General features: G+C 42.2%; 1 protein-coding gene across 1 annotated transcript; it reads right to left on the bottom strand.

Moving 5' to 3' along the window:
• Positions 1-12,921: 12,921 nt before the first annotated feature.
• LOC308679213 (collagen alpha-1(XXVI) chain-like) lies at positions 12,922-53,423 on the bottom strand (the record flags this gene model as incomplete). Its single annotated transcript, XM_081346804.1, has 11 exons — positions 12,922-13,079; positions 13,827-13,911; positions 16,372-16,416; positions 19,233-19,277; positions 22,777-22,839; positions 24,179-24,240; positions 30,217-30,309; positions 38,500-38,652; positions 41,230-41,319; positions 48,326-48,479; positions 53,362-53,423. Coding segments are annotated over 11 exons (1,010 nt in total), but the record flags the coding sequence as incomplete, so codon positions are not given.
• Positions 53,424-72,089: the final 18,666 nt, after the last annotated feature.

Below are 72,089 nucleotides of genomic sequence, written 5' to 3'. Positions count from 1 at the left end.
GTCTTACCATACAGTGTAACCTGCAATGCCTCCTTCACAGTGTTGGGGATGATGCCATCAAGGGCTGGGATCTGATCAGCTTCCTCTGGCTACTTTAAGAGTCCTGCAGACACACTTTCTCCTCTCTGATAATTGAGTATTGCCTTCTGTGGCCATTTTGGCTTGGCTGCTAAACACACCTGGCTGATTCTAGTATTGCTTTACAAAACCTTAATAAGACCACACTTGGGATACTTCATGTAGTTCTGGTCACAATATAAAAAAGATATTGAGACTCTGGAAAAAGTGCAAAGAAAAGCAACAAAAATGACTAGGGGGCTTGAGGCTAAAACATACAAAGAACAGTTAGAGCAGACATGTCAAACTTACGATGTCACATGACATCATGTGATGTATCAAGACTGTTTTGCCATTGCCAGCAATGGGGTGGGTGTGGTTTCTGTGTGATGCCTCTGGCTGGCAGGCCGGCAGTTTGACACCCCTGAGTTAGAGGAATTGGGTATGTCTAGTCTATTGAAAATAAGGACTAAGGGAGACATGATAGCAGTGTTACAATATTTGAGGGGCTCCTACAAAGACGAGGGGGTCAAGGGGTCAACCTATTTTCCAAAACACCAAAAGGCAAGACAAGAAACAATGGATGGAAACTAATCAAGGCCAAAAGCAGCCTACAACTAAGGAGAAATTTCCTAATGGTGAAAGCAATGAACCAATGGAACAACTTGCCTTCTGAAGTTGTGGGTGCTCCATCACTGGAGGCTTCCAAAAGAGACTGGACAACCATTTATCTAATACAGAGCCTCCTACTTGAGCAGGGGGTTGGACTAAAAGACCATCAAGGTCCCTTCCAACTTTATTGTTCTAAGATTTCTATCTGCAAAGGAATGTTCCTGCTTAGTGCCTGACTGGAGCTCTCTGACACACACACACACACACACACACACACACACACACACACACACAAACACACACACTCCAGGTGTTATGTGTTTATAAACACATGTATACCCCTTATCTGAAAGAACAATAGATCTGTTTATAAGAGAGGGGGAGGGGAGAGAATGGGGGAGAGGGATAGAGAGAGAGAGCGTGGGGGTGGTGATGATGGTGCATATGCATGTTTCTTGCTCATTTTGCAATTCTACCCCCTTGGGGTGTCTTTCTGTTACTGAAACTGGGCCTTTTACTTGAACCGTTTTCACGGTCTTTGAATGCTGTTTGAGATTGCTTAATTGGGGTGTCTGTGTAACGGTTGCTGGCTGCCCAGATATGCAGTCTCCCGGACGATCATTGGTTGGCTCTGGGGTGTGAATAGGTTTCTTTAAACCTATTGGCCACCGCCTAGTGGCCAACCATATAAGTAGCTGCGTAGAAGCCTCTGTTCTCAGTTCTGTTCCTGTTTCTGCAATGAAGCAATGTTCCTGTTTGAACCCTCTCATCTCACCTCCTGCTTCCAAAGAACCCACTATACAACAGAAACCATCCTTTCTGAAATTCAAAGGGGCTCACACTTTGAAGTGTTTATTTGGATCCCAGGCCTGGGCAGCAGAAATTGGAGCGGGGATAAAGTTTCTTCTTTGCCTGATGCAAACAGGCTCACAAACAAAGAGCATGGTTTGTACAGATACTGTGCTGTTCCAAAATAATGCAGTTCTGGAGTAACCATTCCAGAAAAGCTATTTTAGTATTATTTTTGGAATAGTGTTCTCCCAAGCACCAGAAGGTAAGATAAGAAACAATGGATTCAAAAGTTGTGGGGGCTCCATGACCAGAGGATTTTAAGGGACTAGACTTCCTGCTTGAGCAGGGGGTTGGACTAGAAGACCTCCAAGGTACCTTCCAACTCTTGTTATTCTTTTATTCTGTTATTCAAGATAATGATAAAGCCATATCCAGCTGATAGTGGGGCTTCTTTTGACTATACACACTTGTGAAAAAGAAAACATATTCTGACACATGGCTATTCTGGTCATCTATCAAAATTCGTCTACTCTCCAGCCTCAGCCCATGTTAAGAGAATGATGGTGGATGTTTAACTTTTTGGCTCGTGACATTTGGTAGAACAGCAAACTAAGTTTATGTAACCCACCAATCAATTTCTTTATTTTGTCCTGTATTAAACCCAATAAGAACAGCCTTATGCTCTTCTCAAGGCAAAATCCATACCTACAGTGAGGGCATTGCCAAGTACGCCAGCATACGTTTCTACCTCCTCAAAGTCTGTATGAAAGCACTTCAATATTGTTTTTTGAAGAACCTCTTGGGAGTAGCCTCTGCATTGGTTCCCAGTCACAACTCTGAAAATTCCATCAACTGCTTCTATATTACATTTCGGACAGTGGCAATAAATGGAAAAGAGAAACATTTGCAATGCAGCACAAGGCAGATAGGCAAGTAGCTATTTCCTTGCTTGACAGATTTTTCTTTTACACCCAATCACTATTTCCTGTCATGACCATACGGTAGGCTCAAACATATGAAAACCAGTAAGGAAGAAAAGTCTTGGTGATAATGGTGGGGATAAAATAATCTTGAATAAGACTTAAGTACTTGCCTTCTGTCTGCCATGTTTCTGCAAATTACCATCTAGGAACTTGCAACATGCATCTTTTATGTATCCATAATCTCATTTTGCAATGTATCTTTTATGTATCCATAATTTCATTTTGCAATCAAAAAGCAACAAAATGGCACAAATGATTTCACTTTATAACATACAAGAAGATTGCTGATTATCAGAAACTACAGATGTACAAATTGTACGTCTTAAAGAACTGTCTGAAATCAAATTATAAAACCTAAATAATTTCTAGCTGTTTAACCTCTTTTGTTAAATTAACAGAGGAATAAATGATTCAACAAAAGTCTTTAGATTATGTTTTCCAAAACTTCAAGATAAGGGCCCTTGTGAGAAAGTGAAAGAAATGTAATTTTTAATAGCTTTCAAAATATTAAACAAGATTCAGTAAAGAGAATACAGGAACAGTACCTTGAAACAGCCTTCAGCTACATTTATAAAGATTATTTTCTTTCTCATTTTCCATGATAAAATACCTTAAACAAAGTAACATTTTTAAAAAAATCAAGTATGCTTTAATTTTCATCCTTGTTAATTAAAAGAGGCCCTTCAATTGCTCAGAGACAAACTGATAACAAGCTATAGGTTGATAAACACATTTTTAAATCAAATAAACTGAATTTAGTTGTGTTGCAAGAATTTCAGTTTTGGTAAGTGAACTAAAGCTTGTCTTCTATACAATTAACAAACTATTCGTATGACTGCAACAGTTTATGTAAATTCTAATTATGTTCTGGAAAACCTTAAAACCATCTCAGCAGTCCCGCCTAGCAGAAATAGAGACAAAACTTTACATATTGCAATTTCCGGATGGGTGTGATGTTAATCATTTGTAACAAAAAAAAGCCAAAATGTCTACTAGCAATTTAGTAAATCTATTATATAATCTTTTGTTTATCACAGTCTGATCACATCTAAGCAGACTGAGATATACCAAAATGTATGTGATAATAAATTTATTAATATTTAAGATGCCATCAGACACGTCATTTTTTTCCTTATATGCTAGAAATGCCACACTATTCTTGTCTCCCCCACTGACATGTCATAATAAACTAAAATCCAGTTGGTGAGCCATCCTTCACATTGGAGCTAGAAAAGACTTTGCCTATGGAATTTCATTCATTTGTTCAGTTATGAAGGTTGTAGGAGCATAACCAGATTATCCAGTATACAGTATCAACAACAGGTCCAAATGAACATTAGTAAAAAGTGAAATAAGGAGGAACCTAAAAATCATCTTATAGGTAATAAATTAGCCACAGAAGAACCACAGATGGTCAACGCTGGCAAAATGAAAAGGCTATTGGTTTTATAGACCTTAATTTTGGATTATAACATTGTGATCATTAACCACAGCTTACTTCTATTAATTGTCTCCCCTCCTTTGCAATACAAACTTGGGTTGTTTTCTATAGTGTATAGTCCATTCATGCAAGGCAATGATAGGGCCAACAAGCATATTCAGCACTCTTCATGTGAATGTTCTAGACTGCAGCACTGGCTCCATGGCAGACAAGTTACATCAGTGATGTTACAGACATCTCTACAATGTTGGTGTCTTTAGCACACGAGACTTCTTGGGATTGGAATTTTATTGTAATCACCTGAGATGGACCCCAAAACAAGAACAGAAACAGCAAGTATGTAAAATGTGAAGAATATTTTTAAAAGATCATGGAAAGTTCAAGGAAGGTATTCCAATTGGCCATGGCTCCATCCTCCTGACCTGCAGGACTTCCCAACAGGAATAAACGGGGTAAGTCTCTTCAAGCCTTCACTGTTGGACCTACCAAAGAAAAGAAATCCATTAACATTTTCTTTAGCTTTTGGACCTCCCATTGTTGCTGCCATAGGAGGAAACAATTCAATTTCATGTCTTTACTTTCTTGTCATTCCATATTTAATTTTTTAACTCTATTTTTTATTTATTTTATTTATTTAGTTGCATTTGTATACCGCCCTTTCCCTGAGGACTCAGGGCGGTTTACAGGGAATTAAAAAAAAATCCAACATACAAAAGTTAAAACCATATTAAAAAATATTAAATTGACCCTGTACACGATTAAAACCCCAATTAAAAATTCTCCTCAGCCTGGGCCCGAGAGCTCAAAGAGCCAGGTCTTCAGGCCCCGGCGGAATGATCGGAGGTCGGGGGCAGTTCTCAGCTCCACCGGCAGCTGGTTCCAGAGGGCAGGCGCTCCCACTGAGAAGGCCCTATCCCTGGGTGTCACCCGCCGGCAATCTCTCACCGGCGGAACCCTGAGCAGACCCTCCCTGTGGGAGCGCACTGGGCGAAGGGCGTTTGAAGCCGGCAGCAGGTGTTCCCTCAGATACCCCGGACCCAGGCCATGTAGGGCTTTATAGGTAATAACCAGCACCTTGAATTTCACCCGGAGGGCAACCGGAAGCCAATGCAGCTCGCGGAGTAGAGGTGTTACATGGGAGTATCGGGAAACCCCCATTACAACTCGCGCGGCCGCATTCTGCACCAGTTGAAGCCTCCGAGTGGTCTTCAAGGGCAGCCCCATGTAGAGAGCGTTACAGTAGTCCAAACGGGAGGTCACAAGCGCATGAGTGACTGTGCGTAGGGCGTCTCGGTCCAGATAGGGACGCAACTGGCGCACCAGGCGAACCTGTGCAAAAGCCCCCCTGGTCACGGCTCCTATGTGATCTTCAAAATTGAGCCGTGAATCCAGGAGGACGCCCAAGTTGCGAGCCCTATCAACGGGGGGTAACACCTCACCCCCCATCATTAGAGGTGGAATAACTTGGTTAACCCGAGACGCCGATATGCACAGCCACTCAGTCTTGGCGGGATTGAGACGAAGCCTGTTTCTCCCCATCCAGACCTGAACCGCCTCCAGGCACCGGGACATCACGGAGAGGGCATCACTGGGTTGGTTCGGGGTGGAGAGAAAAAGTTGGGTATCATCAGCGTACTGGTGATACCCCACCCCAAAACCACGAATGATCTCGCCCAGCAGCTTCATATAGATGTTGAACAGGAGAGGCGAGAGAACCGACCCCTGAGGGACTCCACAAATGAGAGGCCTCGGGGCGGATCTCTGCCCTCCTGTCAACACCGACTGCGAGCGGCCCTGGAGGTAGGAGGAGAACCACCGTAACACGGTGCCTCCCACTCCCAACCCCCTGAGACGCCGCAGCAGGATACCATGGTCGATGGTATCGAAAGCCGCTGAGAGATCTAATAGGACCAGGACAGAGGAGCAACCCCTGTCCCTAGCCCTCCAGAGATCATTCACCAGCGCGACCAATGCCGTCTCCGTGCTGTGTCCGGGCCTGAAGCCCGATTGGTACGGGTCCAGATAATCAGTTTCCTCCAGGAACAGAGGGAGCTGATGCGCCACCACACTCTCAACAACCTTCGCCAAAAAGCGAAGGTTGGAGACTGGACGATAGTTGTTTAAAACAGCCGGGTCCAAAGCAGGCTTCTTGAGGAGGGGTCTCACCACCGCCTCCTTCAAGGCGGCAGGGAAGACACCCTCCTTCAAAGAAGCAGTTATTACTGCATGGAACCAGCCTCGTGTTCCCTCCCGAGCCGCATAAGCTAGCCAGGAGGGGCACGGATCCAACAAACAGGTGGTGGAGCTCAGTCTCCCCATGATCCTGTCCACATCATCAGGGGAAACAGGGTCGAACTCAGTCCAGATAACATGCTCAAGACCGCCTGATTCCTCCACATCAGACTCTGCCCAGTCAGAGTCCAAGCCGGTCCGGATCCGAGCGATTTTGTCCGTCAGATGATGACTGAACTCCTCGGCTCGTCCCTGCAAGGGATCCTCCCTCACCTCCTGGTTAAGGAGGGAGCGAGTCACCCTAAACAGGGCGGCCGGGCGATTATCTGCGGACGCGACAAGGGCGGCAAAGTAGTTAGACTTCGCCGTCCTTATCGCCGCAAGATAAGACCTTATAAAGGTTCTTAACTGCAATCGGTCGGATTCGGATCGGCTGGATCTCCAACCGCTCTCTAGACCTCGTCTCCGACGCTTCATCTCCCGGAGCTCCACCGAGAACCATGGAGCCCAACGGGATCTGCGCCGAGTCAGAGGTCGCATGGGTACAACACAGTCGAGTGCCCTGGTGGCAGCCGTTTCCCAGGCCTCCACCAGAGCCTCGACTGGGCTGTGGGTAAGGGTGATAGGTATCGGCCCAAGCGCCCTCTGGAACCGGTCCGGGTCCATTAGGCGCCTGGGGCGGAACCACCTGGTCGGTTCCGCCGCCCAGCGGCGGGGGATGGCATGACGGAAAACCAGCCTCAGGAGGTAATGATCTGACCATGACAGAGGGGTGATAGACGGAGAACCCCCTCCCAGATCATCCAACCACTGTCCAGACAGGAACACCAGGTCGAGAGTATGATCCCCCTCGTGAGTAGGGCCCTCAATAACCTGGGTCAGGCCCATGGCTGTCATGGAAGCCATGAACTCCCGAGCTAACTCCGACGACCCCCCCAGTGATGGCAGGTTGAAGTCACCCAGGACTATAAGCCTGGGGAACTCCACCGCCAACCCTGAGAGGGTGTCGAGCAGCTCAGGCAGGGCTGTTGCCACACAGCTGGGCGCCAGGTATGTGAGCAACAAGCCCAACTGAACCCGAGGACCACATCTCAAGAGGAGGGATTCACTCCCGGCCATCTGGACAATGGTGGCCTCCCGGGGACACAAAGTCTCCCGAATAACCACTGCCACCCCACCACCCCTGCCCTGAGCCCGTGGCTGGTGCAGCACCCGGAAACCTGGCGGGCATAACTCGGTGAGAGGCACCCCTCCCTCCGAACCCAACCAAGTTTCCGTGATGCACGCCAGATCCGCACATTCCTCCTCGATCAGATCACGGATGAGGGGAGCTTTGTTAACTACGGATCTAGCGTTAAAATAGACCAACCTGAGCTCAGGGGCCTGATCACCCTCATCCCCGGGTAGGAGGGTGCTAACCGGAGGGTCGGAGCGCGCCACCGCTCGGAGATAGCGGGGGCGCGATCCCAGATGTTGATATGGCCCTCCGCGCAAACACCTGCTGCCATTCCCTATCGCCGTGGGGATTTGAAGCCCCACCCCCACATTCCCAGAACCAGCAGCCACCTCCCCCGACCCCGTCCCGTCAGGACCTCTAACAGGACCAGACTGAGTGCCGGTTAAAGATTCCCTCCCTCCCCCCCCCTCCCTCCCCCTCCCTAACCTCTTAAAATAACCGGCTAAAAATTTTATCAGGGGCCTCTTAGCATGTCTTGACTCGAGGCCCCTATCTAAGCCCATTTTAACTTAATGTAAACCCAACCAGTAGCACCCATTGTTCTTTAGGCAATCTGTCACACAGAAGCCAAAGACAGTCCTTGACTTAAAAAAAAGATCTACACCCCTGCTTTACAGATTTTTAAAAAAGCAAAAACAAAACCACTATGCAGAAATCTACCCCAAAATCTACTCCAGAATTCTGGAAACGTTTGGATGCTGAAGGGACTTCAATTTCAATTAACAAATTGTTGAACAAATGCCAGCTGGAATTTCTATTATAAATAGATTCCCTGAGGCTCATAGTGGTGCCAGCCTTGTCTCATTGTCTCAGAAATTGTGCTTCATGAATATATAGCAGCAACATCTGTTGGGTATGGAGGTGTGTCAAAATCAGCAAGATGGCAGATGAAATACCATATGCAAACCCCTCCCTTAAGGATGGGGCTTGAATCATGATATTCAATCTTGTTGATTTTTAAATCACTGCTACAGACAAAGCTGACATGTAGGATTATTCCAGACGGACCACAAAATGGCAGAGGATAGTTAAATGCTTCTGGATACTTCAGAAGTTGTGGGTGCTCTATCACTGGAAGTTTTTAAGAAGAGATTGGACAGCCATTTGTCTGAAATGGTATAGTCTTTTGCTTGACCAGGGGGTTGGACTAGAAGACCTCCATGGTTCCTTCCAACTCTGTTATTCTGTTCAGTTCTGTACTACTCAGCTGTTTGAGCTTTGCTGTACGATAGCTTTTCCTAACCTAGTGTGTCCTAGCTGGCTGGAACTACAATTCCCACAACCATTATTCTTAGCTGGGGAGCATACTGGGACGTACTAGGCTGGGAAAGGCTTCTGTGTGTGATGCACAAAAGGGGGGAAATAGTGGTTTTTTCCTCATTCACTTTTAATATTAAACAGTGAGGCATATTAATTCATGCTTGAATTATTTTGTCTTCCTTTTCCCTCTTCTAGTGTTTCTCCTTCAATCTAGGTCATCTTATTTTTTTCATTTGAAACACCAAATACAAGAACTGCTTTGATTTCATTACTGTGTAGGATGCTCTGGAAATTATCAAGCTGAGGAATGAGCCATGTATTGTTTTGTTGTTGTTGTTAGCTGCGAAGTCGTGTCCGACCCATCGCGACCCTATGGACAACATTCCTCCAGGCCTTCCTGTCCTCTACCATCTTCTGGAGTCCATTTAAGCTCACGCCTACTGCTTCAGTGACTCCATCCAGCCACCTCATTCTCTGTCGTCCCCTTCTTCTCTTGCCCTCGATCTTTCCCAGCATTAGGCTCTTCTCCAGTGAGTCCTTCCTTCTCATTAGGTGGCCAAAGTATTTGAGTTTTAGCTTCAGGATCTGGCCTTCTAAAGAGCAGTCAGGATTGATCTCCTCTAGGACTGACCGGTTTGATCGCCTTGCGGTCCAAGGGACTCGCAGGAGTCTTCTCCAGCACCACAGTTCAAAGGCCTCAATTCTTTGGCGCTCAGCCTTTCTTATGGTCCAACTTTCACTGCCATACGTTGCAACTGGGAAGACCATAGCCTTGACTATACGCACTTTTGTTGACAGGGTGATGTCTCTGCTTTTTAGTGTGCTGTCTAGATTTGCCATGGCTTTCCTCCCCAGGAGCAAGCGTCTTTTAATTTCTTGGCTACAGTCCCCATCTGCAGTGATCTTGGAGCCCAGGAAAATAAAATCTGTCACTACCTCCATTTCTTCCCCATCTATTTGCCAGGAATTGAGAGGGCCAGATGCCATGATCTTGGTTTTCTTAATGTTAAGTTTCAACCCAAGTTTTGCACTCTCCTTCTTCACCTGCAACAAGAGGCTCTTTAGTTCTTCTTCACTTTCTGCCATTAGAGTGGTATCATCTGCGTATCTTAGGTTGTTGATATTTCTTCCGGCAATCTTAATTCCAACTTTTGATTCATCTAGCCCTGCCTTTCTCATGATGTGCTCTGCATATAAGTTAAATAGGCAGGGTGACAGTATACAGCCTTGCCGGACTCCTTTCCCAATTTTGAACCAATCAGTGGTTCCGTGTCCAGTTCTCACTGTTGCTTCTTGACCCGCATATAGGTTTCTCAAGAGACAAATAAGATGGTCTGGTACTCCCATCTCTTTAAGAACTTGCCACAGTTTGTTATGATCCACACAATCAAAGGCTTTAGCATAGTCAATGAAGCAGAAGTAGATGTTTTTCTGGAACTCCCTAGCTTTCTCCATGATCCAGCGTATGTTGGCAATTTGATCTCTAGTTCCTCTGCCTCTTCGAAATCCTGCCTGCACTTCTGGTAGTTCTCGATCCACATACTGCTGAAGTCTAGCTTGTAGGATTTTAAGCATGACTTTACTAGCATGAGAAATGAGTGCAATGGTGCGATAGTTTGAACATTCTTTGGCACTGCCTTTCTTTGGAATTGGAATGTAAACTGATCTTTTCCAATCCTGTGGCCATTGTTGAGTTTTCCAAATTTGCTGGCAAATTGAGTGTAGCACTTTTACTGCATTGTCTTTTAAGATTTTGAATAGCTCAGCTGGAATACTGTCACTTCCACTAGCTTTGTTGTTGCTCAGCTTTTCTAAAGCCCACTTCACTTCACATTCTAGGATGTCTGGCTCGAGGTCAGTGACCACCTCATTGTGATTATCAGGGACGTTAAGCTCATTCTTGTATAGTTCTTCTGTGTAATTTTGCCACCTCTTCTTAATCTCTTCTGCCTCTGTTAGGTCCCTGCCATTTTGGTCCTTTATCATGCCCATTTTTGCATTAAACGTTCCCTTCATTTCTCCAATTTTCTTGAAAAGATCTCTGGTCCTCCCTATTCTATTATTTTCTTCTATTTCTTTGCACTGTTCATTTAAGAAGGCATTCTTATCTCTTCTAGCTATTCTCTGGAATTCTGCATTCAATTGGGTGTATCTTTCTTTTTCTCCCTTGCCTTTCGCTTCCCTCCTTTCCTCAGCTATTTGCAAAGCTTCCTCAGACAGCCATTTTGCTTTCTTGCATTTCTTTTTCTTTGGGATGGTTTTGGTTGCTACCTGTTGTACAATGTCGCGAACCTCTGTCCATAGTTCTTCAGGCACTCTGTCTATCAGATCTAATTCCTTAAATCTATTTGTCACCTCTACTGTATATTCAACAGGGATATGATTTAATTCATACCTGAGTGGCCTAGTGCTTTTCCCTACTTTCTTCAGTTTAAGCCTAAATTTTGCAAGGAGAAGCTCATGGTCTGAGCCACAGTCAGCTCCTGGTCTTGTTTTTACTGACTGTATAGAGCTTCTCCATCTTTGGCTGCAGAGCATATAGTCAATCTGATTTCTGTGTTGACCATCTGGTGATGTCCATGTGTAGAGCCGTCTCTTGGGTTGTTGGAAAAGAGTGTTTGCTATGACCATTGTATTCTCTTGACAGAATTCTATCAGCCTGTGCCCTGCTTCATTTTGCACTCCAAGGCCAAACTTGCCTGTTATTCCAGTTATCTTTTGGCTTCCTACTTTAGCATTCCAATCCCCCATGATGATAAGAACATCATTTTTTGGTGTTAGTTCTATAAGGTGCTGTAGTGCTTCATAGAACTGGTCAATTTCATCCTCTTCAGCACTGGTGGTTGGGGCATAGACCTGGACTACTGTGATATTGAATGGTTTGCCTTGGATTCGAACTGAGATCATTCTGTCATTTTGAGGATTGTATCCCAGTATTGCTTTTCCTACTCTTTTATTGACTATGAAGGCTACTCCATTTCTTCTGAAGGATTCTTGCCCACAGTAGTATACCTGATGGTCATCTGAATTAAATTCACCCATTCCTGTCCATTTTAGTTCGCTGATACCTAAGATGTCAATGTTCAGTCTTGTCATCTCTTGTTTGACCACGTCCAGTTTTCCTTGATTTATGGATCTTACATTCCAGGTTCCTATGGAGAAAAAATCTTTACAGCATCGGACTTTCCTTTCACCACCAGACATATCCACAGCTGAGCGTCCTTTCGGCTTTGGCCCAGTCGCTTCATTCTTTCTGGCGCTACTAGTACTAGCCCTCTGCTCTTCCCCAGTAGCATATTGGACGCCTTCTGACCTGAGGGGCTCATCTTCCAGCGTCATATCGTTTTGCCTTTTGGTACTGTCCATAGGGTTTTCATGGCAAAGATACTGGAGTGGTTTGCCATTTCCTTCTCCAGTGGATCACGTTTTGTCAGAACTCTCTGCTATGACCTGTCCGTCTTGGGTGGCCCTGCACGGCATAGCTCATAGCTTCATTGAATTACGCAAGCCCCTTCGCCACGACAAGGCAGTAATCCATGAAGGGGATGTATTGTTTAGATATATAATAAATAAAAGTACCACCTTCCCACTGAGGGTTAATCTAGTTTACAGATTAAACAAATTGAATTTCACAATGAAATCCATTCTCCAAGCAAGTTTTTCTCTTGTGCTAACACACAGAGTAAAAAATGGACATTGTAGGGAAAAAGGCATGCAGCAAAAATCCCAAAGAGGTTTTTTCATGAGGCCACTGGAGTTTCTTGTTTTATCTTTGAAGACGTTTCGTTTCTCATCCAAGAAGCTTCTTCAGCTCTGTCAGGATGGTGGGGAATGAAACGATTTATATTCCTTGCAGACTGAAATCCTTTCATTTCCCACCACCAGTAGAGTTGAAGAAGCTTCTTGGATGAGAAGTGAAATGTCTTCAAAGAAAAAAAAAAGTCCAATTGCCTCATGAAAAAGCATATTTGAGATAACTATGACCTGAATCTCCAAAAACAAAAACAAAATCACAACTTCACACAACCTTATGCTTTTTGGTAAATTTTGTTAGTTAGAAAAGGTGTCGCCAAATTCCTTCTGATATTTTTTTGCCAGTAGAAAGTGAGTGAATTAGAACTTTCTCAAATTCCCAACAAATAATTATTACCCTTTGAAAAACACTGTTCACAGCCAAGGTGGTACCAAAGCGATTGCTGAGTAGGATGACCAGTAAGAGAGAGGATCTTTTGGCAACACGTCTGCACATATTTGCACTGCCTTGCACAACTGAAAGGGAGAGGACCATAAGGGACCTTACTAAAGTGTTATTGTCTCCGGTCACTTTTCGCCCTGGGTTTGCTGTCATCCAGAAGTGAAGAAAGGATCTGGTTCGAATGGTGTCGCTTGTTTTTGGGGTTTGCTCGGAGCGGGGCGCCCAGGATCACATCTTGTCCTGAGCCTGGTTCAACGGAAGACAAAGAATCTGAAAACAAAGGAAACCGGGACGGGTGTGTTGTTTAAAAGACAGGGAGGGGGCAGCGGGAAATGCCCTGGCCACGGAAGACCCTCATCTCCCTGGAAAGAGGGATGTCTGAAAGCTTTGGCTGCCTGAGAGGCAGACAAATCAATGGCAGTAAATTATAAATACTGTAATCAACTGCTATCAAAACTAATCATGAACTGGTTTCGTGTAGCAGTCAAAGTGTTGCACTAGAAACTGGGGGCCTCTTGAGTTCTAGCCAGTGATTTTGGGTCAGACATTCTCTCCCAACCCGCCTTGCCCCACTGGGATGTCATTTGTTGTGGGGAAAATAGGCAGAAGAGAACCCTAAAATGTCATAAATGGATAGTGTTCTGGACATGTGGCTGCTCTTACTGTATTGCCACACTTAGCCAAACTGTAAGGGGCCCACTTTTGCCCTTCCAAAAATGAGACAACATCACCCAAAACATGGCATGGTTTTGCTTAAAATTTCAATATCCAAGTTACAAATGTAGAAATCCATTTTAAAATTTAGACAAAAATGCCGCACATCATCTCATAAAAAGAGAAAAGCGGGTTGCTGAGCTGCATGCCTGTATGATCAAATGTCCAGGGGTTGCAGTTCTGAACAGACAATAATAAATTCTCCCTTCTGAGGGTCTTTAAACTGGACCTGTAGTGAACATTGCCCCTCTAAGATAAGGCAAACAGGTCCCTTCAAGTAAAACCAGGTTTGCCGGCACTCACCATGAATCCCTATCATATGTTCTAAAATTAGCACTCTCTCTGCTAAAATCTTCAAGGCCTCCCGCAGTTGTTGGACCCCTTCACCCTACAGAGGAGAGAAAAGGTAAGGGAGAGAAATTTGTGCATGGTGTTAAACTTATATTTCCTCTTTTCCTTTTCTTAAAACAAATTGTAAGTATTTCAGTAACTCATTTAACCTCTTAAGGGCTGGCTGCATTGTTTCAAAATGGTTGATACAGGTAGTCCTCGACCTATGACTGTAATGGAGCCTGCCCATTATAGTCACATGTTGTAATGATCATAAAACAGGGTCAATCAGGTGACCGACCCGATTTTATGACCTTCTTCTGCAGCAGTCACTAAGTGTACTCTGTGTTCATCAAGCAAGCCAATGGTTTGCTATGGGTGTGATTTTGCCAAAGCCTGGAAGCTAGTGCTAGTTTTTGGTAAAACTATCGTAAAATGCGGTCATGTGACCAAGGGATGTTGCAAACGACTCTAAATACAACCGTATTGCTGAGCACCTGAAATTTGGTCATGTGACTGCAGAAGAGGCCCAACCATCAGAACTTTGGAGTCCCATTTTTTGGATCAGTCATACCTTTGAATGGTAAGTGATAAGACATAAGGTGACAACTACCTGTTTTTAATTTACAACAGTAGTCTCCAACCTTTCTGGCTTTGTGGACAGGCAGAGCGAGGGGAGAGGGGATGATTCAATGTGAGTGACGGGCGAACCTGTGTGCACGCATTCTCACCTGCTGTTCATGCAAGTGGAGCCCGCACGCACGCACACACTTGCCTGCCACTTCCCTGCCCAGTTCCGAACAGGCCATGGGCTGATAGTGAGCTGCACGCTGGGGGTTGGGGACCTCTGGTTTACAATATGGGTGGATTCACCAGTACCCACACATTTGCGTGCATACACACAGAGATACACAGCATTTGAAAAAACAGCATAATGATCTTGATATGCTATCTTTCTATTACAAGGAGCATTTTGCCATTCTTGGGGCTTTCTCTCAGCTTTTACCACAGGTTGATTAGAAGCTTTAAATTTCACAGAACTCTCTGGAACATCCATTAATGGCTTGGTGGAGCCTTGGTGGAGCAGTGGGCTAATGCCTCCTTAAGTAACACCAGCTGCCTGCAATTATTGCAGGTTCGCATCCCACCAGGCTCAAGGTTGACTCAGCCTTCCATCCTTCCGAGGTAGGTAAAATGAGGACCCAGATTGTTGGGAGCAATAAGCTGACTTTGTAATAATGCCGCTTGGGGGGGGGGCAAAAGCCCTAATAAGCAGGCATATACATAGAATGAAGGCTATTGCTAAGCACATTTGATTTGTGCTTAGATTGTAAGCCGCCCTGAGTCTTCGGAGAAGGGCGGGATATAAATGGGATTAAAATAAAAATAAAAAAAATAAAAAATGGTTGAAATGCAGGTCTGGAGAAATCTAAACGATAGACAACCAAACAGAGTTGCTGCTTGTTTGTGGCTAGGCAAGGATAGAAAAAGGCTTACTTTGATAGGCTGTTCCTACCCATCAAGGAACTGGATTCACCTTTGATGGTCAGAACTTCAGGTTAATATTCCAATCCTATTTCTCACTTGATATTTACATTTAATAACATTTGGCATTTCATCTCATCTTGTTAGGATCTGAGCAACTGGGAGCAAATAGGATTTAGAGCCTGACACACAATGACTGGAAGCTCCGATAACAACATGGAGATATCATACAATGGCATTTCACATTTAAGGACCAGACCCTGATCTCATATAGTGGTGTTTGAAGATTTTTCTTGTACTCCACACCTTCTAAACTCCTGCAAATTTCCATTCTGTTTGACCAGCTTTTGAAACTTTACCTGAATTAAGGCACAGAAGATCAACTGGAGGATCAAAATTGAATTGCAACTAATATGCAGAAGGCACCTATTCTCTTTCCCTCCCCCATCTCCTATGTCCAGTTATTTCTTCCACAGAGACAGGAACCTCTGAATTAGTGTCTGGAGGTGACTTGAAAACAGATGCAAGCAACCAAGCCAAAACCTAATTCAGAGAAAATGGTGTACACTGAGTTATCACTTGCTCAGATTTATATTTAGTTCTGCCCTTCCCCGAATGACCAACTATACAATCAGGGAATTGACTGAATCTGAATTAACTGGGAAGCTTTGAGTTTGTAATGATTGCGAAGGAGAGTTTTTAGGAAGTGAATCTGCTACATCAAATGCTATCAAGTCTCAGGTGGTCTCTCTTTTTGTCACCTTGTTTACCCCAAGTGGTGGTCAGTTTTAGTTTGTTACAAAAAGCATGTATTGCTTTACCACTTGTCAAGGAAAGCCCTCCAGGACACAAAATATTAAAGAATCTCTCCTACTTTCCGAGAAGTTTGGCTAAAAATGCTGGCCCTTTTATGAACTCCAAGAATAGGCTTCTGAACCCGAGATGGCCTTTTGAATTCAGTGCTAGATAAATTTACATAGCAGCACAAGGAGAGATGGTTGACACGATTCAGAAAAGCTGGTTGCATCCTTACATCAGCACCTCGGTCTCCTTCTTCACCTTTCTTACCAGGTTCACCCTAAAAAAAACCAGAAAGAAATTGATATCAAACTGACAACGGTGTCTTTCCAGTAGTAAAGAGGGATAGAACCAAAGGAATGCTATGATTCAAGCTCTTAAGTCTCCTTCTACATTCCCCAATGTTGTCTCCTCCTGAAGTGCTGGACTTCGACTCTCAATTCTCATCAGCTGTTCCTCCAACATTGGCTGGAGAAAGCTACTCTGTCTTCTCCAAGAAAACCCTTAACTAGCTTAGTTAATGCTATTGGTTGTTGAATAAGATAGGGGTTACAAACTTAATGGGTAGATTCATGAAACCAAGCAAACCATAATGAGGCTTGCCAATAATATTTAGGAGCCAGCAGTGGTTGTGGTCATCTGCTTCAGCAATGGTACACCTGTGCCTATTGAAACAGCACTCCAGGGGCAAGTGTGGGATCTGAATTCCATTAACAATATGCATCAGCTTTGATCTCTTCCTGAAATACACTATCCATTAATGGCGTACTTTAAAATTATCTCCTGGCCCACCCAAGAAGGAGCTCTTCACAAACAAAAACATTGGATTAGAAACAGAGGGCAGGCTTGAGTAACAGGATGTTCCAGAAGAAACTTGGCTCTGATGACTGTCCTTGGAAAAAACTCTGAATGCAAAGGACAGAAAAAGATTTTACCCATGACAGAAGAAAAAGACAGAAAGATAATATACTGGGAGAGGTTATACAAAAAAATGGAAGAATCCATTTTTACATAGTTTTTCTATGTTGTTTCTCTAATCTAACGTCTTCTGGATCTACTTAAGCTAGAAATCCCAAAATTCCAGCCACTAATAAGTCTGAGTAAAGTAATGGGAGGAAACATAGGTATGAATAGAATTCTTTTTTTTCATTTTCGTGCCATCAAATTAGCATTGATTACAAGTAGTCCTCTACTTATGACTGGTTTAGCAACTGTCTGAAGTTACAACAGACCCCCCTCAAAAGATACTTATGACCCAGTTTCAAAGTTTCAGTAGCGGTGGCATAAGTCCGGAGAGGAGCTGGACAAAGGAACAGATCTGGCCAACTGTCAAGTTCATGGCAGTCAGGAAAATCATGCCCATGAATGGGCAGGGCTAGAGGCTGTGAGGGGTTGCTGATTGGTGAGAGTGACCCATTTCCTCCCTCCCCCTACCCATCCCAGGAGAAGAAGGCAATATAAGAGGCCCAGCCAGTGTAGCAATATTGGATATTGTGATAGAACCATAATTGGAAAGCAACAGAGAGAGCTGAGAACAAATCATACAGGAAACCGAGATGAAGATTGACGTGGACTCATTTGGAATGAAGAAGTCAGCAGTAAAGGAAAAGGAGGAGACAGAGGGGACAGAGTGTAAGAAAAGTAGATAAGAGACGTTGCAAACAAAATAATATGAGTGGAAGAATAGAGAGGTGACATAAAGAAAACCAGAGGATTACAGAATGAAACCTAGTGCTGCGAGAAACAATGTGGGGCAATGAAGACTATCAGGTGATCCAGAAAGTGAATGATGGACAATAGGGAACCCCAACAAGTGGTCAGTGGGTGGTGAGAGAGTGATGGGGATCTAAATCAGTGCTCCAGGGAGGAGGCCATTTTGGAGGCCAAGACTAGAGCATTGGCCTGAAGCTGCAACCAGTCATTGAATACAAGCCACAGAGTCTAAATAGGAGACCTTGGGCGATTGCTATTGGTCCTTTAAGAGGGTCTTGATAATGACGATGATGGGGATGAGACTGAACGGAGCCACAGAGGAAGGAGTGCTAAACAATCTGTGCGTAATCAATTAACATCAAAAAGATGCTGGCCTAAATGGGATAGGAAAGAGGTTAGACTACCTAACCTGGGAGAACCTAAGGGGTGGCTAGGACTCCTGGTGCCCCAGTTAGTATGGGCAGTGGGGGAATAAAGTCACAGGAAATTTTTAAAAATGGGTGGAATGAGAGTGAAGAGATGAGTTGGTGGGAGCAGAAGTGGATTGATACCAAGGGAATGGCAGAGTGGCTAGGTCAGATACTCATTAGAGTGATAGAGAGTGGGAATGGAAAAATGTGTGAATGGAATAGGAATGAATGTGAGCTGGAGGTGTGGCTTTTGGGACTCCTGCACCTGGGAGGGGAAACAAGGAAGAGCTAAGAGGAGGCAGTATGAAGGGTGAATGTTAGAAGAGGTAATGGGTTGGAGATAAGAGCTGGGCTGACTATTAGAGAAGAGTAATAGGCAGTTTGATACTCATCTCTCTTCTAGCTCAGCATCCTCACCCTAGTGCCTAAGTGACCATATTGGGGGTTTCCCCAGCATCAAGATGTTGCCAGTTCTATGTAGAATAATAATTTGTATGTTTATGACTTGTCATCTGTTACCAAGACTTGGCTGGAGAGAGATGTGTCAGGACTCACCTCAAGTTTATGAAGTGGGATAGCAAAGAGTGCCTGGGACAATTTGGTTGTGACCAAAGGTCATGCTATGGAGGTGGCTAACCTGTTTCTGATAGTGTGACAAATGAAAGATCCTGCTTATGTTCTTATGTTCTCCTTGCTGTGTGGCCCAGTTCCTATTTGATCCCCTGGAGCTTATTGCAGGGGTCTCCAAACTTGGCAACTTTAAGACTCGTGGACTTCAACTCCCAGAATTCCCCAGCCAGCATTCTAGAAATTGACATCCAGAAGTCTTAAAATTGCTAAGTTTGGAGACTCCTGGCTTATTGGAAGACTGGTTATGGTGTCTCAGCTGGGGGTGCTGTGGAAGCTCAACCTTTATTCCTTGGGTGAAATTAACCCACAAACATACATGGACACACATAAATAAATCACTTACAGGAAAACCCTTAATGCCTCTTTCACCAGTCTGCCCCGCTGGCCCCTGTCAGAAGTAAAATCAATTAATGGGAAAGTCCAGCTGCTAGGTTAGTAGCTAAAGCAATTCCATGTTTGTCTGTTTATATGAGAAGGGGATAGATCAGAGGGATAGATGAGCATCAGAATGTAGAATCAAAAATCTTTTGACCAACATTAAATAAAACTGAGTAAATGTAGTGTTTTGATACAATGAGATACCTTTTAGAAAAAGAAATAACTAAGGCTTTGGGAACAAAACCTGAGATCCTTTTGCTTATTTGTATTATTGTTCTTACTATTTTTTTAATAGTACCATACTAATGAGTTACCAACCTCAAGGTGGTTTTCAATAAAAACTTCAAACAGTAAACATTAAAATCCAACAAAAATTAAACGTCTGCTCAAAACATGTGTTTATAAGGCTTTTTAAAATGCCAGCAAAGTTGATTTCAAGTTCTGAAGAGGCAATGCAGTTCCAACACTAAGGGAACTATAGACAATTCCTGGTGACCCTTGGAAAAATATTATTTTTATTAGATTTTTATCTCAGCATATTAACATAGTTTTATATAAAATTCAAGATGGCAGACATAACATTATTGCCTTCTATTTTCCCCATAAAAACCCTGTGAAGTAGATTGGGCTGAGAGACAGTGACTGGCCCAAAATCACCCAGCTTGCTTTCATGGTTAAAGGAGAACTAGAACTCATGCTCTCCTGGTTTCCAATCCAGCACCTTAACCACTAAAATTGGTGTAGAAGAATGTATAATAATTGGTTCTTGGGCCTAATGTACATTGGTCTTAACGTACATTGTATTTTGTTCTGAAATGTATGGGGTTCAATACATTCCAGTGGCATTGGCTGTTTCCCCACATTGACCAATGGAAGAAAAACAGAATTTCTTCTGTTCAGAATCTTCTTTTGAGCATCCACCTGGTTGCCTTTAACAAGATCTTATGGATGTCTATGAAGATCCTCAGCCATCCAGGTCATCGTTGTCCCAAAGATGCTTTTTCAGAAAATGAACAGATTTCCAGAAAACATTGTAGACTACAGGAACAGGGCAGAAAACATCCTGCATTCAGAAGGCTCCACACCCATTTGCACTACTCAGGTGACCCTGAGGACACAGAAAACCTCCAAATAGCCCCAACGACTCTCTAAAACAGACATGTCAAACTTGGGACGTCACGTGATGATGCGCAACTTATCGGGACGGTTTTGCCATTGTCGGCAATGGGGTGGGCACGGCTTCCACATGACACATCCGGCCCGTGGGCCAGCAGTTTGACACCCCTGCTCTAAAAGAAGGCAAATGACCAGCTGTCTGCAAGGAATATAAATCCTTCCATTTCCCACCATCTGGTCAGAGCTGAAGAAGCTTCTTGGGTGAGAAGCGAAATGTCTTCAAAGAAAAACAAGAAAGTCCAGTTGCCTCCTGAAAAAGCACCTTCAGGACAAGAGTTTATGGAAGTTCTGAAGCTACTCCCTTTTGGGTCAATCAGCAGAGATCTACCGAACTGCAGTATAGAACAGTGAAAGAGAAAGAGAGAATAGTTTAAGGGCCCACCTGCTTTGAAGAACAGCTTTTTCCCATATGAATTTGCCTGAAGTGCATTTTTTCATCTACGACCCTTCTCTTGATATCATAATAATCTCAGGTATACCAAACTATATCTGTCATTAAATATATTGTAGGACCAAATAATATCTGACAGTAAATATGCCACTGTGTTGTGTAAGTCTGTGCTATAATCCAGACTCAAAGAGATGATTTGGTATGCCTGAAGGTAATTGCCTCATACCAGTTGGTAAGTCCTTATAGAACTGTACTCTTTTCTGGGCTTTTGCTGCACCAGTGAAGATGTGTTTGATTTAATATGGTGCCAACAAGTACAGTGTGGACAGTTTATGCCTGATCACCTCCTCCCCTCTGAATCTGGATTGATGCTTTGCCTCAGTATTTAATAATCTTTTAAAGATTTCATTTTAGCTGTTGAATACAGATAGTCCTTGACTTACAATCGATTGCTTAGTAACCATTCAAAGTTCTGACAGACAGACATGGGGGAGGGGCTTACAACCTGGTTGCAAAGTTTCAACGGTCAATCCCCACACAGTAACATGACCACACTTTGGGCGCTTGGCAACCAGGTTACATTTACTGCTATTTGCAGCATCCCATGTTCACGTAACCACATTTTATGATGGTTTGACCAAAAACTAGCACTTACTTTCAGTTTTCAGCAAAACCAGCTCACAGCAAGCCATGAGTTTGCCCTGTTGGTGCAGTGGTTAAAGTGCAACATTGCAGGCAACTCTGTCCACAGCCTGGAGTTTGATCCTAACGGGGCTCAAGGTTGACTCAGCCTTCCATCCTTCCGAGGTCAGTAAAATGAGGACCCAGATTGTTGGGGGGGAATATGCGAATAATGCTTTTTACATTGTAAACCGCTCAGAGAGTGCTGTAAAGTGCTATGGAGTGGTATATAAGCCTAAAATTCTATTGCTACTGCTATGGGTTCACTTAACAACCATTGCAAAAAAGATTGTAAAATCACATGGCTGACCCAATTTATGCCTGTCATGTCTTATGGTGGTGATGGGAAGGCTCCATTATGGTTGTAACTTGAGGACTACCTGCAGGCAGGGGTATCAGAGCTCCTTATGTCATGAATGATAGTTTCCCCATGCACTACAGATTTTATTTTATTTATTTTTATTTTAATCCCATTTATATCCCGCCCTTCTCCGAAGACTCAGGGCGGCTTACAATTTAAGCACAAACCAATGTGCTTAGCAATAATAATAACGATGAGAATGAGCTGAGACGTTGACATTGTATAGTTACCAAAGAGCAAGCAATACACCACCTTGTGATGTATGCCAGCACTATGTGGAGTTAGTCAGTCCAATATCACAATTGCATCATGTAACATGAAGGTTGCTACAGGAAACATCTTTGATGCCAGCAAGACTTCCTCCTCACTAATTAAAAAAAATGGAAAGCTGCCTCTTTGTAAGATCAACAATAGCCTCCAATTTAATCCTTATTTCTATAAATGTTTCTGGGCTTCATGTGAGCCCCACGTGAATTTTTAGGAAATGGAAACAAAGAAGAATTACAGTCTTGTGATTCATTCAGGAGCAAATCTAGCTGCGCAGATCTTTTAACAGGTCAATTGGGATAGTATAGAGCATTTAGAACAAGGGGCAGAACAACGTTTCTCAACTTTAGCAACTTTCAGATGTGTGGCCTTCAACTCCCAGAATTCCTCAGCCAGCCATCTTAAAGTTGTCAACTGAGAAACTCTGGTGTAGATGAAAGAATTCTTAAGTGAGCAAGCAAGCCAAACAGCCATTATGGGAGCATACCAAAAACATGCTTCCAAAATTCAAACTGTGTCCATTGACTCAAACATTGCCCCAAAGTTCATAGTGCATATTTTTAATGTATAAAAGGGATTTGCTGAACCACACCAGTGATCTGTAAAATGGCACAAATCTAAAAATTGGCTTACCCTTTCGCCTCGATCACCTTTTGGGCCTTTCAGCCCAGGCTGTCCAGGAGAACCAGGAGTGCCCTGATAGAAAGCAAAGACATTAGAACCGTGTTTGTCATCCTGGGCTGTTTTAAGATGTGTGGACTTCAACTCCCAGGATTCCCCAGCCTGAATGAATTCTGGGAATTGAAGTCCACACATCTTAAAACAGCCCAAACTGAGAAAAGTTATATTGCTTATGAAAAGCTGTATTCTCTGATGGCTCCTTCAGCAATAATTATGTCTTATGTTTTATCAATAGTCAGTGGTTTACCAATGAATTCACTACTATAACATAAACAATACAAGATATTATTGTAATATCACAGAATCTCTTCCGTATTAATACAGAGTGCTGGATCCTTTCATAGGTAGAAAATATTGCCTTTTTCAAAACAGATAGATCACACATTTATCTTGCCTGGTTTTACCATGACCTGCAAATACCATTGCCCCTATTTATTATTATTGTTGTTATTATTAATATTTATGGCATTTTTGTTACAAATGCTGACTTTACACAACATGGGGTGTTTTTTTCTAGCCTAGCTTTATGTCAATAACTAGCAATCCTTCAGCATTGCAGAAAAAGTACAGGTACTCCTCAACTTACCACCATTCGTTCAGTGACTGAAATTACAATGGTGCTGAGTGAAGGGACAAATGACCTGTACTCAAAGTTGCAGCTATTGCAGCACTCCTCTAATCACATGATGAAAATCCATGCACTTACCAATCCACCCGCTCTTATGACTGACCGCAGGAACATTGCAACTGCCCCCACCAGGCAGTCTTTCCCCCACATTCCACTTCAAAGGGCCTCAGAGGCCTTGGGCCTCCTCCCTGTCCCAGCACATCTTGCTCTACTGACCCTCTCCTGAAGGTCGCCTTTCCAAAAGAGAAAGTCAATGCAATGTGTGGCCTTCCTACTACAGAGGCCCCCTTGTGCCATTCCAGCCGCCGCTGCCGCCAGAAGCAGCTGCAATTCTCACAATCACTTAAAAGGACGTGATTTTCCAAATCAGTCAGCCTAGAAATTTAGGCTCTTCTGAGATTGCCCTAATGAGGCAGACCTCCAGAATGGCCCCAGGTGGCCTCTGTGCATTGGCTGGTGCTCTTTTGAAAAGGTTGGCTGCAACGGACTCAGTTGTGGTCGTACGTTGAGTAATACCTATAACTATATGGGTTGTACATCATTTGAAAGGTTAAACTATATCATGTGTCTGGTACAGAAAGGCAGAATCAGGGAGATCAAACTATTACGACCGTGCCTCTTTTCCAAAAGGAAATGTTAACAGTAATGTTTTTAAAGCTTAGTAAAAAAAATCACTTTAATTTGACCTGAAAAGGCTCAACAAGTGTGTGAAAAAGGTTTGCCTACCTGTACTCCAGGTGCTCCCATTGGCCCTGGGGCTCCCTTGGGGCCTGAAGATCCAGGTGGGCCTGGTGAAAAACATGTTAATGTATTTTAAGTATTTGCATATTACTTAATGCACATGTGTATTCTGATACAAATAGCAATGCTGAATTAAAAGTTGCAAGATTCCAGACTTTCGTCAAGCCAATGATATCCTGATATGTTGGATTACAAATTCTGTCATTCCCAGCTGCCATGAGCTTAGATGATTTAATTAACCTCTTTTGTTTAATATATCTGGAGGCATCATGCTGAGGAAAACTCTAGATCAGACATGTCAAACTCGCGACGTCACGTGACGTGGCGCAATATATCGGGATGGTTTTGCCATTGCTGGCAATGGGGTGGGCGCAGCTTCCGGATGATGCATCTGGCCTGCAGGCCGGCAGTTTGACACACCTGCTCTAGATCATCATCTAGGATTCATCTATCTCAGACATGTCAAACATAAGGCCCGGGGGCCGGATCCGGCCCACGAAGTGGTTTCATACGGCCCGCGAAGCCATCCTGGAAACAGTGAGGGAACGGCCCCCACTGCCTTGGCCCTGGCCCAGAGACCCTCCTTCTGCCAGAGACCCTCAGATCTGTCCCACTCCTGCCCAGGCCCCCATAGGCACCCTTGATGCGAACGAGGTAGAGCTGGCCACGCCCACCCAGTAGGCCATATGCACTCTAGCCACGCCCATGCAGTAGGCCACACCCACCCTGGCCATATCCGCCCGGCCCCCTGAGGGCAACCACAATACTGATGCGGCCCTCAATGAAATTGAGTTTGACACCCCTGATCTATCTGTTCTTTTTTGTTGGAGGAGAAATGTGGAGAATCCCAAAAAAGTGGTCTTTGGATCTCACCAGTGCCTTTTTTGTAAAAAAAAAAAAGGTGCTGGAACTCACACACATCATACAACCCGCCTTGCCTACCCTACAAGGTTCCATCCAAAAAAGGTACTGGAACTCCGTTCTGGGCGTTCTATGACAAAAAAAGCCCTGGATCTCACCAAAAAAAAAAGCATAGGGAGAAGGATAGACAATGATCTTGACATGCTAGCTTTCTATTATAAGGATGTGTTTTGGCATTGTTGGTGCTTTCTTTCAGCTTCCAACACAAGTTCATTATAAGCTTTAAATTTCACACACCACTCTGGAATATCCATTATGGCTGATGTGCAAGACTGGAGAAATCCAAATGATGGACAACCAAACAGAGTTGCTGCTTCTTCGTGGCTAGGACAAGGGTAGAAAAAGGCTTACTTTGATAGGCTGATCCTACCCATCAAGGAACTGGATTCACCTTTGATGGTCAGAACTTCAGGTTAATATTCCAATCCTATTTCTCACTTTTTATTTTTAATAACATTTGGCATTCCATATCATTTGAGCAGTTGAGAGCAAATAGGATTTAGAGCCTAGCATGCAATGATTGGAAGCTTGTAACAATACAGAGATACCATACAATGGTATTTCACATTTAAAGATATAGTGGAGTTTGGCAATTTCACACAACACTCCAGAACAGAGTTCCCCAATGTTTCTAGCTTTTCAAACTGCCAGGGGGAGGGGGGAAGAGGGGATGGTTCTGCACATGAGGCCAGCAATCACACGTGTGCAGCTAAATTTACACAAGCAGTGTGCACATGCACCTGACACTCACTTAAATAGGCCACACTCGCACACTTGCCCTCTGCTCATACAAGTGGGGATGTGCGTGCATGTGCACGCCGGCTGTTTCCGCCACCCGGTTACAAACCCCTCACAGCCCACTAGTGAGCCACAGCCCACAGGTTGGGGACCCCTGCTCTAGAATACCCATTAATGGCTGATGTGTGGGACTGGAGAAATTTAAATGATGGATAACCAACTCTCAAGCTTTTAATTCCATTCATTTGCAAAAAATAAACCAACTTGAAAAATCAATTTATTTCTGCAATTCTGGAACAAGTTTTGGCAAGAAGTAATAGAACAGCCAGATTCATTTTACTTTATAATTTTTGAAAAATAAAACAGCCTGAATTTTAAAAAATGGTGATACAGTAAGGACCTCTGAATTAGTTAGGGTTAGGGAGATTTACTGGCACATTTAAAGGTATTTTACACAGGCGAGGTGTATTAAACCTGAACAAAAGTTTACACCTCCAATTTGTTTTGATTTATGGCTGGAAAGCAGCAGGAAACTTGTGATTTCTTTGCAATTTTCTGCTTAAATCTGAATGTTTCAGATTGCCCACACTCCTTCCTTGCTTTTAGGAAGCAGTGCCAAGAGTTGAACCTTGTGTTTCTGCAAGCAAAGCAGGTGATCTTCCCTTGAACTGGTGACAGATCCAGACGCCACCTATATAACTTGCCAGGCATAATTTTGGATCCTGCTTCCAAATCTTTGCCCTGGAGAATTCTTGTGACTCCAGACAGGCTAGAACTTCCCGGCGTCTCTTTCCTAACAAGCGTTGAGTCCTTCCTGGCATGCAGCAGCTGACTGCTTGGCAGAAGGAGAAGGCTTATTTGGACTGATCTGCTTGTTAATGCTGCATCGTTAAGAGATTGCCTTCAAATGGCTTTACCCTACCTGGGGAAAAAAAGGGAGGGGGAGTGATATAATTTCTTCCAGACGCCGACTATTAATTACACTTGCCAATCTTTGGGGAGAGGGAGGGACTGGTGTGGGCTCCTTCCAAACGTAGCCTTAATTGTTTCAGTTGAAACCCCCAAGAGCTCCAGACACTCACCAGGGCAATTGAATCTGCCTTCATAATTAATGCAACCCTCATATATCAAAGTCTGGGATGAAATGAGCTGAAGGCTCAATGCAGGAATGCAGTAATAAGAGAAAGAACGTCTTGTCATCCTGATGGAAGGTCACTTTTGAGTGCCTCTACTGTGGACCAACCACTTAAGACGATTCGAAAGAAAGAAAGAAAGAAAGAAAGAAAGAAAGAAAGAAAGAAAGAAAGAAAGAAAGAAAGAAAGAAAGAAAGAAAGAAAGAAAGAAAGAAAGAAAGAAAGAAAGAAAGAAAGAAGGGAGGGAGGGAGGAAGAAAGATGAGAGGGAGGGTGGGAGGAAAGAAAGAAGGAAAGAAAAAGAAAGAGAAAGGAAGGAAGGAAGGAAGGAAGGAAGGAAGGAAGGAAGGAAGGAAGGAAGAAAGAAAGAAAGAAAGAAAGAAAGAAAGAAAGAAAGAAAGAAAGAAAGAAAGAAAGAAAGAAAGAAAGAAAGAAAGAAAGAAAGAAAGAAAAGAAAGAAAGAGAAACATTATAGTTAGAAGTACAGGCCAGTCTAATGGAAGGAAGAGCTTTTTAACTATCATGATTTAATTCCTGATTGTTCACTGGACTGAAAAGGTTGCTGTCATCTGCAACTATATGATCCCCTTTCCCCACTTTTTCAGTTTAGGGTTGGGCATCTTTTGGGTAGCCGGAGACAGTTCACAACTGTTATGGTTTGAGTTGGTGTGAGAGTTTCAGTAGTTGAATAAAAAAGCAAAATGGGCGTGATTGGAATTACACTTTTTAAGAAATCACGGGTAATCCATAGCCCACAGCTGCCTATCATTCCTGCAGACCCATTTTTGTAGGCATCCACCCCTCAAAGATTATGCTACTGAAATTTGGCAGTAAAATGCACTTTACTTTGGCATTTTATTGTTGTGTCTTTTTTTTTACTAAATTAAGACCCCCAAATAGGTTGTTTAAGCCTCTGGCAGGCTTAAAGTATATATGCTTTGTACAAGAATCCCTCCAAACTGATAAAAGAAAGCCCTCTTTTCTCCCCCACTCCCACGTCAACTTCTCAAAGGAAATTGCAAAAGAAATTTATTCGTCCTTCTTATAAAACAGGGAGAGAGAATTTTTTGTGTAGTACATTTACAGCTCATAAAATTGCTGCCACAGGAGTACAAATAGCTCTGCTATACAAGCAGTCACAGCAAATCATTTACCTGCTTCTCTATTCTGTAGGCTGTTCTCTTACCTCCCTATGGGGCAACAACATCACAGGCAGTCCTCAATATATGACCACAATTGTGACAAAAATTTCAGTTGCTAAGTAAGGTATTTGTAAAATGAATAGTGTACAATTTTAGGATTTTTTCCCCTTGTTGTTAAGTGAATTACTGCAGTTATTAAGTGAATCTGGCTTCCCCCATTGATTTTGATTGTTGGAAACAGGCCTGGAAGATCACAACAAATGGTTGTAAGTCGAGGACTACCTGTATGCCAAAGAGGCCAATCGATGAAATTCGCTGCAAGCTAGCTTCCTATTTTATTCTGTTAGTTTAAAAAACATTTTTTAAAAATCTGGAGGGACAGAAAAACTGGTCAGCATCAAGGTAAGCATCTGTTCATACTGGTGAACATGGATATGATATTATTTATTCCTTGTGCAAAGCTGGTTTTAGGTTTTCATAGGACCAACCTCAAAATGTTTTAATTGCTAATACAGTAAATAATGTTAGATATATAACCCACATAAAGCAAAGCTCTTTGGGGGCCTCAATCATTGTTAGGAATACAAAGGGATCCTAAGATTGAAATGTTTGGAAGTGACTGCCTAGTTTGTGGAAAGCTGGCAGAAATAATAATAATAATAATAATAATAATAATAATAATAATAATAATAATAATAATAATAAGAAGAAGAAGAAGAAGAAGAAGAAGAAGAAGAAGAAGAAGAAGAAGAAGAAGAAGAAGAAGAAGAAGAAGAAGAAGAAGAAGAAGAAGAAGAAGAAGAAGAAGAAGAAGTTGGAAGGGACCTTGAAGATCATCTAGTCCAACCCCCTGCTCAGGCAGGAAACCCTATACCATTTCAGACAAATGGCTGTCCAGTCTCTTCTTAAAAACCTCCAGTGTTGGAGCATTCACAGCTTCTGGAGGCAGGTTGTTCCACTGGTTAATTGTTCTAACTGTCAGGAAGTTTCTCCTTAGTTCTAGGTTGCTTCTCTCCTTGATTAAACCTGAAAAGTTTATAAAAACACTTCATAGTCTCATCTTTGCTATTTTTGGTGACGGTGACAGTTGTCAACCCTTTAAGGTAGACCAGGTCAGAAAACCAATTGCACAAGTTTAACTGGAACTCAAGACAGGCTATTGAAATGCTACCATAAAAAGCTGTGTTTTCCCATCCTTTCTTCTTATAGTTAAGGCAGAGGCAGTTTGAGGCTTTTTTTTCTAATCCTTTCTTCAGTTCCTGGGCTTAAAATGTGCTTTATTTTTAACTGCTGCTGCATAGTTTCTCCAAGTTCATCTCAGTGGCTCTCCACAATGGTGAGCACAGCACTGCTTATCGTATGAACAGTTCTTAGCCAAAATTTTGATTCACTTTGATTCTCCAAACCAGAATTCGTCAATCTTAGCATTTTTGAGATGTGTGTACTCCAACTCCCAGAATCCCCCCAGCCACACATCTTAAAGTTGGTGAGGTGGGAATTGAAGTCAAACACTTAAAGTTGCTGAGCTTGGCAGACACTGCTCTAAACAAATGCGACTACTCCATCTGTAACAGAAGCCCTAGTTTTGTGGGGTATATCTGGATTTTTGAGAGCACATGTGGAACTCATGTGGCTTCTGAGATGGGGAGGCTTTATAGTTGCCATTGGGCAGAAAATTAGTTGCAGTTCACTAATTCACCAGAAGGAGACGTGAGAGTCCCGCTAGCCCCCACTTCTCTACGAGGTTGGATGTTTCCTTTCTCTGCTTAACTTTGCCTCTTTGGTGAGTGTGCTCCAAACAAAGCTCCACGGTGCAGCTGACATATTCTTATCACGCAAGAGCGCTTATACAGTCTTGCTGAGTCCCAGAAACATTCTTGAAAATAAAGATGATTGTTCAAGCTGCTACTTTGTTTGCTTCCCATTTATTTTTTCCAACTGGAACACAGATGGGAAGATTGAGGGTGGGATGTTAAAAAATAAATAAATCAGGTGTGTCAAGCAAACAGGTTCTAGAAGTGATTGTACTTGGAGTGTCAAACACAGTTGTTACTTTATTCCTCTGTTTCTATCAAACCATCTGTCTTACCTGGCAGCCCTATGGGTCCTGGTGCCCCACGAGGTCCTGGCAAACCAGCCAATATAGTGTCAATGACAGTAGATGCTAACTGTGGCTCTCCATCTGCATTAGCAAGAACAAGAGGTGAGACATCATTGCTCTTGTTAAATTAAATGCATGTTACTGTATTTTGTGCCATCTGGTGATTTCCCTTGAAGACTAATAGAATTTCAGAGTTGGACAGTCAGTCCTTCAGTTTCATTTCTTTTCGGTCCACGTTTTATGGTACAGCACAAGATGCAGCCATAGCATCCTGACTGTTTGCCGTCTGCCCTCCAAGGAGAGGAAGCCCTGTGCTTCTTCAGACAGTTATTTGCATTGTTGATCATCTCTTACCATTAGAGTAAGAATATCTCCTAACATTGAGCCAAAATCTGTTCCCTGTAATTTGCCTTTACTTGCCTCTAGCCCTACCCTCCGGTGAAACAAAAAACAAGTCTGAACAATACTGCAATAATTACTAGCATGCATCTTTTCTATTTTTCCATTCGTTCATTGTCCTGCAAATTCACCCCATCTTCATTCTGCTCTTTCTGAATTCTGGCTTAAAAAGAACACCCAATGTTCATTTCCAAAATTAGTCAGGTAGGCAAGAGTTCCTTTGACCCATCTGCAGCTTTTCTCCATCCTTTGTTATGGATCTGCTGGTATCCATTAATAAAATATTTCAAAACAATGATTTTCCTGCCATCCTACGTGATGGTACCAAAGTTTTTTTTTTAATGCAGTATCTAGGTAATATACTCCACAACTCCCATGTTTTGCTATAATATTGAACTGCCTTACAATTTTGTACTATCATGTTAAGACTGCTGGTTTCCCTTGTTCATGCAGCATTTTATGAAAGTGTAAAAAGGGCCTATTTAAAAAAAAATGAACAAAAAGAACCTTACTGTTGGAGGGTGTTCCAATTTCTATTTTAATACAGGCAGTATGGGCTAATGACTTAGTAACTGTTTGAAGTTATGACAGATTCCTCCCCAGAATTATTTATAACCCATTTTCAAAGTTCTGATAGCTGCACACACACATGCAGTCACAGGGTTGTATTTTGGCTGGTTGGCAACTGACTTGCATTTACAGCTGTTTGCAGTCTCGCAGTCACATGACTGTAATTTTTAGCTGATTTTGCTGATTTCCAGCATTTACTTCCTATTTCCGGCAAAAAAACAACCATTTGGAGAAAATGGGTTGGCTTAACAACCACTAAGTTTACTTAATGACTGTCGCAAAAAAAGTTGTAAAATTGGGTGCATCTGTAATCTACTTAAGACTGCCATAATTTACAACCATAATTCTGGGCTCAAATATAATAATAATAATAATAATAATAATAATAATAATAATAATAATAATAATAATAATAATAATAATAATAATAATAATAATAATTTAATTTCTATACCGCCCTTCTCCAAAAGGACTCAGGGCGGTGTACAGGGCAATAAATACAATAAAAATACAGTGTACAAAAGTTAAGATAGAATTAAATATTAAAGCCCAATTACAGTAAAAATTAATTAAAATTAATATTGAAAAACCCCAAACCCCTCAGACCAGGCCGGCTTGTTCAAATAAATAAGTTTTTAGGTCACGGCGGAAGGAGCGAAGGTCAGGAGCCATCCGGAGCTCAACCGGTAAACAGTTCCAAAGGTCTGGCGCGCCCACAGAGAACGCCCTCCCCCTGGGGGGTCACCAGTCGACACTCTCTGACCGACGGCACCCTGAGGAGGACCTCTCTGTGGGAGCGCACTGGACAAAGGGAAGTTGATGCTGGCAGCAGGTGTTCCCGTAAGTAATCCGGACCCATGCCATTTAGGGCTTTATAGGTCATCACCAGCACCTTGAATCTCACTTATATGGCTATAAGTCGAGGACTATCTGTAATGTGTATGTTGAAGCCAATAAATTCTAAAAGAATTTGCTATGCTCCCTTGTTCTTCTGAATATCTCTCTCTTGTCCTGGACCTTCTGGTTTATTTGTAATATATTGGTAAGGAAGCTAAGGTTGAATGAACATGCTGGAAACAGGATAATGAATTGGACAGAGCATTACCTTGGTGTTTTCCCTTATTTATTTCTCCTTTTTAAAAGCAACCATGAACATTTGGAGAAAATATTGTTCTTTCTTCCTCTCCCCTTTCCAGAATGAAACCTTCAATAGTGTTGGAAAAAGAACATTGGACAGAGACTAAAGTAAACTGCAGAATATAAAATAATGAAATGGGTAGGTGAAGAGAAACAGGGACACAGCTCACGGATCCAGGAGAAGAATTTATAGGACCTGAAGTGCAAAGTAAAACAAAGGTCTGGGCCTTGAGATGTTTACTGAGATGGTCAGGCTATATGCAGTCCAACAATTCCCAAATTCAACTTTCCCAACTTAGCTAACGAGTAGGCTGGCTTGGTCGCTCAACAGTGAGAAACTGGTGAAGTGGGCACAGCAGCGCCTGCATTTTCTGCGTCGCATGAGAAAAGCACATCTTCCTTCCCCTGTCCTGACCACCTTCTACAGGGGGACCATCAAGAGCATCCTGTCATACAGCATCACAGTCTGGTTTGTAAGCATCACTGCTTCAGACAGGAAGGCAGTGCAGAGAATGGTGAGGATGGCCGAAAAGATCATTGGCAGTTCCCTCCCTCCCATCCAGGACATAGCACAGAAGCGTTGCTTGAGCAGGGTCCGTAAGATTATCTGGGACACTACACATCCTCTTCATAACCTGTTTTCCTTGTTACCTTCTGGGAGGAGGGGGCTTCGTGGTATCCATAGCAGAACATCCAGATTCAGCCATAGTTTCATTCCATACAGCATTAACCTTGTGAACTCTCAGGCTTCCTCCTTCCATTATATATTCAAGATGGACAGTATTTAATATTTATTTCTCATGTATATGTAGGGGTGTGGGTCTATACATATGTTGTATGTAGTATGTTTTAGGTGTGTGTCGTGTATGTGTCTCACTTTGAGAGCGGGCAACTAAATTTCATTTTTGACGTTTGCCATTGTGCCCACAGTAAAAAAATGACAATAAAGGTTATCTTATCTTATCTTATCTAGTGTCCCTTCAGATGTATTAGACCTACAACTCCTACAATTCTCCCGCCTTTGGGAACACTAACTGGACGCTACTAAGAAATCCTTAAACCAGGAGTCAACAGCATCTTCAAAAAGCACACCGTATCATGCTTCTTCTAATTTTTAAAAATTAAAAATGCCAAACTCTTACAAGATCTCATGTCTGAACAGAGACTTTTCGAGATTTGGCTATATCAGGTGAAAGTGGATACTGCAGCATTATTATTGTCATCACCAAGAGATCATCACCATCATGATCCTTGACCACCATCTAGTGGCACTGCAGATGCTGCAAAACCAACTGTTTCTTCTTGCTCCTAAGTAGTAAAAGAGGAATGTATCAATACTAATGGGAACAAACCAATATCAAAGTTTTATTTATTGATGATTATGAGGTAGAGTAGAACAGATCAACATGTGCAAATAAAAGGAAGAATATTGTCAAGTATTGAAACCAACCAAAGAGCAAGTTATACTATTTGAGTTACTAAAAATACGTAATATTTTCCCTTTTTTTCTCCCAACAACACAAAGAAGCAGTGATTTAAGCCAAAGAACTATAAAATCCTGTAAAGTGATGTCATTTGAACTGACTTGAGGTTGGTACCTTCCAGTTACAGCTGTCATCAAAAAGCTGCCCACTTTCATAACCCAAAATAGCTTAAAAGTGCTTTTTGCTAGACTGGTCTTCTCATACTGGATGCCTTGGAATTTCCTGACAGTAAAAACTTTTCATAGCAATGGCTCAGAATGATGGGAGCTAGGTCTCAATACACCTGGAGCACTCCTGATGAAAAAAGAAAGCAAAAAAAAAGCTTCATGAAGAAAATATCTGAAAAAACAGGTTGACCCAGGGTTAAAGGTAAAGGTTCCCCCGCACATGCGTGCTAGTCATTTCCGACTCTAGGGGCTGGTGCTCATCTCCGTTTCAAAGCCAAAGAGCCAGTGCTTGTCCGAGGACGCCTCCGTGGTCATGTGGCCGACATGACTAGACGCCAAAGGCGCACGGAACACTGTTACCTTCCCACCGTAGTGGTCCCTATTTTTCTACTTGCATTTTTACGTGCTTTCGAACTGCTAGGTTGGCAGAAGCTGGGACGAGTAACAGGCGCTCACTCTGTTACGTGGCACTCGGGATTCGACCCGCCAAACTGCCGACCTTCTGATCGACCCAGGGTTAGGAAGATAGAAAAAATATTGATGTTTTTGGACGGTTGGAGGAGATTCCTGAGAATACCATGGACAGCCAAGAAAACCAACAAATGAATCCGGAATTCTCATTTGAGGCACAAATGACAGGCTCAAATTATCCGACTTCAGGTACCTTATACAAATATCTATTCCCTTGAGAAATCCATAATGGGGGGAAAGGTGGAAGGAAGAAGACAATAGGATGACCAACAGCACAATGCCCCACTGGAAGATCTAGAAGACTAGGTTAGGAACATTGTGCAAAAATAAATAAATCTATCTATGTGGTTGCTAAGAATCAACACTAACTTCAAAATAACCATCAAAGCACATCATCATAGTCACCAGCAGTTTACCCCTAACAGTAGTTTTTCACCATTATCTAGGTTCTGCTTCCCTCTGCTGTTAGTAATTTGGAGCTGCAGCTTAAAGTTTTGCAACAGGTTCTGTAAAGCATTTTGCTTCACAAAAGTTTGTTTCACCCCTCTAGGAAGAGCTAATCTGGTAATTGATGAAGATGACAGCTAAGGACTAACTTTGCAGACCAAAGGCCATGAAGCTGAAGTGGCCAAGCAGATCTGGTGAGAAATCCACAAGTAGCAGGACCAAAAGCTAAAAATTAAATACATTTGAATTCTTGAAAGGATCTAACATAGGAGATGAAGATCTCTTCTCTAAACTGTTCCAAAATACAGTTCATAGAATAATGAATTTAATTTATAGGAAGATAGATTCTAGTTAAATATGAAACTTCCTAATGCTAAGGGCAATTTGAAACCAGAACCAATTGCCCAGAGAAATGATAGGTTATATTTAAAGATTTGTGTGTGTGTGGGGGGGAAGCAGGGTTCAGGGAGACACTGAACACCTCTCTGGAAGTTTTAATTTGGATTCCAGCACTAAGGAGGGGGTTAGATTTGATGGCTCAACTATTAGCTTCCTAGGGTTCTATCAAATCTGGAACTTCCATTTTGGTAATGCAACAGTCTTCATGAATCAACAATATCAACATTGGTCTTAGTCTTTCAATACTTCTGTATTCTGATGTCAGCTGCCTTCAATATTCAAATAAAAATAAAAAGGTCAGAATAAATTAGGGGGGCCTAATTTAGGGGGGGCTTTGCCCAGGTTCGCCTGGTGCACCAGTTGCGGCCCTATCTGAACCGGGATGCCTTGCGTACAGTCACTCATGCGCTCGTGACCTCTTGTTTGGACTACTGTAATGCTCTCTACATGGGGCTGCCCTTGAAGACCACTCGGAGGCTCCAACTGGTGCAGAATGCAGCTGCACGAGTTGTGTTGGGAGTCTCCCAATACTCCCATGTTATACCTTTGCTCCGCGAGCTGCATTGGCTGCCATTTGCCCTCCGGGTGAGATTCAAGGTGCTGGTAATGACCTACAAAGCCCTACATGGCATGGGTCTGGATTACCTACGTCCTCCGTCCAGTGTGCTCCCACAGAGAGGGCCTCCTCAGGGTGCCTCCGATCAGAGAATGTCGACTGGTGGCCCCCAGGGGGAGGGCGTTCTCTGTGGGCGTGCCAGACCTGTGGAACCGCTTGCCGGTTGAGCTCCGGATGGCCCCCGACCTTCGCTCCTTCCAGCGGGATCTAAAAACCTATTTATTTGAGCAGTCCGGCCTGGTCTGATGGGTTTGGGGTTGGGTTTTTTAATATGGTTTTAACTATTGTATGTATCGGGCATAAATTATTTAATTGTTTTTTAACTTTTGTACTTTGTTTTTTAATATTTATTGCCCTGTACACCGCCCTGAGTCCTTCGGGAGAAGGGCGGTATACAAATTTAATAAATAAATAAATAAATAAATAAATAAATAAATAAATAAATAAATAAATAAATAAATAAATAAATAAATAAATAAATAAAATAAAATAGGTTAAATAAATGTGAATAAATAAATGAGTATATAGAAAATAATTTGCCTAATCCCTTTTCAGAATTGCTTATGCAAAGTTTCATGGATATATTCAGGACTGGCCCAAATATTAGGCAAACCAGAGCAACTTCAGCCTCATTAGACAGATCAGGCCAAGAAATCACAGGAAGGTTAAGCCTACCTTTTCTGAGATTGGCTACAGTAAACAAATCATGCAGGTCTGATTGTGCTGGACCTTCTCCTCCTCCTTATGGTTCAGTGAATTACGCCCCTTTTGCCTAGGCAACAGAACTTGCATATCTCAAGCAAGGTCATCTTCCTTACTCTCTAATCTCAAGTGGTAGACATGGACAGACAGTGAGTATGGGCAAGTTCTATCTTCCTAATCCGCAGCAAAGGCTTTATTGCACTTAAGGTAATGTTTGTGGCTTTCTAGAATAACTTGCCACCCGAGACAACTGCCCGAGCCATGTTGCTCTGAGATGATCCTTCTGGAGACGCCTTGGGAGGTGGCTATCATATGCACCTGCACAGGCAGCCATTCTGGAAGACTCACAAAGTGTGCTTCAGAGAGAGCTCTCAGAGGCCAGCTCCGTGCTGATCTAGAGGATAAAAGTGGTCTTCCGGTTGATGGAAGGGGCAAATGAGAGGAAAAAGGGGAATCATCACATGTCCTCCTCCCACCCATGCGGTCTCTCCAGTCACCTTTAAGGCATATCTTACAACTACAATCATATTTTTTTTTGTATTTGTCCTGAATGACCGATATTGAAGTCAGTATATTACATAGTCTCCATCTCGGCTGCTCTCTCTCTTTCTCTCGCCGTCATATTTTTTTTTACCACCCTTCGGTCACAAGGGTTGGGAACATGTTGCCCTCAAGACAGCCTTGAAACCCAGATTGTTTATTAATTAATGTATTAATCAAATGTATATAGCTTCCCATCTGCCAAAAGAACTCTGAACAGCAAACAACGATAAAAATAAAATGCAAATTTATAGTTAAGAATAAATAGACTGAAGCTCCTAAAAAAAATCTCCATTTTAACATCCAAGCATACCCACGTTTCTTTCAGTCAGTGGGCAGCATGACAGGCATTCTAGCCCAACATTTTTAGGATGGCCACTGTCCCCTCCCCCATGGTTTTCTTTCCTTGCCCTTCTAAACAGTCCTGAACATTTATTGTTTTTCCAACGGGGATCACTTTTATCCAATCACTTGATCATTTTAGCTCCTCTATTCAACACTTCTTTTTCACTTCAGAAACCACTGGGATGGCATTTCTTTTTGGAAAGAGAAGGCTTGGAAGAGAGTTTATTCAAGGTACCATGATGCAGAGCAATATTTTTCAACCTTGGCAACTTTTAAGATGTGTGGACTTCAACTCCCAGAATTCCCCAGCTGTCCACACATCTTAAAGTTGCCAAGGTTGAAAAACACTGATGTAGAGAGTAAGAAGGATGACCTTGAGCCTGGCTACACATCTTGCGTATCTCCATCAAGGTCCTCTTGCTTACTCTCTGCACAGAGCTCACGTGCTTGCCCTTTCTCTAGGTTCAGGTCACACATAGAGGAAGAGGGGGGGAAATCAAAAGAAGGATACTCTTCCATCTCTTCACTCTTGTTGTGCTTGCAGAAACTCAGAGAAGAGAGGATTGTTGGAAGTAAGAGGGATGGCATAAAACAAGATGGTAGGGAAATGTCAGAATGGTCAATAATAACAAGAACTTCAACATATGCCCATCAACAACTACCTATGTGGCCATCCCTCGTTCAACAGTTTGTTTTTTGCAATAGTTTGTTATATGTATTTGTTTCTTTGTAATTATTTATGTAGCTCCTGTTTTTTTTTTTATTCAGGAGCTCAAGACACTTCCTCCTCCTTCTGTTTCAGCAACCCTGTGAGGGAGGTTGAGTTGACAGTGAGGAACTGGTACCAAGGAGATTCCACGGCTGAGGAGGGGCTTAAACCTGGGTCCTCCCCCCTCCTAGTTCAGGACTTTCACCAGTATTCCTCAACAGCTCTTTATGCGCATATACAGTTTACTGGGTACGCATTTCTTTTTCAAACCATGTGTAGACCTACTTTCTTTTTCACCATTGGGCTGCAGTGAGTAAAGAACTCCTTGTTGAAATGTTAATGGGAAATTTGGAGATGCTGGAGGTCCCGGTGGCCCTGGTGGTCCAGGAATCCCTGTCTCACCAGGATATCCTCTAGGTCCTGGAGGTCCAAGTTGTCCTAGAATTCAGAGCAAAGAAAGAGTCACGATTCCTCAGAGCACTGGAAGTGCATTGGTTTTGCTGAGGATTAAGCTGAGCCTTAAGGCATCTGTCACAGAGCCTGTTCCTTAATGCAAAAAATCTTGCTTGAAATATGTGAAACATTGATAAAGGACAACTTTCTGTCACAGCTAAGGCATGGCCAAGCATGAGTCATTTCCCCCCAACCCCAGGCTATCAAACCACTTCCTCCCAACATTGGATTATCAAGCATAAATATTTTGCATGCCAATTTCTAGACATTGGTGGAGAAAGTCCTGGCTGTGAGGAGGAGACCAGAGCAAAAGAAGATTAGTGCATCCAATTGAGCTACAAAGCAACTAAGAACCAAGGAATAAGCCAGTTTGTAAAAAAAAAAAAGTCTAAATGGTAGAGGAAAGTATACCAACTTGAGGAGAATGGGCTGCTCAAGTGAGCTTCAATTTGAAGAGGAACTTTTCTTAGTCCTCTCCAAAAAGACTGAATGGCTGGCCTGGATGGGGAAGCATCCTCACTCCAGCATAGAAGGTTGCAAAGAACTATACAGGTAATTCTTGATTTACAATCTTTTGTCTTTAATGACCATTTGCCGTCTCAAAAGAGGTGCTTTTCAGCCCATAGAGCACTTCTAGCCATTGTAAAAAGCTGTACTGCTCCCCCACCAGTCACATGACGACATTTTGGGTGCTTGGCAACTTGTTTGCATTTACATCTGGTTGCCATGTGCCCTCTTATCATGCAAGGAGGCAAAATCCTCCCTTATGCTGCAGGAATGGACTTCAAACTGGCAAAAATATTAGCAGAGAGAGGGAAGGCACATTCAGATTTGCAAGATTACTATTACTATAATCCTATAATAAAAGTATTTTTAATATTTATAACTTTGTTTACCAAGTCTGGTCTACCTTGAAGAGATGACATCAGTCTTGCAAGTCTGAAAGCAGCTCCCCCTTCCTATCTTTATCTACAAGAGAATTAGGGAGGATCAAGCCTAAGACCCTTTCTCAAATTATATTTCTGCTTTGGATTCAAATCTCTCTTATCTGACAGTTGGCTTGGTTGCAACTCTTCCTCTTATTCCTCAAGGTTATTCTCACAGCTCATTACACTTCTTCTGCTTAGCTCTCTAGGTGATGGAGGAACATCCTGTTTCATGCTTATTCCCTGCTTATTTTTTTATTTTTTTTATTTTAATTCCATTTATATCCCGCCCTTCTCCGAAGACTCAAGGCGGCTTACAAGCTTAGCAGTAGCCTTCATTCTATGTATATGCCTGCTTGTTAGGGCTTTCACACACACCCCAAGCGGCATTATTACAAAGTCAGCTTATTGCCCCCAACAATCTGGGTCCTCATTTTACCTACCTCGGAAGGATGGAAGGCTGAGTCAACCTTGAGCCTGGTGGGACGCGAACCTGCACTAATTGCAGGCAGCTGGTGTTACTTAAGGAGGCATTAGCCCACTGCTCCACCAAGGCTATTCCACTATTCCTCTTTTGAGCTGATATGGTCAAAAACCCCTTAGTGAGATTGTCCTGTCCCACTGCCCCTTCACCCTTCACTGCCTACCAAAGTAGAAAACACTCCATCCTTGAAAAAAAAAAGTAATCACTGGTTCTGAACTGTTCAGAATGAGCTTGGATGAGCTAAGACCTAGAAGCCCTGGTCACTGGAATTGCAAAAATTGCATATGAGGTATACTCATGAATTTCTCCCTACATTCTAGTTGTTTAGACTGTGAAGTCTAAACAACTGGAATATACCAAGTAAGAAGATGCCATATGATACCTCTCAAATTTGGGGAAATGTTTTCTATCCAATTTCTAGACATACTTATGCTGTTACATATCTGGAGACAAGTCAACTGATGAGTTAGCAAGTTTATTTACATGGCACCATTTTTCTACAACCTATTGTTCTCCAGATACAACTTCCACCTTCCCAGGCCAGTCATCATAGTCTAAAAATCAAGGGAAACTTTCACATGTAATAGAATTGCTTACATCCCAATAGATTAGAAATATGATTCAAAGTAATGTTAAAAATGATTAGTGGCTTCCCCCCCCCACTACTATCACATGTATTGAATGCCATGCAGATTTTAAGCACAAAAATGTTCTAAAAAATAAAACATACTACTACTACTGATGAGAAATTGTTGCCTTTGATGATGCATGTGATGTTCATTAATAAAATGAGGACCTATGACAAATCATATAACAGTTCTTAAATGGAATAAATTACAGAGACCTGTTTTTAAGTTTTGGAAACAAATTGCTTCAATATCATTGGGATTAGAAAGGATAGCCAAGAAGAAAATTCAATTCAGCCATCAAGACTGAAGATTTGTGTTTGAGTGTGCTGGGCTCCAAGTCCTAGCAGTCCTTTCCTGTAATCTAAATCACTGTGCTGATGAGGACTATGGGAATATGGTTCATCTGGAAGCTGCAGAATTGCCACGTAACATGTAGCCCAACTTCAAGTATCTTCATGAAATCTGCCAACTCAGGCTCCATATTGTCCTCCCATAAGTATAGCTGTTTCTCTCTTCCACTTACCTGGTGGTCCAGCTGGTCCTCTTTCACCAATCTCCCCCTTTTCTCCCTTTGGGCCTTGCAGTCCTGGTCTCCCAGTTGGCCCTGGAAGCCCTAAAAAATATAAGCATAAACACTTTGGTTCAAAAGATAAGCAACAGTGTCAAACAACAGGAGTCAGTTAATGTATATTTTTCATGTTGTCGCAGTGGTTAGAATGCAATACTGCAGACTAATTCTGCTGACTGCCAGGGGTTCAATCCTCACGGTGTAGGTGGTGTAGGGTTCCTGCTTGAGCAGAGGGTTAGACTAGAAGACTTCCAAGGTCCCTTCCAATTATTATTATTATTATTATTATTATTATTATTATTATTATTATTATTATTATTATTATTATTATTAGTAGTAGTAGTAGTAGTAGTAGTAGTAGTAGTATATGCTGATTATGTAAAATCGCTTAGATAGGACTGTAAAGCCCTGAGAAGCAGTACAGAGGTTCAAGTGCTATTGCAATGTTTACAAATATAGTTATGTGTCTATATGTATCTTTATTACAGTAAAAAAAATTGAATGAGAAAGCAAAATTTAAATACGATTCGCCTAACTAAGCAGTCTAACTATAAGATATTCATTAATAGGAAACTGCTCATAACATATCAAGAATAATAATTCACACCTTCCTAATTGATTCAGAAGCTGTGTTCTTAATTGATAAGCACTGCCAAAAATTCAGCTGCAGCAGGGATCTCCTTGAAATTTCTGTCACAAAATAAACATTTTACATATTCAGCATGAGATCTGCCTACAACTATTTTTAATAAGACCCAGATCAAGACTAAGATAAGCCTCTTTCTCCCACCACTCTCAAATAATTACAATGGGTCCAACACATATTTGAGTCTGAGAGATAATATGAGAAAAGAGGAAAAGCTTGAAAAAGTTGGCTATGTTTGGCATGGAGAAGACAACACTGGAGGAAGACATGATGGCTGTCTTCAAGTATTTTCAGGTAATAATAATAATAATAATAATAATAATAATAATAATAATAATAATAATAATAATAATAATAATAAAGTTGGAAGAGACCTTGGAGGTCATCTAGTCCAACCCCCAGCTCAGGCAGGAAACCCTATACCATTTCAGACAAATGGCTGTCCAGTCTCTTCTTACAAACTTCCAGTGTTGGAACATTCACCGCTTCTGGAGGCAGGTTGTTCCACTGGTTAGTTGCTCTAACTGTCAGGAAATTTCTCCTTAGTTCTAGGTTGCTTCTCTCTTTGGTTAGTTTCCATCTGTTGTTTCTTGTCCTGCCTTCGGGTGCTTTGGAGAATAGCTTGACTCTCTCTTCTTTGTGGCAGCCCCTGAGATATTGGAACACTGCTATCATGTCCCCCCTCATCCTTCTCTTCATTAGACTAGACATTCCCAATTCCAGCAACCGTTTCTTATATGTTTTAGCCTTCATCTTTGCTGCTCTTCTCTGTACTCTTTCTAGAGCCTCAACATCTTTTTTACATCGTGGTGACCAAAACTGGATGCAGTATTCCAAGTGTGGCCTTACCAAGGCATTGTAAAGTGGTATTAGTACTTCACTTGATCTTGATTCTATCTCTCTGTTAATGCAGCCTAGCACTGTGTTGGCTTTTTTGGCAGCGTCAGCACACTGCTGGCTCATATTTAAGTGATTGTCCACTAGGACTCCAAGATCCCTCTCACAGTTACTACTATTGAGCAAGGTACCACCTATACTATACCTGTACATTTGTTTTTTCTTGCCTAAACGTAGAACCTTACTTTTTTCACCATTGATTTTCATTTTGTTAGATAGTGCCCAGTGTTCAAGTCCGTCCAGATCCTCCTGTATCTTAAGCCTATCTTCTGGAGTGTTAGCTATTCCTGCCAGCTTGGTGTCGTCTGCAAATTTGATGAGTTCCCCAACTATCCCCTCATCCAAATCATTGATGAAGATGTTGAAGAGCACTGGGCCCAGAACAGAGCCCTGGGGCACCCCACTATACACTTCCCTCCATGTAGATGCAGTTCCATTGAGGACCACATGCTGAGTACGGCCAGTCAGCCAGCTACAAAACCATCTGGTGGTGATGCTGTCTAACCCACATTTTTCTATCTTATCAAGTAGTAGGTTGTGATCTACTTTATCAAATGCCTTAGTGAAGTCCAAATAAATTATATCCACAGCATTCCTTTGGTCCACTAATTTTGTCACTTGGTCACAGAATACAATAAGATTTGTCTGGCATGATCTGTTTTCGACAAAGCCATTTTGGCTTTTAGTAAAGACTTCATTTGCCTCTAGGTGTTCGCTGGTTCATTGTTTAATTATCTTTTCCAGAATCTTCCCAGGTATTGAGGTCAGGCTGATAGGTCTGTAGTTTGCTGGATCTATTTTTTTCCCTTTTTTGAAGATGGGAACTACATCGGCTCTTTTCCAGTCCTCTGGTAGTTCCCCAGTGCTCCAGGATCTTTGAAAAATATAGTTCAGTGGTTCTGAGATCACATCTGCCAATTCCTTGAGATCCTTGGGGTATAATCCATCTGGTCCTGGTGATTTGAACTAATCTAGGCTGGATGAGTTCTAAAGGAGATCAACCCTGACTGCTCTTTAGAAGGCCAGATCCTGAAGCTAAAACTCAAATACTTTGGCCACCTAATGAGAAGGAAAGACTCACTGGAGAAGAGCCTAATGCTGGGAAAGATTGAGGGCAAGAGAAGAAGGAGACGACAGAGAATGAGGTGGCTGGATGGAGTCACTGAAGCAGTAGGCGTGAGCTTAAATGGACTCCAGAAGATGGTAGAGGACAGGAATGCCTGGAGGAACGTTTTCCATGGGGTCGCGATGGGTCGGACACGACTTCGCAGCTAACAACAACCACAGGCTGGACAGGTGCTCACTTACCATTTTCTTGCCTATCTTAACTTGTGTTTCTAATCTGTTTTTTATGGTACTGTTTTTGATAGGTTGGACTGTTTCTTCTCTTTGTGTAAAGACAGATGCAAAAAACGAGTTAAATACTTCTGCTTTCTCCCTGTTGCTTGTCACCTTCTTGCCACTTTCCCCCACTAATGGACCAATTATTTCCTTAACTTTTTTCTTGTTTTTTACATGTTGAAAGAAGCTTTTTTTGTTATTTTTTACTTTGGTCGCAAGCCTTAGTTCATTTTGAGCGTTAGCTTTCCTCACTTCGTCTTTGCAGGCATGGGCTATTTGCTCATATTCTGCCTTAGTTATGTTCCCCTCTTTCCACTTTTTATACTTGTCCTTTTTATCTTTCAATTTATCAGAGAGTTCTTTATGAAGCCATGTTGGTTTCTTTTGAGAGCTGTTATTTTTCTTCTTTGTTGGTATTGTGCTAGACTGGGCTTTTATTATCTCACTTTTCAAAATTTCCCAAGCTTCTTGAGTTGTTTTCCCCTTGAGGACTCTCATCCATGGAATCCTTCCCAAGCTCTCTCTAAGTTTATTGAAATTAGCTCTCTTAAAGTCCAAGACTCTAGTTTGACTGTGTTCTATTGCTTGTGCTTCCAGAATGTTGAATTCCAATATTGCACGATCACTTCCCCCCAAGGTTCCTGTGGCTTCAAGACCTTCTATCATTTCATCTCTGTTAGTGAGGATTAGATCCAATATGGCTAATTCCCTAGTTCCCTTCTCTACTTTTTGGGAGACAAAGTTGTCTGCTAGGTTTGCCAGGAATCTGTTTGATCTTCCACTTAGTGCAGAGTTTGTCTCCCAGTTGATGTCAGGGTAATTAAAGTCCCCCATTACTATTGTGATGTGCTTCCTAAATACCTTAGTTAGCTGACTAGCAAAAACGTCATCTATTTCCTCTGTTTGGTTGGGTGCCCTATAGTATACACCTATAGCAATGTATTTTTCCCCCTTTTATATTGACCCAAATGCATTCAAGACAGTTTTTATCATTGTTGTGCTCTATTTGTGTAGTTATTTCTTATATAGAGAGCAACTCCATCTCCTCTTTTGTTTGGTTTGTTTCTTTTAAATAATTTAAATCCCTCTAGCTATGTGTTCCATTTGTGGGTTCATCCCACCATGTTTCTGTAACGGCAACAATATCATATCTGCCCTCATTTACCTGAATTTCTAGTTCACCCTGCTTGCTGTTCATACTCTGTGCATTGGTGTTTAGACATTTGAGTCCTTTATGACTGACCCTGTGTTTACTTTCTACATAACCTGTGTGCTGTCTGAGTTCCCCTATTTTCTTACCACCTGTTTGGTTAGTGCACTTTGTGTGGCACTCGCTATTAAAAGCTTGATTTTGCTTGACAGCAAGGTTGATATTCTTGTCCACAAACATATCTATTGTCAAGTTTCTGACGTATGGGCTTTTCAAGTGACTCTGAGGCATTGCTTACCTTAAAAGTCCTTTATTAGCCTAATACACCAGCAAATCCTTGCTCGAAGGAAGCTGGAATCTGAAACCTCCTCCCCTTGCACAATATATTAAAACACAATTCTCCACCTTTCTAATTTTGTCATTAATCATATTCTCCAATTAATTTAAAGAATCAGTTTCCCTTCTGTTAAAACTGCCAAGGCCTTATCTTCTTTAGTTAGAGATGGCCTTGAAAGTGCAATCCTACTCATCCCCCCTCCCAACCTTAAACTAAATCTCTTAAAGCAATACACAAGTTTAACATATGAAATGGCTCCTTCTTCATCTCTTGTCAAGCAATAACATTTGATGTTAGCAGCATTGACATCTATGTTACATGCATTGATAACCCTATAATTTTTAGATTGCCAGGGACAGGGATGTTTAGTTTAAATTGACAGGTAGAAGCTGACAGGTAGAAGATGAGACAGACTTTTTAAGAGTCCTTCTGGAAGACAGGACATAATAGGTTTAAATTACAAAAAAGTACATGTTGGTTGCATATTGAGAAAACATTCCTAAAGATATGGGATATTCAAAAATAGACCAACCATTTGGAATTTTTCTTCCTTCGCTGGAAGTGCTTAAACTGAACCTGAATGACTCCGTCGAGGTACTATAGTAAATAGATTCCTGAACTGGATAGGACTGGATTACATGAGGCTTAAAGCCACTTCAAATTCTGTGATTCCCAGAACAAAAAGTAAATCAGACCTTGCTAGTAGCTATGTATACAAAACATGCTTAACCAAGTTACTCAAAACCTTAGTGGCTCCATTTACATAGCAACTAAGGCAACCATTGCAAATAACTAAGGTGATTTTTATTTAAGAGTTTGGTTTAGTGCAGGGGTAAGCAACCATGGCTCTTTTATAACTCGTGGACTTCAACTCCCAGAATTCCTGAGCCAGACATGCTGGCTCAGGAATTCTGGGAGTTGAAGTCCACGAGTCATAAAAGAGCCAAGGTTGCCTACCCCTGGTTTAGTGGATGGAGAGCTAAGCACATTGTATGAACCCAGCCAGTTTATGGTTCATAAAATGAGTAAATTCCATTACTAGTTAAGTACATTGAGCAACTATATGTAGCTATTTCTCAACCCAGTGTCTTTCAAATGCATTGAAAAAGTGTAGATGATCTGATTGTTGTTAAGAAGTTAAGACATGAATTAGCTGATGCCTGTTCCAAACTAAATTTATTCTGTGAAGAATAAGTGAGGCCAATAAATCCCACACAGTCTGTTTCTCCACGGATATAATGGATATTTGTTATATACAATAATAGTCAGTGATCTCAGGCATTACAAAACTAAAGGAATGCCCGTATGCCATTAATTAATCCTTTGCTAAATTAAAAAAAGGTTGCACTTAAAAATAATATTTGCAGATCAAATAATTACAATACTTTGAACAAGTAATATAATTTGCAGTGGGGAAATTAAACTTTCCTTCCTCGTTCATTTTCCCCCTGTAACCTCTCTCCCCCCACCCTCACAGTTACCTCCATCCTGAAATCCCATTTCTCTTGCCCTGTTTCCACATGTAGCCACCTTAATCATCCTTGAATCCTTTTCCCCAGAGAACTCCTGTTTTTCTACTCTTTTCTTTCTGCACTGCCTTCCCTGGAACATTTCTCCCCAAGACCATTTTTCACTCAATTATTTTTACACCTTCTCTTCCCTTTTCCAGCCTTTCCCTGTCACTCAGGCAATCTTCTTCTACCAGAGGATGGGAAGAGAGAGCAAGTGCTATTACATATATCATAAGAAATTACCACTAACATCCTAACATCATTATTACTGGTGGAAGGAAAGCTTGAAAGAAAGACTTCCTCAGTCTTTGATCACTCATTTCCTAAGCATATTCATTTGTGTGTGTGTGTGTGTGTGTGTGTGTGTGTGTGTGTGTGAGAGAGAGAGAGAGAGAGAGAGAGAGAGAGAGAGAGAGAGTAGTAGGGAAGTGATGGCCATATACTTGCAACCTATCCATTACTATTTCAACCAAGGAAAACTAGTAAAAGAGGTCAAGTAGCACTGGTCATTTCGATAAAAGCAGCATCACATCTTTTATGATGACATCATAATGATATCATGCTCATGATGTTATGCAGAAGTCCAAAAGGAGCAGTGTGAACTGCTTTCATCATTTTGATAAAAGTGGCTGTAATTGTGGAAACCCATGTCTCTAGACATTCTGGATTAGTGAATACTGGGAACATCTTATTTGCAGAGCTGACTGCATAGGGCAGGGGTGTCAAACTGCTGTCCTGGGGGCAAGATGTGTCATGCCGAAACTGTGCCCACCCCATTGCTGGCAATGGAACAAAAAGTCACAATACGTTGCAACACATCACGTGATGTTGCGAGTTTGAGACCCCTGGCATAGGCGAAGACTTCTCTCTTTATGAAGATCCAACAGGATTTCCCCTTTTCTTGGAAAATGTCTAGACATACCTTTTCCAGAAAGGCTCGTTACTTACTTACTTAAATAAGTAAGACACTTGTATAGCAAATGATAATGCTATAACTAATGATTAAATTTCTTGGCCTAAGCCCAGACATAATGTTATTTGATTGAAATAATGAACCACAAGTTCAGTGCGGAAAAAAAGACAGAATTGGCCTATTAGGAAATACATGGCATTTCCCATTTTTATAAAAATCAGATGCCCAGGAAGAGAACATGAGGCAATCTGCTCACCAACAGGTCCCATTGGTTTCCTCAGGGCTGTTCCTGGATTAGCTAGGGGAATAGCATCAGGCACCACATCATCATACCAAGTGGCTGTAGTTCTTGTCATTGGAAGATCATTGTCTGAAGGTGAAGGTCGTTCTGCAGCCTCAAGCAAATGGATCTGGATGGAAAACATAATGGTCAAAACAAATTGTATATATGAAAATGACATGGAGGCAATCATACCAAATCTTTTTGAGTAGGACATGGTGTTTGAATGAAAATCAGGACCATGAACAGCTCCGAATCAGTCCTAGAGTACTAGAGCAGCTGGATTAATGTTGTCCCAGCAGAGAATAGGAATTTCTCTGAAATAGGATTTTGAACCATTGACTCAAGGTATGGTGTCCTCGAGAAAACTTTGGATTCCTGGGTTACAGTCTTTAGTACCTATAGGAAGAGCTTCTGGGGCAGATGGGCTGCACCTTGCAAAAACTAAGAAGAATATCTTTGGAAAACATATTGTTTAAGTCATCTGGAGGGCAAGGGATTCTATTTCCTAGAGCCACACTTAAAACACAAGTCTAAAGTCAGTATACTGTATCTTACATACACCAGGACAGGGGTCCTCAACCTGTGGGCCATGAGGGGTTGCAACTGGGCTGTGGAAATGGCCGGCAAGCATGTGCACGTACATGCATATCTTCAGTTGTGCAAGTAGAGGTGAGCAGCAGAGAGCATATGCACATGCGCTCCATTTGAGTGAGAGGCAGGAGCATTTTAATGCCATTCATGCAAATGGAGCTGTGCACACACGCACGCCTGCCAGCCAGGTAGGCAAACTCCCCCCGCCAGTCCACAAAGCAGTAAATGTTGGGGAACTCTTCACTAGGAGATATAGCGAAGAAATTTTTAAAAGAGCATTACTAAAGGGCTCAGATGCCCGTATGGGGAGCAAACAGGCAAACCTAAAGTCTTAGTACAGGAGAGTAAATATGACATTGAAAGTATTACAGACACTAGCTGGGATGGATATCATAATTGGAATACTGTGCAGGAAAGATGTAATTTGTTCAGAAGAAACAGATCCGACAAAAGGAGAATCTCATTGGATATAAAGACACATCTATACAGAAATTCATACGTCACTGGGACTTTGGCAGCAAATAAATTTAATAACAACAACACATCAGGGAGGAAGACACTGTTGAAAGTGCTTGGGTAAATATTAAGACTGAAAAAACAAAACAAAATGACGTTGTGGGCATGTACTACAGGCAATTCAAACAAGCAAAAGATACATAAATTTTTGCAGGCTGGATGATCAAGATATCCAGGAAACACTATAGTGAAAATGGAGGATTTCAACTTCCTTGACATCACTGGGAATCATACTCTGCAGTAAGTGGGAGATCCAATAATTTCTTGACATATCTTGTAGACAACTGCAATGGAGGAAGGGTCTAGAGAATCATCTATACTGGACTTAATATTAACAAGGAGTAAGTGGTGAAGGAATTGGAAGTGGTAAGAACGTTGAGAATGACCATATAGTCCTAGAATTTACTACAGCTTAGGCAGCTGCCAATGTTTTCTACATAACTTACTAACCTTGCACGGTAGTTTCAAGAACACAGAGCATAGAATCATAGGGCTGGAAGGGACCGCACAGGTCTTCTCGTCCAACTCCCTGCTCAAGACAGGAGATGTTACCATCCCAGTCAATTGGTTTGTCCAGTCTATTGAAAACCTACAGTGATTGAGCACCCACAGCTCCTGGAGACAAGCTATTCCATTGATTAATTGTTCTCACTGTTAGAAAAAAGAGCGTGGCCGGGCAGGCAGGCAGATGTCTTGCTCGGCTGTGGCTTGGGGGGCACTTTTTTCAGTGCCATTGTAACTTCCAACAGTCACTAAGCGAACTGTTGTAAGTCAAGGAGTACCTGTACTTTATCACTTTTTTCCCTATTTTGGGGGCGGGGTCATCAGGTTTTGGACACCTTGCTAGGTGACTGGTGGTACTCGGATATTACCATATCCTAAAAGTGGTACAATGGGTGAAAACGTTGAAAAGCCCTGCTCTAGTGTCTTAGGTTAGAGAATAAGTCAATCCCCTCTTCTCTGTGACAGGTCTCAAGTACTGGAAGATAGATATCATGTCCCTCCTAATCCTTCTTTTCTATTGGCTAGACATAGCTAGCTCCCTCAACCATTTATCATGTGATTTAGCCTCCAGATCCCTTATTAAATTAAGTCTGCATTCTTATCTATAAGAAAGCATGATTTAATTCACTGGGACTTATTTCTGAGTAGATGTGGACAAGACTGCGTTTCATCTCACATAGCTGTTAACAGTTATTAAGAAAAATGTGTTTAAATTAAATGTGTGGAACAAAACACTCTATTTTGCTTGAAATAAATAAGCACAAGCCTTTTAATGATATGGGGGGAACGTTATAATCTGGAGCCTGGCAAAGGGAGAGAATTATATTACAAAAAAAGAGTGATCATGCAAAAAGCATATGGTCGTTTGGCAATCACATATGGAATCAATCGTAACTAGCATTTGTGTAATCTCATGTCCTCATATCCAGGACACCACAGCCTATGCCTTTCACTGGGATGCATGATATCAGATCAGATAACTGCAAGTTTTCAAAGAGTGATCCAAACCTTAAATTTCTAACAGACTATTCATAATCCATCATGGATTTTGCTAAAAGCTTATGGCGGATAAATAATAAAAAAATTGGGCTCCAGAGAACCTGACAAATATAGATAGTCCTGGACAGATTATGCATTGTGAAATCTAATACCTAAGTATAGTTTCAAATAACATATAGTGTATACACTACATGCAGCCATGTACACGCAAGGCTTCATGGTTGGTCAAGTGCTGGTGGGCTTGGAAACGAAGATCCACAATAACCAAAAAGAAGAGAAGAATAACAAAGATGATTAGGGGCTAGAGGCTAAACCACACAAAGAATGGTTGCAGGAATTGGATATGTCTGGTTTAATGAAAAAAATGAAAATCTTAAAAATCTATGCACATAACATATTCTTCCTAAGTTCTACTTCCCTGAAGTTGAACTTCAAAAGACCAGATCTCCTGACCTAAAGCAGCAACAGCTTTATCTCTTTTGGTGACTTCTCACTTGGGATGGTACCTAAGTTATGTGGTGGGATCAGCTCAACTGAATTGGTCAAGGAAATCTCATACAAAAGAAAATTCTCAATCAACCCATCCTCAGGCAGTTAGCCGCTGGTTCTAGCAGCTAGGTTTACTGGGAAATGTGGTGCAGCAAGGAAAGCCAAACCATTAACACTACTTACTGTGCCACGAAGAAGCAAAGGAAATATAGTAGATAGGGAAATCTTGGGGTCTTAGCAATTTAAGGACAAGAGCGTGCATGGGGAAGGGAAGAGATGCATTAGTCAACATAGGATAAAAAAAATCCTTCCATTTTTGGGTGGGGAAAGTCAATCCAACAGTATCTGGATACTATAATGATGGGGGGGAAAACAAAGAAGCTTGATTTCTGAGAACAAATTAGTTTTGGACAAGTTCATGGAAATGGACTGTATGAACCCAGATGCCTCCCAGGCATACCTTAACAAGATGCCCACAAACTTGGGATTGTGATTTCAGGAATTTCTTATCAACTTTACCACTATTTTTCTTTTTCTTTGTTATTTTCTGTTTTGATAAACTAATGCAAATTTTGAAACTGGAAAAAAACAAATAAGGGCTGTCTTTCATTTCTTTGACTTGGGTGAATTTTAGTTAATGGCAGATGTGAAGAAAATGTTGCTTCTGGACTTTTCAAATTCTCTTTGTTTCCTTAAAGATGTGATCTTCCTGCCTCCGCTAAAATCTAGGACTAATATACATTCACCTTAACCTCTGTGAAAAAGGTCCCTAGCTTGTGATACAAATAAATCTTGGCTTCCTTCCGCCCAGCCCATAGTAACCTTGATAACATGTAGTGTTATGATTTTGAGGAAAGAAAGAAAGCTGGCATCATACAAGACCACTGCTGATGGATTGAAACTTCATGGTAATAGAGTCAGATGAGATGTTATGAGGAAATTTCTTGACGATAAGAGATTGACTCATGAATGTTGGAAATTAAAACATTCTACAAATATGTGTGGACATTCCTAAGAGAAGAAATCTGACCTGAGCAATTATTAGTGAAGCAGGATATAACTATAACAGGAAGTAAATTATGGGAATAGATAATGCTAGCACCTAGCTAGCTATATTTTACCAAATCAAAGAGCACATGTTCTGTGTGCATCTGTATTTTGGAAGAAAATGGCCACAGAAGAAAATCGCCACAAATTAGGATCCTGACAGATTAAAAAAAGAGACAGAGAATCAAACCTTAATGCTATCTATACCCTACTGCCTACTTGAGATCTGTAGGCCAAGAGGTGCTGAAGAATCAATGCCATTCAATTCACACCTCCAATGATAAAGTGGCCTGTTCTTCCCCCTTGATGGTCATCTTCAGATAGACACTGGATAGTCATTTGTTTAAAAAGTTTTCTCAGATCCTGCACTAAGCAGCAGACTGAACTGGTGTGTATCTTCTGAGATCTTGTCCAATTCTATGATTATGAACATTTTTCTATTCATAAATTAAAGGAGAATGGTTGAAGTCTTTTAAATGAAGGATCCCCAATCCATGGGCCACAGTCCATTTGAAACAAGGCTATGGAAGTGGTGGGTGAGTGCGCACACTCACGCATTTGCAAAGCTCCATATGTGTGAGCAGCAGGCGTGTGGCTCACCACTCACGCAAATGCAGCTGTGCGCATGTGTGCGCACCTGCCACTTGTGCATAACCATTCCCTCTGCCTCCCACCACCACCACCACCAGTCCTCAAAACCGGAAGATTGGAGATTGCTGTTTTAAATTAGAGTCTGGGAGATGCTCCAGAAAAGTGGGATAAGATATTTTGCGACAGCTGAGATCATTGAAGTCAGGTAGATGAAGGCCAAAGGTAGGGAGCATTCTCAACCACCCAAATGGTTTCTTGAAAAATGTACTTACTTTGGCTTCCAAGATATTCAGCCTTTCAGTCATATCTATGAGCTTTGTGCAATTCATACATTCTAGAAGAAAGAAAAAAACATTGGGTTTGTTACAACATATGGTTGAAATAAATGAACAACTCACATTGATCATGTTTTAATTTTATTTTAATTACTGCAATGTACTCTCTGGCTTAGCTTTTCAATTTTTTTTCAAAAAATCCCTAGGGGGTAATTGTAATGATTTATTAACACAATAACATTTCAAAAACAGTACACATTCCTATGTTGGATGCAAATAAATAAATGATTAGTTTCAAAAAAGAAGCAGATGGATGATCCTTACAACATTTAAAGAGTGGTCTGGCCTGGAAACAATAATGATAAAACAATGAGAAATGTTTTAACCAAATTTGTTTGCTGGAGAGCAAGGGTTAGACAACAGAGTGGTAGATGATTTGGACTACAATTCCCATTAGCACCAAACAAAAAGGCCAATGAATAAGGATTCTAGTAACTGTTGTTCAGAAGTCTTTGGTTGCTTAACTGTGCCCAAAGTAGGGATGGGGAAAAGCAACAGAATTGCATGGAGACTTGGGAGTTCAGAACACATATTCCTTCTCCTCTGCGAAGATTGTTGGAGGGAACTACAGATAGTCCTCAACCAGTGATTTAGCAATTGTCAAGTTACGATGAACCCCTCAAAACCTACAACCTGGTTCTGACGTTTTGATGGCCATCCCCTCTCCACGGTCTCACAAATGCATTTGGGGGGCTTGGCATTTACAATGTCTTGTGTTCACAGGACTGCAATGTACTTACTTACTTACTTACTTACTTACTTACTTATTTATTTATTTATTTATTTATTTATTTATTTATTTATTTATTTATTTATTTAAATTTATGTTCTTCCCATCTTGCAATTTGAGGCAATTCTGGGCAGTTTACAATGCAATAAACCATAGAGATAACAAAACAATTATGCAATGACCCACTTTGCAACCATCACAAATTACAACTGTAATTATCAGGCTCAATTACAGCCTTAAATCGAGGACAACCTGCAATAAAGGGAGGAAAAACAGCATCAACTGGAACTCAGTCACTGGATGCTCCAAAGAGAGATGTCAGTAATGTAACAGAGCATTCAGAACACAACTTCTGGAACTCTTTCCAACCCATTAACTAGCACTGGCTATAGGAAGTGCATATGTTTCTGTAAAACATTTACAAGCTTGTCATATATTTATTATTTATTTATTTATTAGTTGAATTTATATACCGCCCTATTCCCGAAGGACTCAGGGCGGTTCACAGGGCAATTAAAACGGTACAAAAAAGAATAAAATGGAATTAAATTAGTACAGGCCCACAATTCCTAATAACAATTCCTAATAACAATAAAATTTAAAATTTAAAATTAATTTAATATAATTTAATATAATTTAATTAAATACTTTAAAATTTAAAATCCCTCAGTCCAGGCCAGACAATTCGAACAACCAGGTTTTTAAGTCCCGGCGAAAAGAGCGAAGGTCGGGGGCAGTCCGAAGCTCCATCGGCAGTTCGTTCCAAAGGCCGGGCGCACTCACAGAGAACGCCCTCCCCCTGGGAATCACCCGCCGTCAATCTCTAACTGGCGGAACCCTAAGGAGGCCCTCCCTGTGGGCACGCACAGGACGATGGGAAACTGATGCTGGTAGCAGGTGCTCCCTAAGGTAATCTGGACCCATGCCATATATACTGCTTCATTATGCTTTACAGACCTCTCAAAGTGGTTTACAGAGTCAGCATTTTGCCTCCAATAATCTGGGTCCTCATTTTACTGGTCTCGGAAGGATAGAAGGCTGAGTCAACCTTGAGCCGTTCAGAATCAAACGTCTGGCAGTGGGCAGAGTCAGCCTGCAATACTGCATTCTAACCACTGTGGAACCATGCCTCCTTAAGGAGAAACAAAGTAATGCATTCCATCTCTGATGCGTGTCTCTCTTCTCTTCTTTGTTTATGTGTTTGGGTGCTTTGAGAAGCAATTCCAAACAACAGTATTTTTTATTTAAGCTAAATGTTTTGAGGATAAATATAATTTTTGGGCTGTTTTGACAATTCTGTCAAAGCTGCTAACATTCCAAAAACTATGGGGAAAACCATTCCAGTACCAATATTTATAATCCTTTCCACTTGCTTTAGAGCTACTCTTCGCTTGGTAGTGCCACATCTATATGTAAAGCTTCATCTACTATGACATCCATTGTGTTCTGTTTTTGATGTCAGTGTTTCTGAACTTTAAAGGCCTGTAATACTTTTACACAATTGTTCTGAAATGCACATATATTTATTAGATTTATATCCTGCCTTTATTTTGTACAATTCAAGGCTGCAAATATAATAGCAATAGCACTTAGATGTATATACCACGTCACAGCGCTTTACAGCACTCTCTGAGCAGTTTACAAATGTCAGCATATTGCCTTCAACAATTTGGGTCCTTATTTTACCAACCTCAGAAGGATGGAAGGCTGAGTCAAACTTGAGCCAATCAAGATCAAAGTCCTGGCAGTGGGCACAGTTAGCATGCAATACTGCATTCTAACCACTGCACCACCATGGCTCCTAATGCTCCATTTTTCTCATAACAACAATCCTGTCAGGTGGATTGGGTTGACAGAGTGTTATTGGTCCAGAGTCACTCATGCCTAGGGGAGGGTTAGAACTCACAATGTCCCACTTTCTAATGCAGCACCTTAACAGCTACACCGATTGGCTCTCATGTTTTTACATCTCACTATCTGGGGCCATCAAATCCCATTGGAGTCAACTCCTGCCTTCCTTTAATCTGTATATATGAAATTACCGAGTGACCTGAACCTTTCAGACTGGAAGAAATTAAAGAAAGAGCTTGAAAAATCTCTACTGAGGTAGTCTCCATAGTATATACATTATCTTTTTCTCTCTTTTGCAAGCATTTTTAAGCATGAGCTGAGTCATCTTGCATTTGCAGTGTATCTATTCAGATTCCAAGACTGCTGGTAGGAAGCCACCAACTTTCCTACTAGGCACAATCCTTTCAGAATCATAGACAGTTTTCTTCTAAATAATAATAACAACAACAACAACAACAACGATGATGATGTTGGAAGGGACCTTGGAGCTAGTCCAATCCCCTGCTCAGACAGGAAACCCTATACCATTTCAGACAAATGGCTGTCTAGTATTTTCTTAAAAACTTCCAGTGTTGGAGCATTCACCGCTTCTGGAGGCAGGTTGTTCCATTGATTAATTGTTCTAACAGTCAGGAAATTTCTCCTTAGTTCTAGGTTGCTTCTCTCCTTGATTAGTTTCCATCTGTTGCTTCTTGTTCTGCCTTCAGGCGCTTTGGGGAATAGCTTGCTCTTCTTTGTGGCAACCCCTGAGATAATGGAACACTGATATCATGTCAATCCTTGTCCTTCTTTTCATTAAACTAGACACACCCAATGCCAACAACCATTCCTTATAGGTTTTAGCCTCCAGTCCCCTGATCATCTTTGTTGCTCTTCTCTGTACCAGTTGCTACAAACATGAAAACCAATAAAGAGCCATAGGAACAATGCTCTGCTTATGGTCTGGACTGCTTGCTGTTGGAAAAAAAGTTGCTGAACCTGATATATAATGTTTCATTAGAAAAACTGAGCAACAACAAAGCTAGTGGAGGTGACAGTATTCCAGCTGAGCTATTCAAAATCTTAAAAGACGATGCAGTAAAAGTGCTACACTCAATTTGCCAGCAAATTTGGAAAACTCAACAGTGGCCACAGGATTGGAAAAGATCAGTTTAAATTCCAATTTCAAAGAAAGGCAGTGCCAAAGAATGTTCAAACTATCGCACCATTGCACTCATTTCACATGCTAGTAAAGTTATGCTAAAAATCCTACAAGCTAGACTCCAGCAGTATGTGGATTGAGAACTACCAATAGTACAGGCAGGATTTTGAAGAGGCAGAGGAACTTGTTTGGTTCAGGTAGACAATGACTCAGAGTGGTTCACAATGAAAGGAGTTTATTCAATACACATAAGTCAACTGACAACTGTCAAATGTTTCAAGCTTTTATAGTAGAACTGTTTAAACTGTAACCAATCATCAATCGCTATTTTCCCGCTTCTTGCTACTTTAACCAATGGTTGCACCAGAATCTCCCGCTTCAAGAACCTACTTTTGCAACCTGCTATTTTACATGTTTGCAACTATTTACAGACACAACACCCCTTACCCCCCAGTTGTTGTTATTTATTGACATAGTCTTTTAAATATTTGGGTGGCCTATGGACTCTTGAAGGATATCTATTGCTTTGGCTACCTAAGTCATTTCTATCAGATTGTCTGCTTGGCTGGCTTACTCTGGTGGACCTGGACTCTTGGCTAATTGGCTCAGATGCTTCCTCTGCTAACAAGTTGTGGTTGTTGTTGTGTTTGATGTTCAGCTATTGCCGGCCTGCTCAAAGGGGGCAGCTCCCAGTCAAATTGACTGTGTTGTTGTTGGTTAGCTGTGGACGGGCTGGTTTGCATTTCTGCTTCCCCACTTACTGGCAGGTTGTTATCAATAAGCCCTGATGCAATGTTCCCCCCGTGTATACTTTGATCCCCCTCAACTGGCATACAACCAATAGTCCTCTTCCTTAGCTGATCTATATGTCTTTTGCTAACCCTGTTCCCTTCCCCCTCAATAGTGTAAGACAAGGGTCCCAATATCTCAGTGACCACCCCTGGGACCCATTTGTCCCCTTGTGCATAATTCCTGGCCCAGACTAGGTCCCCAATTTTGAATGATCTGTTTGGAATGTCCGGTTCCGCACTTGATGGTAGTCTGTCAGGATGTAACCTGTCCAGTTTGGTGGTTAATCTTTTCCCCCACCTCATTTCTGCTGGGCTTTTTCCGGTAGCCGTTCACGGGGTCGTATGTTGGGTCAGCAAGAATTCTGCCAGTCTTTGGTGCCAATCGCCACGGATGATTCTCTTTAATGCATCTTTAGTGGTCCTCACATTTCGTTCAGCCAAGCCGTTGGTGGACGGGTGGAAGGGTGCTGATGTCGTGTGTTTAATCAAGTTGGCCCTGAGGAAATCCTGGAATTCAACAGAGGTGAATTGGGGCCCATTATCTGACACAATTACATCAGGTAACCCGTGAGTGGCAAAGAGGCCCCTTAAAACTTGTATTGTTTTACCAGAAGTCATTGAACTGACGGGTACCACCTCTAGCCATCTAGAGAAACTGTCCACTACTACTAGAAAGGTTAACCCCTGGAAAGGTCCAGCAAAATCAATATGAATCCTGGACCAAGGATTCCTGGCTAACTCCCACTTATGAGTACGTGTGTGTTGCAGCTCAGGCCTAGAACGTTGACACAAATAGCAATTAGAAACGCATTCTTCAATGTCCTTGTCAAGTCCTGGCCACCATAAGTGACTCCTAGCCAATGCCTTCATACGTACTATTCCAGGGTGCCCCTCGTGTAGTTCTAATAAAATTGTAGGTCTGTGGATTTCGGGAATGACAACACGGTTTCCCCACAGAACACATCCCAAATGGGATGACAGTTCATCCTTTCTTCTAAAATAAGGAATGTACTTGGCATCCGGGTTAGTACTTGGCCACCCACTAAGGACCCAGGCCATAATTCTTTTTAGGATATGGTCGTTATTTGTTGCCACAGCTATATCTTTAGCGGTTAAGGGCCACTCAGGAATGTCCTGTAAAGACATTATTTGTCCCACAGGGGCAGGGTCTTCCTCAGTTATATTTAATGGCAGTCTGCTAAGGGCGTCTGCATGTCCCATTTCCTTGCCCGGTCTGTGTTGAAGGGAGAATGAATATGCTGAGAGGAAAATTGACCACCTCAGCATTCTGGGCGACATTATTTGGGGTGTCTGTTTATCAGTGGTAAACAGTCCCAATAATGGTTTATGGTCAGTGAGTATGGTAAAGTTCCTACCATAAAGGTAATCATGGAACTTTTTTACTCCTGCCACGATTGCTAATGCTTCCCTATCAATCTGTGCATAATTCCGCTCTGCTTTAGTAAGCGTCCTGGAATAATATGCGATTGGCTTTTGAACACCATGACTGTCCAAGTGGCTGATAACAGCCCCCACACCGTAAGGTGAAGCATCGCAAGCTAAATAAATTGGTTTATTTTCAATAAAATGGGTTACTGTTGATTGGCTAGAAAGAATGTCTTTTAATGTTTGGAAACTAACTCTATGTTTGTTAAGCCACTGCCACGGGGTCTTTTTATCTAAAAGTCTATGAAGAGGTTCTGCTATGGCAGCTTTGTGTGGCACAAATGTGTGGTAAAAATTAACTAAGCCAAGGAAGGCTTGTAATTCAGCCTTGTTTTTTGGTTCTGGTGCCAATTTGATTGCCTTGATTTTATCAGGGGTAGGATGAATTCCATTTTTGTCTATCCTAAATCCTAGAAATTCAGTGGACTTAACCCCAATGCAACATTTTTCCTTTTTTAATTTCAGTCCAGCCCTCCTAAACCTTTCCAATACCTGTTCCAGACGCTCTGCTAATATTTCTTCATTTCTTCCAGCTATCAGGACATCATCAAAATAAGGGCATACACCAGGTATGCCCTTTAAGGTCCTCTCCATCACTTCTTGAAAGATGCCTGGAGCTGCTGCAATACCAAATTGCAGTCTGTGGACTCGGAACGCTCCCTTGTGGGTAACTATCGTCTGAGCTTCAGCAGCCTCTTCAGAAACAGTTAATTGCAAGTACGCCTGCGCCAAGTCTAACTTGGCAAATATGGCGCCGTCCTGTATCGTGGCGAGGACCTGCTTCACCGTCGGGACCGGGTAAGCGTGTTTTTTCATTCCAAGGTTCAGGGTGGCTTTGTAGTCAGCGCAGATCCTCACATCCCCGTTAGGTTTAAGGGGTGTGACGATCGGCGTTTCCCACAAACCACCCTCGACTGGTTCTAAGACGCCTTGGCCTACAAGCTTATCGAGCTCGGCCTCGATTTTTTGCTTCAGGGCGAAAGGCACCCTTCGGGCCTTAAGCCTGATGGGTTTAACCGACGGGTCTAGATTAAATTTAATTGGGGGCCCTTTGTATTTACCTAAAGACCCATCGAATACGTCTGCGAATTCATTGCAGACTGATTCGAGGGTCTTATTTTTAATAACTGTGTTTATTCCCCCTATCCAAATGCCCAGGGCAGGAAACCAGTTAAGGCCAACTAGACTAGTCCTCTGGCCCTCAGTAACTATTAAATCTAAAGCTCCCTTAAACCCCTTAAATTTAACACTAAGGGTAATTTTCCCTTTTATTTTTATTGGGGTTTTTTGGAAGTCGGTCAAATGGATTTTGGTTGAACTAAGTGGAATTTTTCTGCCACTTATTTGTTCAATCATTTTCAGGGTTTCACTGGATATTATGGACAAGGAGGCCCCTGAATCTATTTCCATTTTGCAAGGAACCCCTTGCAATTGGACTATGATTTTTAATTTTCCTTCCGGAAAATTATTAATTTTTCCCTTCCTACTATGATTGACTCGCGCCACCACCCCACGGTTCCAAAATTTAGCCCACGGTCTAGGGGTCTCTTTGCCACTATAGTAAGGGGTTACCTTACCTTCGGGATGGTTTTGGCGCCATTTTCCCAAATCGTCTGGTGACCTCGGCGATGTCATCTTCCCATTGCTGGTCCACCTCCCCGCAGTCCACAAGGCCTTCTTGACTGATTTCGGCAGACGCAGCCATGCTACTGCGGGGGGGGTCGCGATACCCGGTGGATTCGTACGTTAATAGTTCATCCAGTACTTCTTGCAAATCGCCGGTGGGCTTGGCGATTATTCTATTTTGTAGATGCTCGTCTCGCAAGCCCAGTACTACTCGGTCCCGAATTCTGATTTCCAAGTTGTCATACTTGCATCGTACTGCAGCTTCTCTGACTGCAGCGACGAATTTTTGAATTGATTCGCCCGGCCTCTGGTTCCTTTTTTCGAAAATACGACGCCAAAAGAGTTCGGATCTCCTTGGCGTGAAATGTACTTTTAGTTTAGCTAACAGATCGGCATACGGAACACTTGAGACCGGCTGTGGTTGACAAAGTCCTACAGCGATCCGATATACTGGTGTGCCACAAATTGTCAGTAACGCTGCCACCTTTTTCCGGTCGTCCGTTATCCCATTAACAAGCAGGAATCCTTCGACCTGTCCTACATATTCTTCCCAGTCCTCTGGGAAGCTTGGGTCGAATTCTTTTAAGGACCCGATTTGCGCCATTCAGAGGATCGTTGTATTCCGCCGCGGCCGCTTGTGGTTGACTGTGACTTATTTTCAAATTTTGCCGCCTTTGCGCAGCTGTTCCGTCGAACCTTCTCTGGTCTGCCGTCTATCCCACCTTCGTCGCCAGTTGTTTGGTTCAGGTAGACAATGACTCAGAGTGGTTCACAATGAAAGGAGTTTATTCAATACACATAAGTCAACTGACAACTGTCAAATGTTTCAAGCTTTTATAGTAGAACTGTTTAAACTGTAACCAATCATCAATCGCTATTTTCCCGCTTCTTGCTACTTTAACCAATGGTTGCACCAGAATCTCCCGCTTCAAGAACCTACTTTTGCAACCTGCTATTTTACATGTTTGCAACTATTTACAGACACAACAGAACTAGAGATCAAATTGCCAACATATGCTGGATCATGGAGAAAGCTAGAGAGTTCCAGAAAAACATCTACTTCTGCTTCATTGACTATGCTAAAGCCTTTGATTGTGTGGATCACAACAAACTGTGGCAAGTACTTAAAGAGATGGGCATACCAGACCATCTTATTTGTCTCTTGAGAAACCTATATGTGGGTCAAGAAGCAACAGTGAGAACTGGATACGGAACCACTGATTGGTTCAAAATTGGGAAAGGAGTTTGGCAAGGCTGTATACTGTCGCCCTGCCTATTTAACTTATATGCAGAGCACATCATGAGAAAGGCAGGGCTAGAGAATCAAAAGTTGGAATTAAGATTGCTGGGAGAAATATCAACAACCTAAGATATGCAGATGATACCACTCTAATGGCAGAAAGTGAAGAAGAACTAAAGACCCTCTTGTTGTGGGTGAAGAAGGAGAGTGCAAAAGTTGGGTTGAAACTTAACATTAAGAAAACCAAGATCATGGCATCCGGCCCTCTCAATTCCTGGCAAATAGATGGGGAAGAAATGGAGGTAGTGACAGATTTTATTTTCCTGGGCTCCAAGATCACTGCAGATGGGGACTGTAGCCAAGAAATTAAAGACGCTTTCTCCTGGGGAGGAAAGCCATGGCAAATCTAGACAGCACACTAAAAAGCAGAGACATCACCCTGTCAACAAAAGTGCATATAGTCAAGGCTATGGTTTTCCCAGTTGCAATGTATGGCAGTAAAAGTTGGACCGTAAGAAAGGCTGAGCGCCAAAGAATTGAGGCCTTTGAACTATGGTGCTGGAGAAGACTCCTGCGAGTCCGTTGGACTGCAAGGCGTTCAAACCGGTCAGTCCTAGAGGAGATCAACCCTGACTGCTCTTTAGAAGGCCAGATCCTGAAGCTAAAACTCAAATACTTTGGCCACCTAATGAGAAGGAAGGACTCACTGGAGAGGAGCCTAATGCTGGGAAAGATTGAGGGCAATAGAAGAAGGGGACGACAGAGAATGAGGTGGCTGGATGGAGTCACTGAAGCAGTAGGCGTGAGCTTAAATGGACTCCAGAAGATGGTAGAGGACAGGAAGGCCTGGAGGAACGTTGTCCATGTGGTCGCGATGGGTCAGACACGACTTCGCAGCTAACAACAACTAACAACCAATATGTAAAATAAAATTTAAAATTTATAAACTAAAATAAGGCACTAGGTGGCAGTACTGACAAAGCAACATCTAGGAAAAGGAGGAAAAAAGGAAAAGGAAAGGTGAGGGACAGACTAATCTTGACTCATTAGAATGGTATTTTAACAATAGTAAAATAGCTTACAGTGGAAAGAACACATCAATCACCAGACCTATTTGTTGGAAGATGGATAGGTGGATGGATGGATGGATGGATGGATGGATGGATGGATGGATGGATGGATGGACGAATTTAAATCAATTTGACTACGGAAAAAATGCTCCTAATGTGTTTGGTGTTAACTCACAAGAGCCCAATAGGTAAATGCCGACTGCAAAATGGCTCACTTATTTGACGGTAAGAATTACTAAGCAATGGAACAGTTTGCCCCCTGGACTTGTGGATGCTTCATTGCTGGAGGTTTTCAAGAAAATAACCTACTTTTAAGAAGGTAGGTTATTCATTTTTTTTTCTTTTGCACATGACCAGCTTATAAAATGTTTTACAAAAAAATTGCAGTTCCCTTTGATACAAATGAATGTTTTAATAGGGGCAAGCCCATACCGACATACCGCTGAATTCAGGAAATGGCCAGAAAATGCTTGAAAGAAAACAGATGGCAAATATCTAAAGCACAGCGGGCTAGCCTCTCCACCTGAAGGGTCCAGCTGTCCCACCCCTCTATTAAATGTTGAGTCTGTTCACATTGTGCACTCAATCCAGTTCCTGAATTAATCCACTTTCTAGATTCATAATTTTCAGTAAGGTTCAAAAACAGAAATAATCAAATACTCCTATCTTAAGTATAGTTAATATTAACCTATTAAGGGTTAAGGTTTAACCCTTACACAATGTTAATGTGTAACCATTAATTAACATTAAGGGTTAATGTTAGAGTACAGCTCCTAGGTTTTTTTTATAGATTTGGATAAATATTGTGAAAATGGTCCTTCAATGTATCATACAGAAAAGAAAGCGGGGAGAAGGAGAACTGACTGCAACTATACATAAAATAACTTTCTAATCCTATCTCGAGACTGTTCCCAAAAAAGGGAAATGCTGGATATAACTGATAAATCACAGAAAAGTCAGTGTCTCAATTAATTTAATTAAAAATAAATTTAAAAATAAATCAGACCAGAGATAGATCTGTATAAAGTGGATTAAATATATTTAAACCTCATGGCTGTTTAAATCAATCACTACCCAATCAGCCATATTTATTTGCAGTGCATTACTAAAGAATCAATGACAAAACAAAAATATATATATATATTTTCCAGGAAAAATCAAATCAAATCAAAACCATTGTTAAGTCTTTCTACTATCATAAGGGACGCAGTGGCTCAGTGGGTTAGGACGCTGAGCTTGTCGATCAGAAGGTCGGCAGTTTGGCGGGTCGAATCTCGAGTGCCGCGTAGCAGAGTGAGCGCCTGTTACTCGTCCCAGCTTCTGCCAACCTAGCAGTTCGAAAGCACGTAAAAATGCAAGTAGAAAAATAGGGACCACTCCGGTGGGAAGGTAACAGCGTTCCGTGCGCCTTTGGCGTCTAGTCATGCCAGCCACATGACCACGGAGACGTCCTCGAACAAGCGCTGGCTCTTTGGCTTTGAAACAGAGATGAGCACCGGCCCCTAGAGTTGGAAACGACTAGCACACATGTGCGGGGGAACCTTTACCTTTACCTTACTATTGTAAGGAACATAATCCTATAGTAGCCCTGGAAAATTTTAGTTTCTCTAAGAACTTCTTTTTTAGATTTTTTTTAAATCCTGCCTTTAGTATTTTAATAAATAACTCAAGGCAATACTCCTTCCTCCTCCTATTTTCACCATAACAACATTCCTATGAAGTGAATTAGGCTGAGAGAGAGGAACTGGCCCAAAGTCCCCCAGCTGGCTTTCATGCCTAAGGTAGGACTAGAACTCACCATCTCCTAGTTTCTAGCCTGGTGCCTTAACCACTAGACCAAACATTAATCTCTTTACAAGAGATGGTGGTAATGGTGATTGAAAAGAGAAAGACTATGGACTTCTTTGCTTCCATCTAGTAGTGGTCTATTCTCCAGCTCAGAATTTGTAGATCCAGCTTGAGGGATAATTTAATGTTTTCATCAAATGCTTCTTTCCACTCATGCAGAAACCCAGTCCTTCAACGAAATCCATGTGATAAACTTCTTATGATATTTTAAGTTGCCCAAAGATGGTTTCTCAGGCAATGTGTTTCTCCAGAGAAAAATATCAGGCTCATTTTAATCTAATTGTTTCATTATTTGCAAGTTTACACCAATAGAAGACAGTGATTTCTCAAGTTCAGAACATTACAGATGGTGACTAATAATTTAGGATTGTTAAATCCTGACTTAAAGCTGATTAGAAGCTGAGGCGGGGGGGGGGGGTTGTTCAATAATAAAAATATGATCAACATATGATTAAAGATGTGATGAACAGTTGCAGGAACTGGTAATAAAGACTAGGAGTGACATGATAGCAGTTTTCCAATATTTGAGGGGCTGTCACAAACTCTTTTCCAAAGCACCTGAGGCCAGGACAATTATCAAAGGGCGATCCTACCTAGAACTAAGGAGCAATTTCCTGACAGTGAAAATTATTAGTAGAACAGCTTGCCTTCCGAAGTTGGGAGTACTCCAACAGTAGATGTTTTTAAGAAGAGACTGGACAGCCACTTATTCAGAATGGTTAAGGTCTCCTGCTTGGGCAAGGGGTTGGACTAGAAGACCTCCAAGGACCCTTCCAACTCTGTCAATAATCAGATGGGATGCTAAGCTCCCAATGCCCTTTCTGTCTATTCATTTCCAGGCAGGAAGAAAGAATAAAGCAAACAACCTGCATTAACCATTACTACCTCATTTGAAGCCTATCTAATGAGCTCCCTGACTGAATGATATAAAAGCATGGCCTCTCACCAGTAGAAAAACAAGCAATTCAAGAAAAGATTTAATCCACCCTTTGCCTACTCTGCTGGTTTTCTACTTGGGAGTTCTTTTTAAAATGTTGGCATCTATTCAAATAAGGTTTCCCCAGACAGCAATCTGGCCTTCTCTTTTCAACTGTTTTGTCCTTGTGTGGACCTTCTTTTAGAATGGAAAACTTCCCAGCGGAGTCTTGGAGAAAGTTCCCATTTCCCTTTGCCATCTTCTGATGCCTTAATAGTGAGCCTTAGACACCAGGAACCGAGGGAGTTCATCCAGTAATTATAGGACCTGCAACTTCCGATTCTGTTCTGCCCAGGCATCCATTTCCAATGATGACAACCTTTGCCATTTCTACAAGTATCCCCCCACACCCCCAATTTACAGAAAAGCAGTTAAAAGCATACTACTTTGAGAGAGAGGAAGATAAATCTCTTCAGCAGCCCCCAAATTCATCTCCAGAGACCTGGCTTTGCACCTCCGGTTTGCTAAAACAACATGTCCTGTCCTTCTTAGAGGTTCTACTCTGGAGCAAATTACTCAGGTTTGTGCTGCAGCCGGCATTAGGTTTCTGCTGAGCCTGCTGGTTTTTGCCAGGGTGGCAAAAGATAGACATCTAGGACTGAGCCCTTTTATCCCCAGATGTGCCATTGCTTCCTTTACAAAATCCCTCTGTGGTTTTGGGTAGCTCATCTGCTTAGCAGATGTGCTGTTTCTATGACTCCCAAGGCTTTCCCCTAGAACAAATCTACAGATGTTCACTGAGGTACAAACTTCCTAAACAACCTTTTACTTCCGTGGAAGCTAACTAGGCTCTCTGATCAGCTCCTGCTGGGATACTGAAATCTATTTTCACTTCTGAGCAGGGACAGAACAACAACAACAACACAACATGACAATGACATGCAGCAAAATTTATTTATTTATTTATTTTTATTTAGTTATATTTATATACCGCCCTATTCCCTGAGGACTCAGGGCGGTTTACAGGAAATTAAAAATCCAAAATACAAAAATTAAGAACCAAATTAAAAAATATTAAATTAACCCTGTAGTCAGTTAAAAAGAACCCCAAATTAAAAATTCCTCCTCAGTCTGGGCCCGAGAGCTCGAAGAGCCAGGTCTTCAGGCCCCGGCGGAATGATCGAAGGTCAGGGGCAGTTCTCAGCTCCACCGGCAGCTGGTTCCAGAGGGCAGGCGCTCCCACCGAGAAGGCCCTATCCCTGGGTGTCACCCGCCGGCAGTCTCTTACCGGCGGGACCCTGAGCAGACCCTCCCTGTGGGAGCGCACTGGGCGAAGGGCATTTGATGCCGGCAGCAGGTGTTCCCTCAGATATCCCGGACCCAGGCCATGTAGGGCTTTATAGGTGATAACCAGCACCTTGAATTTCACCCGGAGGGCAACCGGAAGCCAATGCAGCTCACGGAGTAGAGGTGTTACATGGGAGTATCGGGAAACCCCCATTACAACTCGCGCGGCTGCATTCTGCACCAGTTGAAGCCTCCGAGTGGTCTTCAAGGGCAGCCCCATGTAGAGAGCATTACAGTAGTCCAAACGGGAGGTCACAAGCGCATGAGTAACTGTGCGTAGGGCGTCTCGGTCCAGATAGGGACGCAACTGGCGCACCAGGCGAACCTGGGAAAAAGCCCCCCTGGTCACGGCTCCTATATGGTCTTCGAAATTGAGCCGTGAATCCAGGAGGACGCCCAAGTTGCGAGCCCTATCGACGGGGGGTAACACCTCACCCCCCATCATTAAGGATGGAATAACTTGGTTAACCCGAGATGCCGATATGCACAGCCACTCAGTCTTGGCGGGATTGAGATGAAGCCTGTTTCTCCCCATCCAGACCTGAACCGCCTCCAGGCACCGGGACATCACGGAGAGGGCATCACTGGGTTGGTTCGGGGTGGAAAGAAAAAGTTGGGTATCATCAGCGTACTGATGATACCCCACCCCAAAACCACGAATGATCTCGCCCAGCGGCTTCATATAGATGTTGAACAGGAGAGGCGAGAGAACCGACCCCTGAGGGACTCCACAAATGAGAGACCTCGGGGCGGATCTCTGCCCTCCTGTCAACACCGACTGCGAGCGGCCCTGGAGGTAGGAGGAGAACCACCGTAAAACGGTGCCTCCCACTCCCAGCCCCCTGAGACGCCGCAGTAAGATACCATGGTCGATGGTATCGAACGCCGCTGAGAGATCTAATAGGACCAGGACAGAGGAGCAACCCCTGTCCCTAGCCCTCCAGAGATCATTCACCAGCGCGACCAATGCCGTCTCCGTGCTGTGTCCGGGCCTGAAGCCCGATTGGTACGGGTCCAGATAATCAGTTTCCTCCAGGAACAGAGGGAGCTGATGCGCCACCACACTCTCAACAACCTTCGCCAGAAAGCGAAGGTTGGAGACTGGATGGTAGTTGTTTAAAACAGCCGGGTCCAAAGCAGGCTTCTTGAGAAGGGGTCTCACCACCGCCTCCTTCAAGGCGGCAGGAAAGACACCCTCCTTCAAGGAAGCAGTTATTACTGCATGGAACCAGCCTCGTGTTCCTTCCCGAGCCGCATAAGCTAGCCAGGAGGGGCACGGATCCAACAAACAGGTGGTGGTGCTCAGTCTCCCCATGATCCTGTCCACATCATCAGGGGAAACAGGGTCGAACTCATTCCAGATAACGTGCTCAAGACCGCCTGATTCCTCCACATTAGACTCTGCCCAGTCAGAGTCCAAGCCGGTCCGGATCCGAGCGATTTTGTCCGCCAGATGATGACTAAACTCCTCGGCTCGTCCCTGCAAGGGATCCTCTCTCACCTCCTGATTAAGGAGGGAGCGAGTCACCCTAAACAGGGCGGCCGGGCGATTATCTGCGGACGCGATAAGGGCGGCAAAGTAGTTAGACTTCGCCGTCCTTATCGCCGTAAGATAAGACCTTATAAAGGTTCTTAACTGCAATCGGTCGGATTCGGATCGGCTGGATCTCCAACCGCTCTCTAGACCTCGTCTCCGCCGCTTCATCTCCCGGAGCTCCACAGAGAACCATGGGGCCCAACGGGATCTGCGTCGGTTCAGAGGTCGCATGGGTACAACGCAGTCGAGTGCCCTGGTGGCTGCCGTTTCCCAGGCCTCCACCAGGGCATCGACTGGGCTGTGGGTAAGGGTGATAGGTATAGGCCCAAGCACCCTCTGGAACCGATCTGGGTCCATTAGGCGCCTGGGGCGGAACCACCTGGTCGGCTCCGCCGCCCAGCGGCGGGGGATGGCATGACGGAAAACTAGCCTCAGGAGGTAATGGTCTGACCATGACAGAGCCTAAGACGTTTTTGAACTCAGTAATTGTTAATTTAGGAAAGATAGAATGCATGATACAAAGAGACAGATTACAGAATCAGATTGTTTCATGCAAAAATATGCTTGTTGTAGGCCACTGAGGCACACTGTACAGATAGTCCTTGACTAACCATTCAGAATTACAACGGCAGTTTAAAAATGACCAGTCCTCCCACTTACGATCGTTTTAGCATCTCCATGATGAAATATGCAAAATCTAGGTGCTTGGCATGCGTTTATGATAGTTGAAGCACCCTAGGGCCCTGTCTATAGAGATTCTCCATAGGGCCACGTGACAACTATTTGTGACCTTCCCAAATGGCCTCGGAAAAGCAAAGTCAATGGGGGAGGCCAGATTTGCTTAACAACCATGTGATTTACTTAACATCTGCAGTGATTTGCTTAACAGCTGTGGCAAAACAAGTTGCAATATTTGCACAACTCACGACAACCCACCTTGTTTAGCAACAGAAATTCCGGCTCCAATTGTAGTCGTAAGTGGAGGACGAAGTAGTCAATAAAACTTTCTGGTAGTTGCTAAAGGCAAACCACTTCTCTACCACTGCCATGAAAACGGTGGGGAGTCAGCCAAACCAAGCTCAATATCATAGCTTCTTTACATTTTTATATTAAGAAATTTGCATATTGAACCTATTCTGTGACTTTCTGGCAAGCAGTCCTTTAAAGGAGGATATTCTTATTACAGCTAAACTAGACGTTTGTTTAAGAAAACTCTAAATTGGAAGCTTAAATTTATCTACCACCCATTTCGCTATTCTAAGCAATGCTAGGCAGCTTAGAATATAATCAAAATAGAAATATAATCATTGTGCATTGATTGGCTCTATTATGGTCTAACCTAAAGAGGCAACAAACTGATTTAAAATATTGAGTCAAAAATGCTTTCCCCCAATATTACTACTTCACTGCATAATGCAAATCTGGAAAGCTTTTCAGAGTTGGATGAGTGACCAGTGGGTGGGGGAGCTACTATATATATATACATATTCTAGTTTTTGTTATCATTTCATGGCATCATGAAGTTATCCAACAGTGAAATGCTGGAAATATACTTAACAGATTGGATTCTTTTTCCATATGTGGTGGCAATGTTGTAAAGCTCAACAACACTAAAAAACAATCCACCGTAGAATCGAACAATTGAGAAAGATGTACTCCTGTTCCATCCTGAGATATTTTTATTACATTTCATGAAATCATATATTCCTTTAAAATATACTGAATTGGCATTGCATATATTAATGACTACATGGATTTTGTATGATTTTTATTGGAAAACAATTTTGATTCCCTCCATGGAAGAATGGCTAACCAAACCGTGGGAGTATGCTTCAGTGTCTGGTATAATTTTGTATTTAGAAAATAAATCTGATGTAGAGTTCAGTTCTATCAGAAACCATTTTAGACTCTAATTTTATATATGGAATTGTGCTACATCCAAAAATTGAGTTTTAGAGATTAGATATTGTCACGTAAGCCACATAAAATTTATAGTATTATAAATTTTTACTTTCCTTTCTGTCTCTCCCTTTCTTTTTAATAATTTAAATTGTGTTAAACAGTACCTTTAAATTTTAAGGGAATGTGGACAACCCATGCCCCACAGGGTCATTGTTTCAGATATATTTCCTTATCTAAAACAGAACAGGGGTAGACAAAATAGCAGTGGGAGCAGGAGCAAGTTCTAACTTTTTGCTGAGTTCGTATTGGGTTTCCTTGTGGGAATCTCTCTTCTCTTCCCTTCTCTTCCCATCCCAGAAGGCAGGTAAGTGGCTGCTGCTGGGTGGGCGAGGGAGCGAGAGATTGCGAGACTGGCTGGGAAACTATCACTAAATGTTGAGAATAAAGATCATGTGACCACAGCAGCAGCTCAGCAGCACAAACAGCAGCTGTACCACTGAAACATTCACTTCCCCAAATTTCATTCCCTCAGGAGTCATGGATCGCTGATTTTGGACGCATTTGAGGTACTTTGGTTCAAAAATTATTGCCCTATGAAGCACTGTTTCACCTATTTAACATCGTGACAATGAGAGTTTTAGTAGTAGAACACAGAACATAGAATAATAGAGTTGGAAGGGACCTAGGAGATCTTCTAGTCCAAACCCCTGCTTGAGTAGGAGACCCTATATCATTTATAAATCTAGGCTATATAGATATATCTGTAATATATAGATATGCTTTGATTAAAAAGATATGAAATTCTTACATATTCAATGATTATATTAGAGTATATTAGTCATATGACATTTCAGATTTGTTAGCTGACTGCTTTTACTGTATACCATATATCTGGATTTTTATCTGGATTCTTTATATCTTCTATACTCATATTTGTATTATCTGTTTCCTTTATTTCTTTAAATTATGTAATAATGATGATGATGATAATAATAATAACAACAACAACAACAACAACAACAACAATAATAATAATAATAATAATAATAATAATAATAATAATAATAGCAGCAGCAGCAGCAGCAAAATACAAAGACCTGCAAACAGAAATACGACAACTGTGGCAAAAGAAAGCAAAGATAGTACCAATAGTAATACATGCCTTGTCTGCCATCTCAAAACAACTGGAACACCATTTGAACACCATCGGCATTGAAAAA

The sequence above is a fragment of the Vipera berus genome (assembly GCF_964194415.1).
Source record: "Vipera berus genome assembly, contig: HAP1_SCAFFOLD_42, whole genome shotgun sequence".
Taxonomy (NCBI): Eukaryota; Metazoa; Chordata; class Lepidosauria; order Squamata; family Viperidae; genus Vipera; species Vipera berus.
This window is presented reverse-complemented; position numbering and strand designations above follow the sequence as displayed.